Here is a 55,198-nt window from a genome sequence, read left to right on the forward strand (position 1 = left end):
AAAAAGAATTGTTTGCGGTGATATTTGCGTTGGAGAAATTTAGAGCATATTTGCTGGGAACGAAAGTACTCATCCACACTGACCGCTCGGCGATAAAATATTTGATGACAAAGAAAGATGCAAAGTCGAGGTTGATTAGATGAGTTCTTCTCCTCCAGGAATTCGATATGGAAATCATTTATCACAATGGGAGGGAGAACCAAGTTGCGGATCATTTATCCAGATTAGAAAATCTAGAGGTTGACCGTAATCAGTCAGAAGTGAGCACAACGTTCCCAGACGTGCAGCTATTTCAGATTGAAGAATTGCCATGGTATGCAGACGTGGTAAATTATCTGGTTTGCGAGCAATTTCCCCAAGATTATACCAACCACCAAAAGAGGCGGCTCAGACATGAATGCAGATCTTATTATTGGGATGAGCCAAATCTGTATAAGACGGGTTAGACCAGATTTTGCGATTGTGTGTACTAGATGCTACTCACCAATCCATATTATCACAATGTCATGATTCGCCATATGGCGGGCACTTTGGAGGCCAGCGCAAAACAGTGAAAGTACTACAAAGTGGGTATTATTGCCAACATTATTCAAGGATGCAAGAGACTACACGATGAAGTGTGACCGGTGCTAACACACAGGTAATATTTCATGGAAACATGCGATGCCCATGAACATCATTTTAGAACTGGAATTGTTCGACGTATGGGGTATTGATTTCATGGGACCATTCCCACCATCGAATGGTCACAAGTATATTCTGTTAGCCGTTGACTACGTTTCCAAGTGGGTAGAAGCGGTAGCATGCACCGCAAGTGATGCGGCGGTAGTCTCCAAATTCCTGAAGAAAAATATTTTCACTCGTTTTGGCACTCCATGTGCCATAATAAGTGACGAAGTCTCCCACTTTATCAATTACATCGTCAAAAATCTGCTGCTCAAATATAATATCCTCCATAAAGTGGCCACCGCATACCATCCATAGACGAATGGTCAAGCTGAAGTGTCCAACCAGGAAATCAAGTTGATACTAGAGAAGGTGGTAAAGCCTTCACGAAAAGATTAGGCAACAAAGTTGGACAATGCACTGTGGGCATACAGGACTGCCTATAAAACACATATAGGCATGTCTCCATATGCGTCGGTGTTTGGTAAAGCATGTCATTTACCACTGGAGCTAGAGCACAAAGTGTTGTGGGCGGTGAAAAAGCTTAACTTTGACTTAAAGGCAACAGGGGAAGCAAGGAAATTTCAATTGGTCGAGCTTGATGAGTGGAGAATGCAAGCTTATGAAAATGCCAAAATTTATAAAGAACGAGCAAAACGTTGGCCTGACAAACAGTTATGCAGGAAAAATCTCCACGTCGGACAAAAGTTCTTACTTTTCAATTCAAGGCTACGACTCTTTCTCAGCAAATTAAAGTCACGCTAGTCTGGACTCTTTATAATCACAGAAGTATTCTTGCATGTCGCGGGTAGAGCTGATTAATGAAAAAGGGCCCCGCACGTTCAAGGTTAACGGGCAAAGAGTCAAAATATATTTTGGAGGTGATTTTCATCGAGAAAAGACCTCTGTAGACCTGTGAAATCTGGAATGAAGAATAATTGAATGGCCCCTGCGATGACATGCGACAAAAATTCATCAGGGGTGCAAGTCTTTTGGAATATCCTTTTTTTACCTATGATTCGTGAACTCTCACTACTCTTATGTTATTTCGATTATCGTTTATTTATCTTCTTTAAAAAAAAATATAAATAAATAAATAAAGAGAAATTTTGTTAACTTTTTTTTTATTATTTGACCCTCTCGATGTTTTCTTTGCAATGATCGAGGTGAATGATTGCGGAGACGCTACACGAACACGCAACTACTTTATTTTGTCACTGCAATCGAAAAAAACAGTTCGCCGCAAAGAAGGATGTGTTCACCAATAATGCGGGCGACAGTGCAAATTTGGGGATTGTATCTTTCCTTGACTTCATTATTTCCAAATTTTGCACTTTCGTATCGCATTTTAACTCTACAAATTTTATCATCGCATCTTCTTTAGTCGGCGCAATCCTTTAACATTGATTAATTAAGTAAGTCACTACATGATTTCTCTTTTCCAATTATGATTTCAATGATGAAACGCATGCTTCTATTTTTTCGTATACACTAGAGTCGACTTAATTTTAGGATAGTCAACTCATAAAATATTTCTAGAAGTTAGTGGTCTGCTAGCTTTTTTTCAAACTAACCCTTTACGAAACTTCTTAAGAGCATCATATGACTTCTTTCAATCTTTTAGCAATGAGGACATTGCCGCATTTTAAATTTAGGAGTGCAGTATTCATTTTCAATTTCTATTTTTAGCTCAAAAAAATCATAACATTGCAATCAGATCCTACTCGTAGTTGGATGTCCACATGATACCCGTGGGGGCAAGCCAAAACAAAGGTAGGAATCGTGATCAACGCATATATAAATGATCGCAACTCCACTACCAAATAAGCATGAGTTTAGATTGAGAAAGAGTGTCTTGCTCGTAGTTGGATGTCCGCATGACACACGTGGGGGCAAGCTAAAACGAAGGCTAGACACTTGGATCAGCGCAAGGTCATAGAAAAAAAAATGTCTAAAATACGCAAAGATAAAAATCATTTGAAAATACCCTAGTGAAAAAGTTCTTGTATGAAATAAATCATGCGATGCCCTGGAATCTGGTAAAGTCTTTTTGAAGGTTAAACTTGTGGACCCTAAATTTTAGAAATATTTTAAGAAGAGACCTGGATAAAAATTAAGGAAATTTTGGTGCATAGGATTTGAATAAGGCATCCTTGAGAAATCTAGGAAAGAGAAGGCGGTCGACTTTCTAAAGAAAATCTTTAGCTTATGCTTGAGGACAAGCATTGTTTAAATTTGGGGGTGTGATAATGGGTAGAAATGCACATTATTACAACGCAAAGTTATAAAACAATGCAGGATTGCGATGATAAAAAAATATATAATATTACGTCCAAAAGCATTAAGTTCACAACATTGCGATCGCATGCGTCCATCGCATGAAAACAGCTAACTTATGTATTTTTGTGCAGAAAATGCATTGACGTAAGGCGGAATGCGATCCAAAAAAATTAATGTCTGAGCGCATTAAGAGATTGCGTTGATGCAAGGCTATGCGATCATTTGCGCTCGCGAATATCTGCTCAAGAAGGTGGCCGCATAAAGCCGGCGCATCTAGGTGAAAAGCGTAATAAATCACGATGGGACAGAAAGCTGATGATGGTCGATTTCAAATTAAGTTGACAAGCCATTAACGACCTACTGCAGCAAGTATACTCAACTTTTCGGTCACAAATATTTGGCGCATCAGACAGAGAATTAATTCCATCCTATCAGTGCAATCATAAGAGAGAAGAAGTCTTTCACCCTGGAGCTCTATAAATACCGAAGGCCACCTTCAGTGAAAGAGTTCGCTCAGTTTACAGAATTTACCATATAGATAGAAGTAGCCTGGTTCATATTTTTCTTTTACTTACAAGGCGGAAGCAAATGAAGGGAGATTATACCGAGAGATCATCTCGGTGAACTCGAAAGAGTACCGGGAGCGTCGAGATCAGAGAGAGGGCCAACTATTGCGGAAGCAAGAACATCTTTTTAGCAGAATAGAGATAACAGTGTAAAAGCCTTGGGAAGCAAGGAATTGCTACCAGGCTCTCTATCCTTATTTTCCATTGTCATTTTGTACTCTGAACTTATTTATAGAAATGGAAATTTCATCTACATATTTTTTCACTCTCTGTACATTACGCATGAGTAGCTAAACCTGTCGAATGGGTTCAGAAGCACTTAGCAAGCATAACTTGGGATCTTCATTCTATGTGATTATCTTGTATTATGTATGCATCATTCGTCCATTAGAGATACTTGGGAGGGTAGTCTAAGGATAGAATCTAGGCTTGAAAAAGTCGGATTATAATCTAGGCTCGAGAGAGTCAGATTAGAAACACATAATCAAGAGATAGAAGCTTAGGAGTAAGCTATGTTTGCTATTAACTCATCGCATACACCCTAGAGATAGGTTATGATTGTATGCGGTCACTTTGTCCTTGTATGCATCTCGCATCATCGTATAGGCAAGAAGTAGAGACTTAGCAATAAGCTCTATAGACATTATCGCATTCATTGCATGCATCCTAAAATTAGGATGCCATCGCATTTGCATTGGAAAATGATTTGCTGTCACATGAGTGTAGCGTGATCGCATAGCTTAAATGCATTCTCGGGAAATGCTAGGTAAAGGCCTTCTCAAATCTGTCGCATACTTTTTATACCTTAAACAAAAAACCAACCAAACCATTGATTTAATTGTTACCGCAAAGTTATCTAAAAATTACCACCGCATATGATTTTTCTTAGTCCCTGTGTTCGACCTTGGGCTTACCAAGCAACTCAGTAGGATTTATACTTGAATTTTACTGAGAAAACTTGCATGCTCAACGCATTTTCCACCAATGCAATCCTTACCATTATTTCATCGCATAAAAACACGCATCACTGATCCTTGTGACACTACAGATACGGCCCGCTTTATAAAGATTTGCAAGTGTTGTAAACTACTACAGATGGTAGATCCTGACCATTCATGTGGAAACATGCGAGCGGGGGTGTCCTATACAAAGAGTTTGTATAAGACCGAACCACGAGATGACTAGACTCTGTATATAACGCTGTTGATACAAGAGACTTACATCTCACCTAAACGATCATCGGTGACACGACCTCAATCATGAGTGTTTTGGGAACTTCTGCCTTTGAAGGTGATCCTTTGATTAGTATGGGTAAGAATGGCCAGATTGCCAACTCAATATACCTACCTTTTTAGGGACTTGTCTGATTTGGGAGCTAAGAACTCAATTACACAAGATGAAATTCACTCATTCCCCGAAGTATGGATAAGTAGATAGATTGCTCCCGTAAGGGCTGATTTCGGGGCTTTAATATAGTGGCCACAGCTTCTCTTTGGAAGAGAGGACGCAGTCATAGTAGGACTATGGCTTATGTTCATTAGAGGGATCAATGGTACTTAAGGAGTTAGATGTTACTACAAGGGAATAACGGTTATTGGTCGAGCTGTACTTACAAGTGATCTATGAAGGGTTGTCGCACCGTTGATTGGTTAAGATGGACACATAATATATCTGTGGTAAGGAGAGTTCAGTTTTCGGTCTTTAGTGGAGTTCCTGGTAGTTAACGGATGGTGGATCCCATGACTAAAGAGTTTAGTTAGTTATTCACGTACAGTTGGAGCTTCGAGCTATACGTTCATAAGGTCCCCTTGGTAGCTCAATGGATTCAAGTTGAGGATCAATTCTAGGTATTGATTTGAAATGTTCAAATTGGCAAGAGCTAATTAGATTAGATATGATATGACCGGTATAGTGTATGAGATACATCAAGTGAAGGATTAATGTACGTGAGATTTACATTAAGAGCCATGGAATAGAAAAATAGTTATGGTTTATATGTTTCACGAGATAAAATATTAAAACTATAGGTTATAAATATATTATGGTAAGTTAGTTATCATTTATATTTATAATAATATTAATTATTGGATAATTATCTCTTTTTCTCTAATAATCAATTAAGTGGGAGGTTATTGGTGGTTTCATGGTAACCATGAGATGAAAGGAAAAAATGTTTTCCTAATTTTGATAAGTTGTTAATTTGAGATTTCTATTCTTGGAAATTCTCACGGAGTAGTTGTCAAGTAAATTAGATTTATTAAGCAACAATTTGGAGTTAGCTAAACGATCGTGGAGTATTCTTACACGATAGACACTCAGCTAAGCGATGAACTAAACGATCGCATAGCTTTTGCTAGATGATCACATAGCTTTTCCTAAATGATTGGGCATCGACCTATACGATAGGTTCTTCCATCTCCCACCTACTCAATCGTTTACACAATTGTGGCTCCTCCAGTTTTCTGCCTCAAACCAAGTCCATATAGAGCCCACCCTCTGGATTTTCACACCAAGAATACCAAGGTAACCTTCTTGATGGTGTCATACTCAACTCGACACTGTCGAGGTTCTGTGGAGGCCGTTCATGGTGTTCGCAGTGTTCATGACCTTGGCGATCGCTTAGTTCGAGTGCGTAGTGATCGTACAGTGGAGCGGTCATGTTGGACAAACGTTTGTGTGTTGTTGTGTTGCTGTGATTGAGCGTTCGTGATCAAGGAACTTGAAGATGAGTCTACAAAAGTATGTTGCTCTTGTTCTTGATCTTTTGTATAGCATGCTGTAATTTTTGTATTTCACATAATCGTATGTTTCTGTTTGTAATTGTAATTGTAAAGTTCATATACAAATGAAATTTGAAAAGACCCTTCCACTGCTCATGAAAATCTTCGTGTTCTCTTTCCTTCAAGAGGTTGTTCTGTAAGGTTTTTTTTTAATATTGGTGAACAATCTCCAATCTTTTCCTCCTCTCTACTCAAATTTTTCTCTCATCCCAAAATAGCCAGAGTCCACTACTCCTGGGTTCTCTGCCTGAGAATACCGAGGAAATCATTATAGTAGTGTTCGTATATTGATCGAGGGATTCTTGAAGAAAGTCTTCAAAGGTAAGGGTTTTTGAAACCCTAAGTTTCTTTTTAACTTAGCATGTTGTAATTTATGTAAATGCATATCTTGTTCTTTCTTTTCTGTAAAAAATACATTATATAAAAAATGGAAATTGGGACGATACCGCTTCCGCTCAAGGTTCCCTTCAATTCAACGAGATCCTTCAACTTTTACTCCACAACATGTTTGCCTTTTATTTAGCATACAACCGGCTTTTGCTTTACAAAACAAGAGTTTAGCAAAAACCTAAGCATGCATTACTAAGTTGAGCTTTAGTTACTTAACAACTATCAACTGGGGTGACAACAAGTATATGGACCAAATAACCCAGTCCTAAGCATTCAAAACCACAAATAAGATCGTTATGTGCTCAAAATATGCAAGGAAATCAAGAAAAAAATTTAAATTTAGCCCAAAATCATGCATACATTTTTGTGAATCCTAAACAAAGTGAATAGAGAGTTATCTAAAACCTATCACAGAAAGTCATCATCACAATACATGCATCACAAAAATCATATCAGCAGCTCAACCACAAAGTCCGAGCTCAAGTGGTCAAGGACTTGCCATACATGTATATATAACCACCACCCCCAACTTAAATTAATACTTGTCCCTAATGTATCTCTAATCTAAGTCTAATGATGATAAAGACAAGGGAATAGAAAACTTCCCCTGTAGGCATGTTCGTGCACAATTTTCTAGGTGAGGTAGTAAGGTGACTTCATCTGATTCTTCTTCTTCTTCTTCTTCATTTTCTTCTTCTTCTTCTTTTTTTTTTTTTTTTTTTTTTTTTTTAAGGATCAAGGAAAGGAACCTAAAAAACAAAAACAAAAACTAAGCTAAGAAAGCAATAAAAGAAAGCAAGTAAATTTTTTTCACCTGGCTTCCTCTAGGAAGGGTAAATTTTTAATGTCGGTTGATCAACGTTATTTTTCTATCAATGTACAAATAAATTCTCATATTTCTCGGGCCTTTTCTTCTTTGAATCCACGAAGCTGCTCAATGGGAGTGAGCTTTTGAAGCATTCAAGGGTTCCAGAGTTATAAATATTTTTGAATTTTTTTCGTTATTGGAAAAGTAAATGCAGACTCGACCGACTCAACTGAAAATAAAAACTCGGACTCGTGAGGTAAAAGGAGAAATGTGCAATATCAAAGGAGGAGCTAAAGGAAAGAACAAGATGAGGCTTGGTAGCGTCTAACTCTTTTACCTGATGCTCCTTGAAATGAAGTTCAGACTCATACTTAACCTCACAGACTTGTTCTTGGCATGGCAGAGGATAAACATATTCATCATCATCGATCCAGAGGAGTTTTTTTAATAAGGTCGGCCTCGGTGCCACAGATGATGAGAAGCTTCAATGACTCTCCAATGTTAGCACAGAATGTGCAAGTTGAGGATAAGATGAACCTCAACTGGCATGAGGGCTTGAATCTCTAGTTGAGACTCAATAGACTCCTACTCACACTCAAAAGAACCATTAGCAAGTTCATACATTAAAGAACCCAATATCTTACCTTGACCTAAAGTATAAGGAACCAGCTATTCAACAGGGTGGTCGATGTCGGTCAACTCTCTGCCCATCCTGGTACTCTCAGAAGATAGATGCACCAAAGATTCTTCAAGTCTCCCAACTGATTAAGTGATCTAAGCAACAAGATCACTCAGACTCAAAAATTCAGTTCTAGCCTCAGTTTCGGAATAGAAGCTATCATGCTGGTAACTTCAGAATTCCTGATGATTATAGGGGGTTTCCTACACAAACTCACATGAGTTGTTAGAAAGTTCCCTAACCAAATCTTCCAATGAAATTCCTTAATTGGCAAAAGAAGCATCCATTGACGTCCAGCTCGGGCTAGGCATCTCCCAAAGGAAATAGGTATCGTGCACAAGACCGCGCAAAAGCTAGGGACATGCTTCAGACAAATGACCTTCAAATAAACAGACTCGATATGTCTCAAGCTCCTACCATTTCCTAGTGGCTAAAACTTGAACAAGAGAGGTTAGTTCATATATTTGATTTCTAAGCTCACTAAATTATCTTACCTGTTCTTCTCTTTGCTGAGCCACTCACCTCGCAAGAAGTGCATAATAAATGTTCAAATCATCTACCATGATCAAACAAGTAGACACAATAAGAAGAAAATTAATTTTGGCATTTTTAATATTTACAAGTCAAATTGAGATTAATTAGCTTGCCTCCCCGACAACCGCGCCACTTTGGTAAGGGTGAGTTTATGTCGTCAATAAACCCAAACCTAAAGAAAAATATTTGTAATCACCGAACTATTACTTATACTACTAGGTAGCACAAGCTGCAAGCATGGGGTCGAACCACATTAAGGCCAAGAATTAAATCTCTCTAAAGCTAAATTTGATTGTGGAAAGTAGTAAACACTGAGGTTTTGGTTTGATTGATAAGAAAACTAAATGCAGAAATTAAAATGCGGAAAAGTAAGATAGATTGAGAAAGAGAGATATCAAACACAAGATTATCTTCGCCGATTAAGAGATTGTAGGATTTTCTATGAATTTAATCATCAATTAATTTTGAAAACATGCTTGAATTAACTATTTCTTAAGCCTAATCGAATGTAGGGACAACTCATACAAACTCCCTAATGAGGATCAACATGTCGTTAATCCCTAAATTAACTAAGCTCGTTACAAAGACAATTTACTTAGTCAATTGCATTGCTTTCATAGATTGATTAAGGCATTAAGCAAGAATGACCAATTCTATCCTAATTCAATTCCAATCTTTAGGTTTTTTTATCAATTAGGTGATCCTAGATAGCCTAGAAATCATGCCATAATTCAAACTAAAACCTATTGTTACTGAATTGAGCATGCTTTCAATGCAATTACCAGCATTAAGCAAGGGTTACGACGCTTCAATCAGGGGCACTTTAGTCATTTCTCTTTTTTTGAAGTCAAAATGTTCAAATTACCTCTAAATTACTTCAAATTAACCCCGTTTGACTCTAAATGCTCGATTCTACCTCTTCGACATTCAATACCTACAATATAGCATAATTAACATGTAAAATTCACTATGAGCCTAAATTAAGCTAGGAATTATAGTTCTTTTTTAGAGCTATCAGTCGCACAAACGCAACTTCAGCAAGATTCTCTTGTGCGCGCAACTTTTTCTGCTCCTGACGCTTTCGTCTTTGTTCTTGTCTCCAGTGGCGAAAAGTCCTTTCTATTTCAAGATCTGGTTGAAAAGAGCAAGGCCTTCTTCTCATGCACCAATTTCTCCTTGCAAAACAAACAATAATACAAAGGAGTTAGATTTTTCCTAAAACAGAGTGAATGCGATCGCGTTGATCAATCACAATCAACAAGTGACAGAAAATTCCACTAGTCCTCGAGAACGACGCCAAAAACTTGATCGACCAAATGTGTATGAGTGATGAAAATGAGAATGACTAGGGTTTAAGTGCAAGCATATACTTTCAATGAAGTAATAAACTCGAAGTATTTCAAGTGTCAAATCTCACAGGACTAGCTTACTTTTAAAATTAATGATGGCTATGAATTAACGTGATTGAGGTAACCAAGTAATAGATTGAGTTGGAATTAATGAAGGAATCTAAGAAGCTAAATAACAATAATCGAATATGGGCAAACAATGTTTTAGCTTTTTGGGTTCTATGTTACAAATGATGCGGCCGCATCACATTAAGACAGTGAAGTGTGCATGGGCATAAATCATTATTCGGTTTGGTGTCCAGTTTCTTTAGGGGTTCTAAGCATCTACCACCAAATATTCCCATGGGTAGTTGAATCCTAAGTAATTAAAGCTCAATTTCTTTATCTTATGGTGTCCCTTATTCCTAAGATGACATAACCCTCCTATTCCTAGGCTCTTAGTCCCATATCCCATTGTGAGATATTTACACTCCACCCTTCTCAATACTAAAACTCCACTAGATTGATAAATTAAGTGGCGAGTTCAATTTACTAATTCTAAAATTAATTTCAACAAAGGGAATGTACAATTCAAGTTGATGCGAGTGCAACATTACTTAAGCCATAATAACCCTAGGGCATCCACATTTTGAATCGCTAGGAGAACTTAGCTCATGGTAGATGATAGAATAAACATATTTATTGAATCATAAACCATAACTACAAGTTAACGTTTGAGTGAAAAAATTAAATAACTAAATGAACGAATGAAATAGAAATGTTGGAAAGAAAGTGCAATCTCGAGGGGGATCTTTGGGCAAACTCTCAACCTCTAGTCTTTCGCTAAGAAGATTCCCTTTTTTCAAGGTGGAATCCTGCTTTACCACACGTTTTCACGAGGTGATAAACCTAGAGCTGTTACACCTTGGAGGAACCTTCGTTCATAAGGCTACTGACTTGAGAGGTTGAAAGTTTGTCCAAAAGAGTGCTGGAAGATGATAGAACAACAAGGGAAAACGTGGTGACTTTTGGGGAACGGCGAGCTATCTTGAAGTGAAGGTCTTCATTGCCTTATATAGGCCCCAAAACAATTGGGAAGGGCTGAATTTTGTACTTAAAAAGGTTTACAAGAAAAAATCTGAAAAATTAGGGTACGCTAATGCAGTCACATCGCCAGCCACATTGCCTCTAGAAATGGCCAAAAACCTGCCAAAACCAACGAAATCAGCCCAAAAACAACAAATATCTTTGCAATAAAAATTAAGGCCTTCCTCGCCTATTGAAGAGATTTAAAACTAACTTTAGAGGGAAAACACATGCAAGAACACATTTTTTCAAATAAAAATACACAAATAAGAGCCTAAAAACATGCATTTCATGGCATATATCAATGATCATCATGGTGCACAAGTAAAAAGGACATCCCGAAGACCCAGATGATAAGCTTATCAACCTAATATAATTGTAATTCTTGTGATATTTACATGACTAAAAAATGTTCTTTCTTGCATGATAACTAAAAGGTAAACAGGAAATTGGACATGGATGATAAGTTGCCCAATATTGACTAGAATAATCCTGCTACAAGGGTCATACTAAAGCACGTAAGAATAAATGATTTTATCAATTTATTACTTATTACAACTAATTAGTGTTTACTAATTTTTGTTAGCTGAACACGAATAAAGCAGAATTGATAAAGATGACAAACGAAAAGGAAGCATGGAAAGCAAAGCCAAAGGAAATAAGAGTTAAAATGCAGAAACCTACTGATGAAAAGCCAGTAACAAGGGGTATGGATAGACACGACAAGAGGAAGAATACAACCAGCCAAACCAAAAGATGAAAATACACCTCCAAATAGGCCATTATTTAATTTGCACCTCAACCAACCAGGATAGTGTGGTGACTGACTGAAAAATTTGAAACTAAATATCTTGAGTTTGTTAGTTAATAGGAAGTTTGGTTTGTAAAAGACCATGGTTTTGGGTTCAATAGAATTGTTTAGGACAAGTGTGATAATGCTAGAAACTATATCTCTTTCAACCAGTTATTCTATAAGGCAGTCTGATTTCCTTTAACTGTTAGTAATACAATATCTTGATGAATCACTTTTTGTGTTATGTATACTTAAGTTATGAAAATATCCTGGAAAATGGAACAATTATTAAATGGTTTAACAGATGGAAAAATGACTAAAATATGAAATACACTGTATTTGTAACGTCTGAGACCAAAAATAATTGAAAATCAATAACACAATATTACACCGCATTTGATTGATTATGGATAAACTATCAATTTCCCAATTACATGTATAAATTAAGGCATACTAACAACAATAACACTTAAATTTAAAGCGCATCAGCCGAAGTAAAGAAACCTAACAAACTCGTTACACTAAACTGAGACCATAAGTTAGTGAAAAGCTATCTTAATGTTTCACAAAGAACGTATTAAAAATCTTAGAAGTTTTAGATTTTTCAAAATTAATGATTGTACATACCGTTAAATGTCAACAAATACAGTGCAAGTCTAGGACATAACACATGCCGTCTAACATGATAAATAGTGAATTTATTTATAAACATATATATTGATTATAGTTACTAGGTAATACTATATTAACAATTTAAAAAGTTTATGATATTCCAAAATGAATAATTGTACATACCGTTGAATATGAACAAATACAATGTAATTCTAGATCATGACACATGTAATCCAACAAGAAAAATAGTAAAGTAATTTAGAAATATATACATTGATTATAGATGCAAAAAACATTGTGTAGATAACGTCATTAAGAAAAAAAAAATCCTAAAACAGTTTAAACCAAAAACAAAATTCAACAATATCATATAATAATAATGTAAACTACTAATGTGAGGAATCAACGCCATAAAGAAGTGCCAGACGTTGAAATAGAATGAAAATGAATAAAAGGTGATTACAAAAATACAGAAAATGATTAAATTCAAATGAAATATATAGATTGTTGGATGATAATATGTATAAAATAATAAGTAACATCGTAATGATAATAAAATATTTTAATCCAATTTTAAAATAATAAAAAATTAATAAAATAATGTAAAATCTAAAGATATATTATAAATTAAAATCAAAATTGTAATAAATAAATTAAAGATTGATTAATTCGGAATATTTTCAAAAAGTGGTTAAATCAAATCAAATATGATATGAATCCATCAATTCAGATTTCAAAATGAGTGAAAAATCTTGCACCTTTATCTCTTAAATCCCTAAGTTGGAATCTCACATCTGACGTCCCCATTTACATTGTATTTTTAATGAGAATTGATCTATGGTATATCAATTATACTGTATCCGAAAAAGTTGTTATTCGACCATACTATGGGCAACTTGGAAATTATAAAAGTAGATGTCATGTGTACGGCACACTTTTGCCAACAATCTTATTATTTTCGTTCTTTTTTTTTTTTACAAAAATCAAAATGACCCCCTCCCGATTTTGCTATTTCCTCCAATTACCCTAAATTTTGCTAAGTTCCTACCGCATACTGGGTAGGTGATTCAATGATCTAACTTGTCGTGTGTCTTAACAAGTTGAGCTATGTTGCAATTATCTATTTATTTAATCAATTAACTATTTTGATCTCGTGTGATTACCATTTTATTTTTAGTTGTTAGTTTTTTAAATGTATACTTATTTTTTTCAAAATTTCTTACTATGGTTTTCTCTTTCTTTGAAGAAACATTTGAATTCATAGTCAAAATCTAAAAACAAAAATAAGTTCTCAAATACTATATATACATATAAATTTTTAAAACTTAGTTTGGTTTTTGAAAATATTGGTAAAAATATATATTACACAGTATAGAAATTTAAGAGTAAAAGTAAATTTAGAAACTTAATTTTTCAAACTAAATACCAAAAATAAAATAGTTATCCAACGGAACCCCTTATTTATTTGATAATTTTTGTACCTATATTAATTTCACCCATTATTTTTTGGAGGGTTGCTTTGTCCAAACTTATTAAAGTTGGTATTATTGCACAAATTGAGGTTATTATTTAATGAGTTTTTAGTAGAAAGAACAACTTATTTTATTTCACAAATTAGGTCATCCATAGGATTACACTAAAGAGAAAGGGATCAAACAGGTCACTTTGGTCTCTCTCTCTCTTCCCTACTAATGGAGATTATTATTTACAAGGATGAGTCTTTAATAGGGAAAAAAAACTACTTATTTTATTTCACAAATTAAGTCATCTATAGAATTACACTTAAAAAAAGGAGAAAAAAAAATTAAATACATCATTTCATCCTTATACTTTAAAGTTAGTTATATTTTAATCATTGTATTTTCAAATTCCACTCATTACATTTATTTTTACTAAATTAAAGTATCGTCAACAAAGTTTCTAAATTTGTCACTCGGTACAAATTTGAAGAATTGTCAAAACTAAAATAGAAACAAAAAAAATAAGACTAATAAAAAAACATATCTTTTGAAAAGACATTTTTTTTATGAACTTTGTTATAATTCTTTAAGTTTTTTTTTAAACAAAAGATTGTTTTAATTATAGAAATGTTGTATGCATAGTGAATTTCTAAAGTTGTTTTTGTTGGTTGAGAATAACCCATCAATATAGACCATGTGAAGGGTAGGAATAAGTGCATAATTTTCTAAACTAATCCTAAAAGCATATTCTATAATATTTTTACTTTATAGTAGTTAAAAAGAAATAAAAAATAAAAAAGATAACATTTTATAATTTAGGGGTAGTGGAAGTTGGGAAAAACATATGCTAACATGGGTTCAACTAATGATTTATTATTGAAAAATAATCAATGGGTTATCTTTTAAAATTGATCATATGGTATCTTGATTGTACTTGGAAGTTATTGATTGATAGATCATATTCATAAGGTATATGATATGATGGAAAAGACATTAAATGTGTTTTATGAATATGAATGGAAAATTTATTCCTTGTTTTCTCTTAGGACTATCAAACTATGTTACCAAATTTGTAGTTCTAAATGATGATGATAAAGAATTTGTTCTCTATATATACATGTTAAAGCTAAAATTAGTAGTGGAAAAGGAATAAGCATCATTTTTAATTTTCATTGATATGTCGATATTTTTACATTTTCATATGTTCAATATCAACGTAAGGGGTGAATTGATATTTCCATTATAATGTATAAAAATCTACAAAAACATAAAAAAGAAAAAAAAACAATATAAATAATAGACACGTTTACTTATTGAAATAATAAAATGTTTATTTACTAATTTAATTTTTTTATATAATTTTTCTAGAGATCGATATTTTATCGATATTTCCATCGAAACTTTGGTAAAATAAAGACCTCGATATTTTCGTCGACATTGATATTTTAAACCTTTGGAATAAGTATAGAAATTCTTTGTTTTTTCTCTTATATTTTAAATTGATCAAATATAATTTTAAAAAAATAATAATAATAACTTGAATTTTAGAAAAAAAAATGTTGTAGCATTCTGTTCTACATCTTGAACTAGTATGAAGGAAAAGAAATTATGCACATTGATTATTATGTATATTTGAAGGGAAGAATTGGTTTTTTAAATTTTTTTTAGAATTTATTTCGAATTCTTATGTATTATTTTTATTAATAAAGAAATTAATGTTTTGAAATTGAAGAAGCTTTTAAAACAAGATTGGATAAAAGTTGCCACCACTTGCAAATGTTGTTATTCCATTTCACAAAGCACATTTTTATATTCTTTTTGGATTATTAATTTTTATTTTTTCCAAAAGAGTTAGGAGGTTTCTTTTTTTCTTTTTTAATTATTATTATTATTATAGTACCATCCTATTATGCGAAAATTATTACTCCTACAATTTGCCTTCATGATATATTTTTAAATCAAAGTTAACAAGTATAGTTTTAAAATTTTAATAAACAATAAATTTTTTAAAACTTATAGACCTAAGATAAAGCAAAGCTACATTAGAATTTATCCAAATGTTCAAAATCTACTATACTTTTTAAATCGTTTTAGTTATTTTGTGATTTGATCGTACCTCATCGTTTATATGTAATACGTGTAGAATAAACTTTATCGATATTTAAATTTTAACATAAATAATATCAAGAAGTTTGTCACTATTTTTAAATGAAAAGATATAATTTATAAATTAAAAATTTCGCTAAAGATGATACGTTCATGAACTTTAATTAATTAAGTTTATCAACTTCTTTATTGCTTAAGCATTAATTTAGTTTGCATGAGCTAAGCCCACTTCTAATATCATATTAATTATCATCTCATTCCTTCAAGAAACAAATACAAAACTAAAAAGTTAGAAAATGTTGTCTTTTAACTTCTTTTTCTCTTTAAAAGTACTTCATCCAAAATTTTGAAATTTTAAAAATTAATTCAATTTCATCTTTTTATGTATTTATTTTTAATCAAATCCATACTATAAGAAAAGCTAAAAGAAGAATTGGTGTTTTTGAATTGATATCAATAGTATAAAATGAAAGATAATCTTCCAAGTTTTATATGTCATATTAGACTTTCATCCATTGATGTTAATAGTATATGTTAAAGTAAATATATAATTCAATATATAGGTATATAATTAAAACATTATAAGATTACAACTGTGTTTGGTTTAACTTTTTAAGTGTCTAATTTTGAAAATAAATTATTTTAAAAAAATTGAAGTGTTTGATAATTCTTCAAAATTAAAATATTTATAGTTTCTTTTTTTTCTAAAACATTTGAATTTCCCGTCAAAATGTATAAACAAAAACTACTTTTTATTAATTCAAATCTTAACTTAATTTTTAGAAACATTTGTAGAAAGTAGATGACAATATAAAAATTTAAATGTTGGAGTAGTATTATAAGCATACTTTTTAAAAACTAAAAACTTAGGTCTCGTTTGGTAACGATTTGATTTTATTATTATTATTATTTTAAAAAGTTAAGCCTATTTTTCTCAATTTCTTACAATGATTTCTATCTTTCTAAGTAAAAGAGTTAAATTCATAACCAAATTTCAAAAGCAAAAACAAGTTTTTAGAAACTATTTAAAAAAAAAAATCAAAACTTAACTTGGTTTTTGATAATATTGATAAAAAGTAGATAACAAAGTAAGAATAAAAAAAAAACCAAATAGTTTCTAAATTTTAGAATCAGAAGGGCTGTATATAGGTTTAATTTCAAAAATTAAAAACAAAAAACTAAATAATTACTAAATGGGGACAAATATTGAAATGAGTATTTATACTATTTATGTATATATATATAGAAAGTTTGAAAGTTTAGAAACTGTAGTACATGGTGGAATAAGATTAAAGCCTAGAATAGAAAAACAGCAAGGATATATCGATGTCTTTCAATAGATATGTTGGTGATTATATAAATAAAATATCAACATCATCTAATATTATTTATATAAATAAAAAATTATAAACAACAAACTAATAATTATTATCGTATTATTAGAGTTTATATTAGATTAATGACTATTTGATAATTTGTTTTTAAATATTTCATGAGATCTATATCGGACAAATGTCAATTACTAAAGTGAGCTTAGTTCAACGATAATTGACATGATCTTTCACCCTAAAGATGGTAGGTTCAATCCTCCATCCCACAATTATTGTACAAAAAAAAAATATACGAGTAAATATTAGACATCAATATATCAATATTTCTATTTGACATTTTTGTAAAATCAAGACGTTTACATCTCTAGCGACATTAATATTTTAAATCTTAGATGTATTTGATGAAATTGAAACTTTTGACTAAAAATCGATACAACTAGATTAATTAGTCTCTTAATAGATAGTTCATACATCATACAATTTGAGATATGCTAGCTCATGAAACCAACAAGTTTAATTAGCTTAAATAGGAGCAAACTTTATATATGTATATATATATATATGTTTTCACTTTTAATCTCAACTTTTTCTAGATTATCATATCTTTAATGATTATTTTAAATCTCTAATTCTTTTTTTAAAAAAAACTTGAAATTTCTATTTATGGTATTAAATTTCTTTTAACATTTCTAATCCTTATTTCTATATATCTATAGATTCAATCCGAAGAGTGAATATAAAACTTTTTTATATTGTAAAACAATCAACAAAATTAGTAACAACATATAATTGAATTGAATTTTTATTTAATTAATAAACATCAGAATGAATTTTTTTTTTAAAAAATAATATTATTTTAATATATATTAACAAAAATAAGGTAGGATTGAAAAGATTGACAAAAATAGGTTTTTTAATCATGTATCCGATACACGGTTACGCCTGAATCGTATACCCGATACACAATTAGCTCTAAGTCGTGTACCCGAACACGAGTGCCTGTTGATCTGGCACACGCAGACTGCCAATGTGGCAGTTATGCAGTGTTGACTGAGGCAATCGTGTATCCAGTACATGATTACCTCGTGTACTGGGTACACGACTTCCTTCTCCATTAAACCGCCATGGCTCTTCTTCTTCCTCCATCCGAAACGTTCTTCCTCCGAGAACTTCGATCTTCCTTCGTCCAAACATCATCTGAAAAACCTCTGCTTTGCCTTATTTTCTCTTGTTGTTGCCACTGTGAGTCAATCTACCAAAAGATTTTCTTCATCCGAAGCATTTTCAAGCATTATGGCAATCGTAGACTTGGTCCACGAGCCTCCATGCGACCGGTCAACCAAGTTAGCCGACGTGGTGTTGACTGAATAAAACGTTAATCGTGTACTCCGTACACAATTTTGCCACATAGTAATCGTGTACCCCATACACGATTTCACTACCGTACTTTTGTCAATACTTTCCACTCCCAATTATTTTTAAAAATACTTTTCTATATATCTCATTTTTGTCAATAGTTTGAAAAAACACTATATTTTTTAACTTCCTCTTATAGAATGTTTATTTATTTAAATATTTTCTTCAGTCTTTTAATGTAAGTTTTTAGAAATACTCACCACATCAACATTTTATCTATATTTTAAATTATTTTCGAATAAAAAAAGATAAGTTAACTTATTTACAAATATTGCAAATAATAGTAATAGACCACGTAAACTTCTACAACTCACGAACAGATGAAAATATTTTCTAACGATTTTAGCATTTTAAATAATCATCCTATATTTTTATATTTTTTTAATACTGTATTTTCTAAAAGTAGAGATTTTTATCGACCTACATGGACATTTTTAAACTTGGTTGAATCTTCTCACGACTGACAGTTACACTTTCGAAAGTTCTTCTATTTCCCTTCTGCCCTGTAATCAATCTTTTCCCTTTGCTTCTTCATTCATCAATCTCCGCCAAACCCAAAAATCAAAAACCCATTTTAATATTCATTCTCAATTCAATGGACAGTAAAGAAAGAAGTTGCAGAGAGGAAGTGATTGAGCGTTCCATTAGATCTCCATTTGCTAGTCTTGGTGGACAAACTTTTCTTTAGCCTTTTTCAATTGTTGTTATTTTAAATCCTTCAAGTGGGGTTTCTCTCTTTATTCTCATCTTCCCTTCCCCTTTACCCTTCTCTTTGCCTGCCTTTCACCTTTGCTTCTCTTCCACGTCGGGTTTCCCCTAAAAATATCGATCCATTCCATTTCAGTGTGCGATTTCTTGGCTCTTTCAAAGAAACCCACATGGGGTTTTGCATTTGAGTGTGTTTTTTAGAGTTCGATTTCGTTTTCAGTGGTGGATTGTTACAGATGCTCTGCGAATGGGGAAAGGGGAAGAGCAAAATCTGCCGTTGCAGCAGCGTCGTCAGGTGGCTCCAAGTGGGGATTCTTCTGGGTTTCTTTGTGGTCAATGTTCTATTGCTTTTCATAGAGTTTTTAAGGAGTTCAATTTCAAGTGTTTTTTCGTTTTGATTTTGGGGTTTGTGGTGTTTGTCTCTGGATTCTTTTGGCTTCTTCCTCTTCATGAAAGAAATTCAGGGTTTGAGGCCAAAGACACCATTAAACTCTGTGGTATGTATGTCTCGAGATTCCTAATTCTCTTTTCTTCTTTCTTCTTCTATTTTGCCTTTGGGAGTTTCGGCTTTGATTCTTGATTACTCTGATTTTTTCTTTCAATTTCTTGATGGGGGTTTTGTGCTTTTCTGATGCTTTTGAATGATCTTTCTGTTTTCTGTAATGGGTTCTCTCTCTGTCTCTTGAAATTTGAAATTTGGAAGTGCTATGATGTTTCCAGAAGATGATTATGCTTTAGATCAATCTACCATTTTTGTTCCCCCACAATTTTGTGATAGTTACTTTGATGTTCGTTTTAATATTAACATGAGAGGCCATTTCTCAAAGTTTAATCCTGGTTTAAGGTGGTTTTTTTTGTTCTTCCTTTTATCTTGTTTAGGTTTTCCTTGAGGGGTTTTATTTTGTCTGATATTTTGATAGAATTGTTTGAAAATATGGTGCCTTAGTCCTAATTCTGCAGAGTTTGTCATGTGAATTCAGTGTAAGTTGCAACCAACACTCACTTGATGCTGGTTTCATTCTTCCATGTTTGGAATATGGTTTCCACATGGGAAGAAAGTTTGAACCAAAATTTATACTATTTAGAAAGTAGTAAAGGCGTCATATTCCTTCCTTACCATTTTGCTTAGGGAATCATATTCCCAGTAGAATCGGATTCAGGACAATCAAGTAGATCGAACGGGCATTCCTCCTGGCATCAACTATGAAACACTTACTCTATATTTTATTTCATAGCAGTAAAACCAGACTTTGCTTTTGCTTCAATTTTAGATTTTCTGTGAACTATTTGGTTAGAATCCAATTAGTGAGGGATCGGGAATGCTAATTCCATAGTTTATTGGACAGCAAGAAGTTCGACTTTGCTTTTGCTTCAACTTAGATCTTCTGGGACTATGTGTTACTTAGAAAGTTTTTGTTCTCTTCTACAGCTACAGCTCAGGTATATTTTGTTCTTCAAAAGCCCGTGAACGAGCTTCTCCCTCACATCAAGAGATTAGAGTTTGATATCAATGGTGAATTAGACATTCCAAATTTGAAGGTTTTGTGCTTTGTTATTGTTTTTGGATTTAGTATTAGTAGTAAGGTCTTTTATGCCTAAGGGTTGTAATTTATGTTACCAGGTTTCCATTCTATCCATGCATGATTTAGGTGAGTCGAACAGGACTTATGTGGTTTTCGGTCTTCTTTCTGAATACATAACTACTCCAATAAATCCAGTGTCCTTAAGTCTGCTGAGATCGTCTTTATATGACCTTTTCCTTTCCGAATCCAACCTTACTTTGACGACATCGATTTTTGGACAGCCATCGACATTCCAAATTCTCAAGTTTCCAGGGGGAATTTCTATAATTCCATTTCAACATGCTTCGATTTGGGAGTTTCCCCAGATCGTTTTTAACTTCACTCTTACTAACTCCATTTCCGAAATACTTGACAACTTTGCCAAGTTCAAGAGCCAGCTAATGTTTGGATTGCGTCTGAGGCCTTATGAGGTATGATAACCTATTTAAGTTGAATTTATCTTTTCTGTTATGGATGGAATTTATCAAATATTAGCTCTAGAACTTGAGATCATCAGTTGAGATGAAATTTTAAGTTAGTTTGATTAATGGATATTGAATTCTGCTCGTTCTTTTCTTGTTATACAGAATGTGTATTTGCAAATAACAAACAAGATTGGCTCAACGATGCAGCCACTCGTAATTGTTCAGGCTTCCATTACGTCAGAATTGGGACGCATATCGTCACAGAGATTACAGCAGTTGGCTGCAATCATCAACACGTCTCCTCAAGGAAATCTTGGCCTTGATTATACTGTTTTTGGAGAAGTCAAGAGTGTCAGTTTGTCTTCTTATCCGAAGAGACCCTCCAAGGCAATGCCACCGAGTTTTTCTCCAGCGTCTGCCCCAGCACTCAGTGATCATGTAGAACTACCAAGTGCCCCACATCCGTCGAGATCTGCACGACCATCTGGAAATCATTCTCCATCTCATGCAAATTGTGAAACCTCTTCTCCAACCCCTTCAATGGTTCCTCTACATGCCCCTCGTGAACATTCAATACCTCCAATCTCCTATCCAAAGTCTACAAGACTGATCGTTCCTCCAGCTAATAAACCTTGGGTTTCTTCTCCACGTGCATCTCCAATAGCATTTTCACCGCTTTTGCCCCCTGATCTGTTACCTAAACCCAAGCTTTCTTTTCGCTCGAAACCAGGGCAGAGAAAGGAAGATTCTTCACATCCAGATCATGTAAGCTTTGACATATTTTTTGAGATTATAGAGTTGAAAGCATGTAGTATACACATTTCTTAGCACAGAATCAATTAATTCATATCTATCAAAGTACAACTAATTCCTTTTCTCATCTTTGTAGGATTAAAAAAATCAAGGGTTCGGCTGCTCTCTCCTACAATCTTGACATTTACATCTATCGCCTACATAATCATCACACAGTCGTCTGAAGAATACGAGCGGATTGGAAACTCATTTTTGGTTCTACTACCTCTGCAAACAAGGGTAATAACAAACAGGTCTTTTTCTCACCCCTCAAAACAAAAACAAAGAAAGTCAGTATAGAGTCTGAAGAAGAAGAAGAAGACAGAAGTACATAGGAAATAGGGATGTTGTTTTCCAAAGGGATCCAACTCCTCCTTTTTAGTAAATATAATTATGAAATGAGAGATTGAAATTGCAGACCTCAAAAGGAACTATATAGTGTGATATTTTCTCTTAGTTAATTCAGGTGTAAGCTGTACAGTCCTGAAAAAAGGTTCCTTTTGACTGTCTGCAATTTTGCTAGTTACATTACAAGAAAGAAATTGAATAAGGAAGCAAAATGCTTGTTACATTCATTAGTACAATACACAGCTTCATTTCAAATGACTTTCATTAAAGTAATTAATATTTCGTACGAATATTAATCTGAATTATGAACATAATTCAATTGGTTAAGAAATATTGAGTAGATATTACCTGGGTGTGGGTTAATTAGCAAGCCAAGAGTACATCCATGAACCTGCTGCAATCTCCAACAAGTACACATTAACATTATATTTAAATATTTTGATTTTGTAACTTTGATTTTTTAGTGGATAATTTAAAATTTTGGTCTGTTTTGAGTTATAGTTTACTTAATTTTTGTGGATTTAAGTTTTGACTAGACTGGTTTGATTTTGATGCTCAATTTTGTCCTTTTAAGTTGACTGGTTTGATTTTGATGGTCTGTTTTGTCATTTTAAATCCAGTTGTCGTGTGCAAAGATCTTCATGGAATTCTGTCACTTTCTTTTTCTTTTTTTTTTTTTTTTTTTAAGAAAATAATAATTAGGTTAAGGTTAAAATAATAATTTTGTAGGTTTGGTTCAATTTTAGTAATCTAGTTCATGTATTTTAAGTAAATCTTAAATTTTGTTCTCAAAGTTAATTTTTATTGAATTTAATTAAATAATAAATAATAATAATAATTTTCATGCAAAGAAATATAATATGTGAATGTGTTTTCAAAATTTTTATGGTCAAATGTCAATAGATGTTAAAAATTTATATAAAAATCAATCATGAACTAGCAGTGAGGAGAAAGTACACGGAGACTGATGTCAATATTAAAATTGAAAAGTCGAGTTCATTGATATTTCTAATATAGTAGATGCTGAAACCAAAATGATTTTTAATCTTTAGTTAAGTTACAAGTTTAGTTTATGAATTTTGAAGTTTGTATCTATTTGGTCCATAAACTTTTCAAAATATCTAATTGGTCTTTTAAACTTTCATTTTTGTAGTTAATAAATTTTTTTTTGACAAATTTCAATTTTTAAAAATTAATTGATTTATTAAATAAAAACAATTTAAATTTTATGTGTAAGAGAATTTCTAAAGCCCTTGTTTGATAACCATTTTGATTTTTAATTTTTTAAAATTAAGCTTATAAACATCCTTAATTTTACTATTACTTTTCTATCGATGTTTTAAAACATCAAGTCAATTTTTTTTTTTAAAAAAAAATATAACTTTTAAAAACTTGTTTTTTATTTTAAAATTGACCAAAAATTCAACTTTATAAATATTAAAAACTATGGTAAATTACTAAACATGATATAAAGATTTAATTTTGCATCTAACATATTCATGAAGAATTTTAAAAAAGAATAAAAAATTAAAAATTATAAGACAATTTATAATTTTGAAAGTCTCGAAACCAAATATGTACTATACATATGTCAATTAACCCAATAATAATAATTGTAATAATCAAAAATAAAAAAAAAAAGTTTGGGGTCAACACGTATCTTGTAAAAATATGTCACGTGATGCTTTTAACTTTTAAATTTTTTAAAAAAATATATTTTTCAAAAAATAGATCTCACCTAATCATTAAATGTTTTTTTTTCTTTTCCCTTCCTAACCTCATCCATAATGAAGAAACTTCAAAATTAAAAAAATCTTACGTTCAACGACGAAGAAACTATCACCGGAATCAGCAAACCGGAGACGGCGAGCCCAATCGCCGATAAAACGGAATGGCCACCAACAACACACCAAATCCCACCATCCATTCCCTCTTCCCTCTCCTCCTCCTTCTTCTTCTTCCCTGATTTCCTCACCCCTTCCGCCATTGATACCGTTCCCACTCCCCTCGTCGTCACCGGCAGCTATATTCTCCACCGTATACCGACAAACAGGGCAAGTATTATGAATTCTCAACCAAGGAACAACACAATCCGAATGGTAAAAATGCTTGCAAGGCAACTCCCTTACTTCCCCTCCCATTTCAAATTCCTCTTTACAAATCGCACAATTCAAATCCTTCTCCAAATGGTTCCCTGTAATTTTCACCCTCGGAATCGCCTCAATCCCGGAATTGGCCGGTGGTCTGGAGAATCGGAGCGTGATCCAAGACTCATCCGTTTCTTCGAATCGAGGGATAATCGGAGGGGAAATCGTGCGATTTCCGGTAGCGAAACTGGGGAGACGAGGAAAATTTCTAGCCCTAGCTACGTCCAATTCATGACGGAGATTTCTGGAGCAAAAGGGGCAAGTAATAGAATTTTCTACAGGGTTTCCTAAGCTAATTCTGATGATTCTTCGACAAATTCGGCACCAGTAGTAATGCATCGTCGTCGTCCTGGGAACACCGCCATTGATGACGATTCGAGATCGAGGGTTTTGAGGCATCGACATAATCTTCTACACGAATTGAAGGTATGGATAAATTGAGAAAGGAAGAAACAGGGGATTTTATAGGAAAAGGGGGAGAAAGAGAAGTGATTGGAAAGTTATTCCTTATCGTAAATTGGATTTTGTTTGCAGATTAGACTGAAAACAAGTTTTCGTGGAAGAAAGGGAAATTGATTTGGAGTTTCTTCTTGTTCTTGTTTTTGTTATTGTTCTTGTTGTTGAAGCTCTGTTTTGTGGTTGAAGAGATATAGAAAGAAAGAAAATTAGAAGATTTAGAGAATGGTGAAGAGTGTAAACATTGGTTTTATGATGATTTTGCAGTTTCAATTGAAGAAATGAAACCTTTGCATTGAAGTCTTACTAGGTTGTGAATGTGAGATTTTAATGGAGTTTTGGATATGGATCTGCAAGAGCAAGAGGAAGAGGAAGAGGAAGCTTTTGGAGGGATGATTTTAACAAATGTTGTTAAAAATTGTAGAGATAGAAGACCTTTCACATATAGATCTTTTTTGGACAATGTTTTGATTGCTAAAACATCAAACTCTAGGCTACTTTAGTAACACCCTAATAAATAGGAGAATTTGTATGGATGATCAACCCAATTGAAATTTGGCCTAATGTTAAAAAAACGAATGAAAAATGATCTGATTTTTTGTTGATACTAGTTAATGTGAAAGTATCCATTTGACCTCAAAACGCTCCAAGAGTCTGACTTTTGCTCCCGCTTCTCACGTTTGACTCTTGCTTCTTGCTCCTTCCTCTTTTTCATCTTCGGACACAATTTGTTTGAATTCTTCCTCTTGCTTCTCCCTCTCACTTCTTGCTTCTAGCTTCTTACTCCTTGCTCTTGTTTCTCATCAGACACAACTGCAATTGTTTCCTTTGTTCGTATTCTACCTTTCATTCTCGCTCCTCGCTCCTGTTAGCATAATTACTTTATATCTATATTGAATAGATAAATCCTAGGATCTTTCGCACCAAATTGTCAAGAATAAATAACATATCGGATTCCATTGAGATTGATGATAGCTGAGATGACGATAGCTTTAAGATGACTATAGTTTTCCTCAACCAAAACTCCGAATGCCCTTAGTGGGATCTCTCTCTAGATGAGATTTAAGAAAAACTGAGTGCTTATTGTTTTGATATATGGGGACCATAACCCTAAGATCTCTTTATATACTAGTTCAATTAGGGTTCCCATATAATCTTAATCAATTAGGAATGAGCTCCATACTCAATTAGGAATCTATGGCTTTAATTAATTGGATCACATAATAAGATCCAATCTAATATTATAACCAAATGTGATAAATTATTAATCCAATATAATCAATCTCCCACTTGGGTTATGTCTCTGTACTGGATAAACTAAATCACATAAACCTTAAGCGGGCATAAACAGATTGTTTCAATAATAGAATCCCCTTTAGTTCAATCTGGTCCATCTTCTGTATTAGCACAGAATTAAGGTGGCTTTCGTCACTGCCCTTGTAACTAAACCTTCCTTGATCACCAATTCCAATACATCCAATGACATAGATCAAGTATGGATGGATAACATGGAAACTACATGCTAAGTGATATAAATCATGATGGTTTCTAATTGGTCCAAATTCCTTAGTGAAATCACTTTTAAAAACTTTATGCTAAACCGCATGAATGATAAACAAGTTCAAATAATAAAGCATAAACCATCAACTTTATTCTATACATAAAATAAACAAAATAAGGTCAAAAAACATCATCAATAACAAACTTCTACTAAACCATGGAATCAGAAAAGTGACTAACACCCATGTGAGTAACATGCTCATGAAAAACTTTAGGTAGTAAACCTTTAGTCAATGGATCTGGCATCATAGAGTTTGTTCCTATGTGTTCTATCGAAATTTGACCATTTTGAACTCTTTCTTTAACAACCAGAAACTTCACGTCTACATGTTTTAACTTCCTATTTCTTCTGTTGTTGTTGGAATACATTACTGTTGACTTATTATCACAAAATAATTTTAGTGGTCTTTCTATGCCAACCATTATCTGTAGCCCAGTGACAAAATTCCTCAACCATATTCCATGATTGGATGCCTCATGATATACTATAAACTCCACAACCATGGTAGAAGAAGTCATAAGTATTTTTACACTTTTCCAAGATACAACTCCTCCAACCAACATGAAACTATAGCCTGAAGTGGATCGCAAAGTGTCTTGGCATCCATCATAATCGGAATTAGAATACCCAATGATATCTAAAACTTCTGATCTTCGATAAGTGAACATATAATCTTTTGTTCTCTATAAGTACCTCATAACCCGTTTGGCTGCTTTCCAATGATCCATCTCCAGGTTGCTCAAATATCTGCCTTGTTGGGATTGATGTCCTAAATCTAGTGTATCTCATGGTTTGTAGTTTTTGTTAATACAAATTATTTATCTAGTAAAATCAGAGGAATTTTATTTGACATTTAGACAGTATCAATTCAATCCAATAAATTAAGAGCTAAGGTTATATGATGTCACTTGAACAGTATATGGTTGACATATAGGTGGTTTATGTTCAAGTAATAACCTGAAAGGTCTGCAGTAAATGGATGAAGGTTGGTTACCTTATCCTGATAACACTATCGATATGACCCACTTTGTAATTATAAGATGAGATGTAAGTGTTACAAACAATATCAATCATATTGTTCAAGTAAAGACATGTGAGTGTGGGTATCCTATATAAAGGAGTTTATACATATACTGGACCACGAAATAATTAGTTTCTCTTTATAGCACCATTACTTGAAGAAACTAATATTTTACTAGGATGATCATAGGAGACGTGACCTTAATCCTGAGTAAATTGTGAACTCATGTTTATGATGGCAGTTCTTTGCTCTGTATGGGTGAGAATGGCCATAATAGCCAACTCAATAAGCCCGCCATTTTGGGAAATTGTCTGATTAGGAACCTGGGAACACATCTACACATGATGTGAAATTCATTCATTCCCATTGCTTGGGAAAGTAGATAAATTGCTCCCTTAATAGCTTGTTCTGGGTCTTGAACAATGAGGCCTCAAGCTCTCACTGGCCCAAGAGGTGTTAGTTTATAGTTGGACTATTTGTTCATTAGAGGAATCAGTGGTACTTAAGGAGTTAGATGTAACAGCACGGATAAAATGGTATTTTGACCCAACTATAGTTATGAACATTTGTAAAGGGTCATCACTCTTGATTGGTTATATCCATGGACATAGAAATATATCTACAGTGCGAAAAGTGCAACTATTGGTTTTTAATGGAGTGATCGATAGTTAATGAATACTGATTAATTGGATTAAATGAGCTTAATCAATTAATTTCACATCATTGGAGCTTCTAATTTGTAGGTCCATAAGATTTCCTTGCTAGCTCACTAAAGGATAGTAATGAGGAATGATTTGAATTGTTCAAATCAAATGAGAAAATTTTATATTAATGAGATTAATATATAATGGTTAATTATAGATGACCTATAATCCAATTATGTAAGAGATATATATTTGAATAAGATTCAAATATTAGATTCATATGAATTGGATTCATAAAGAGATGTATACATATAAATATGTGATATTTATATGTTAATTAACCTCATGTTAAATATTATTTAATATAGTTATTTAATCGATTAATTAATGGTTATTTAATTGATTAAGAAATAATGGAGATTGGAGGTTAGCATAAATATATGATATTTATTATATTAATTAAATATATATTAAATAGGATTTAATGTATGGTTATTTAATTAATGTGTCAATTAATTAAATAATGGTCATTTATTTAATTAGCACTAAGGGTATAAAGGGAAATTTTAGGTGAAGGAGTTAACCCTTTCCATATAAATATGTCCTTATATTCCATTTTGGACAAGGGTTTTATGATTACTAAAAACCTAGCGTCCCCATTCTCTCTAACTTCTCTCTAGAATTCTCTACACTTTTCCTCCACAAAGTTCTTGGAGACCACTCTTCCAAGCTCTTTGATATCCTAGAGAATAACAAGATAACTTTGTTGATGGTGTCCATCTACATTGGAGAAGTTCGAGATCGTTGCTAACGGTGGAAGAAGAAAGCTAGAGGAATCAACAGAGGTAAGTTGTGATTTCTCTTCTTTTACCTCTTTTCTAGCATGGTTATGTTTTTTTTTAAATGTTTATTCTACATTGCTTGTTTTATTTTACTATTTTTGTTTATTTAAAAATCTGATTTCTAAATGCAAGGCGTTCACACTTTCACGGGAATTCGACTTCTTCAATTGGTATCACTCCAACTATGAACACAATATCTAGACGCGTACATACTTGAGCATACATTAGACTTCCAACCACCGATGCATAAGGAAACTTCTGCATCTTCTTAGTCTCGAGTGCAGTCTTGGGACATTGACCTAAATGAAATTTATCACCTTTATCGACTGAGGTATCTCCTGGTACACAATCTTTCATACCAAGTCTACTCAAAATCTTTTCAATATAGTTCTTTTGTGACAATCTCAAAATACCTTGAGAACGACTTAATAGTATTTCAATTCCTAATACAAAAGAAGCATTGCCAAGATTTTTTATCTCAAAATTATTTTTGAGAAACTTCTTAGTATCATGTAATAAACCTACATCATTACTTGCTATGAGTATGTCATCGACATATAATACCAGAAAGATAAATCTACTCCCACTGAACTTGTGATATACACAATCTTCCACTAGATTCACCTTAAAACCAAAAGAATTAATTACTTCATGGAATTTTTGATATATTTGACGAGGCTTGTTTGACACCATATATGGATTTCTTCAATTTTCATACCATACACTTTGAATTACCGAATACAAAGTTTTTTGGTTGCACCATATAAATCAATTCATCAATGTTCCCATTGAGAAACATGGTTTTTATATCCATTTGGTGTAGCTCTAAATCAAAGTGAGCTACCAATGCAGTGATTACACTAAAAGAATCTTTCGATGAAACCAAAGAGAAAGTCTCTGTGTAATCAATGCCTCCCTTTTGAGTAAAATCCTTTACAATAAGATGAGCCTTATATCTTTCTATATTGCCATGCAAATCTCTTTTGGTTTTAAATATCCATTTACAACCTATGGGTTTCATGTTTGATGGCAATTCGACAAGTTCCGAAATGTCATTGTCTTTCATGAATTTTATTTCCTCTTCCATAACATTTATCCATTTTTTAGAGTTAGAACTTTGTAGAGCTTTTTTGAAAGTTGATTGAATCATCTTCCATTACGCCCATATCATCATGATGTTCTTGAAGAAATACAACATAATCATCTCGAATTGTACTTCTTCTTTCTCTAGATGATCTCCTTAGTGGCACTTCTTGAAGTTGTTGAGTTTGAACTTTAGGTTCAACAATGGGGACTTCAATATTGTCTTGTCCTATAATTAGTTTAATAGTGAAGTCAGGAATTGGAGCCTAAACATCATTTATAACCACAATAGGAAAAGAAAATAATTCCTCTTCAAAGACAACTTTCCTTATATTATCTTCCCCCCATACTCAACATCCTTAAGGAATCTAGTATTTTCCGTCTCAAACAATGATTTAGAAATGGGATTATAAAACTTTAAACCCCGAGAGCATTTAGAATACCAACAAAATAGCAGCTAATAGTTCTTGAGATCAATTTTCTTTCGTTAGGCCTATAAGGCCTAGCCTCAGCTAAACATCCCCAAATGTGAAGATGCCTAATATCGGGCTTCTTTCCTGTTCACAACTCATAAGGGGTTTTAGCTACTGCTTTACTAGGTACCCTATTAAGGATATATGTTGTAGTCTTTAATGCCTCACCCAGAGGGATTTTGGTAGAAAAGAATGACTAATCATAGTTCTTACCATATCCTTAAGTGTTCTATTTCGCCTTCTCGTTTCAGCATTCATGTTGGGTTTGCTCGACATAGTGTATTGCGAGAGATTTCACATTCTCTAAGTATTTGACAAAGGGCACTGGACGTTGCTCACCTAATCCATCATATCTATCGTAGTATTCACCATTATGATTAGATTTGACAGCCTTAATTTTCTTTCTAAGTTGAAGTTCAACATCAACTTTGAAAGACTTGAAAATGTCCAAAGATTGAGACTTCTCATGAATTAAATATAGGTACCCATATCTTAAATAGTCGCAATAAAATATTGTTGTCTATTCTAAGAAGCTGTAGGAAATGGACCACAAATTTCTGTATGTATTAGTTCTACTACGTCTGAGCATATGTTGGCACCTAATTTTCTTATGTTTGTCTGTTTTCCTTTAATACATTCCACACAAACGTCGAAGTTACTTAAATCAACGGAATCAAGAATTCCATCTGACACAAGTCTCTAAATTCTTTGTTTAGAGATCTAACCTAAACACTTACGCCATAACATAGCGAAATTCTCATTTAATTTACGTTTTTGTACCACATAGATTAGATAATAGGATCTTGTTAAATGAAGCAAAAAAATCAAGTATATATAGATTATCAATTAAACAACCGATACCAATAAGCTTGGAATCTTAAAAAGACCAACTTTATTATTTCCAGAAGAACAAGAAAAACCAAATTTGTCCAAACTGGAAATAGAAACTAAATTTTATCTAAATGACGGTACAACAAAAGTCTCATTCAAATCCAAATAACAACCAGTTTTTAAACGTAATCTAACATTCCAATAGCTTCAATTGGAACTGCTTTTCCATCGCCCATATAGATGAATCTTTCAGCATCATTTAGCAGTCGCCTCCATATTTGATATACTTATGTGAGTAGTAGCACCAGAATCTATCCACCAAGTATATGTAAGTATAGAAGCTAAATTAACTTCAGAACAAATCAAAATAAGTAGTTTACCTTTCTTTACACGCCACTTGGTGGTCTTGGGACAATCTTTCTTGAAGTGACCTTCCTTTTTGCAGAAAAAACAAGGATTTTTAGTAGCCTATTTTGTATTCTTATTCTACTGAGATGTCCCTTCTACAGCTCCGTAGATTTCCTTTTCTTCTTATCATGAGAGTCAGTTGCCTAATGAGCACTTTTTGTACTTTCTCTCTTAATCCTATTTTCTTCTTGCACACGTTGTGAGATAAGCTTATTAATATTCCATTTATCCTTCTGAGTATTATAACTTATCTTAAATTAAGTGAATTGTGTAGGAAGAGTGATAAGTACCAAATGTACGAGTAAATTTTCATTTATCTCGATATCAAGTGTCTTTAATTTACCTACGAGATTGGACATTTCCATAATGCACTTTATGTTCCCATTGTCCTTATACCTCATGGAAGTTAAAGAAGTCAAAAACTACTTTCTTCCCTGTTTTTCATTTTTAGCAAAATATTTCTCAATTTGAGAAAGGAACTTATTAGCATTTTCACTTTCCGTGATAGAGCCTAAAAAAGATTCCGGAATGGAGTGCTTAATGATCTTTAGACACATGCGATTTGGCCATTCCCACTTCTCTATTTAGCCATATTCGACTAATAAAAGTAGGTTTATCGGTCCTTAATACAATGCCTAAATCTATACACCCGATAAGTATCTCTAGGCTTTCCTTCCAAATCTTGAAGTTTGATCAATTCAACTTAGGAATTGAACTCATATTTTCAGATATTTGAGTACGACCAACTGAAACAATAAACAACAAAACATATACTCACAATTAAAATGTAACAAAATAATTTCACATATGTGGTTGCCCCCTTTAACAAGATACCTAGCACAATATTGATGTTCAACCTTTGGACAAAAACACCAACTGTAAATGGTACTCTCAACGTAGTAATCAAAGTACTGACAATAAACTTTGTAAAAAAATAGCCTTTCTTTGGATCGAATATTTTTTATATGAGTAATCCTTATAATTGTCACATAATCATTATCACATGCAAACCCACAATTTGGCCAAATAATTATCTTCCTTTGGGCCGATAATTATCGGCATAAGTTCATGACTATTTACATCTTATATTTCATAATTAAAATTCATCCAATAATTGCATACACACGGTACAATTAAAGCAACGTAGACATGTGAATATCACCAAATATCATTAATCAAATTTAAATCTAAATCCACATCAATCATATTTAAACTTGAATCATCAACAAAACTTTAGATTCAAATTCACAAAACTTATTAATTTAAATGCTAGATTTAAATTCACTCAATTATCAATAATCAAGATCAAGATTCACCGACAAAATCAAACAAGATCATACAAGAAACGCCGACAAAACCAAACAGATGGATTAATAAACTAAGAACATCAATGAAAATCCAACAAAAAAATGAAATCAATGAAAATTCATCCAAGAATAGTCTTTCCTATTATAAACATGATTTTTCCCATGTCCACGACTTCATTCAAATTATTAAATTAATACTGTTATTCCCTAAAAAAAAAAAAAAAGAAAGAAAGAAAAGAAAAGAAAAAGAAAAAGAAAAAAAACTTAAATCCGCCAAATCTATCAAATTGAAACCCACCGAATTGAATATTAATTAGCTCAAAAATTAAAATTTCCTTATTTTTCCATTGTGATCTCATTGTTTGTTACATTATAAAAGATAAAAAAAAAAATCTATTATTAATCCATCGAATTATTTTTAAATATAAAAAAATTAATCAAAATATTTATAAAATATATTAAAATTTTAGAACTATCAATAATAGATATTGATAAACACTGATATACTCCTGTCAATATCTATCAGTGACATTGATAGTAATGTCTATTATTAATAGTTCTAAAATTTTACTACATCTGATAAATATTTTCAACTGTTTTACCATTTAAAAAAATTTTCGTTAATCCATCCTTAGATATATATATATGAAGTTGTGTATTGAATTCATCCTACTCCAAGAAACTAAGCCTACGTTTGGGGACACGTGCGACAGTATTGATGGTGCTCTACCAGCGAGATGTTCAATTGTAGTCGTAATATGCACAATCTATGCATATTTTTTTTTATAAAAAATCTTTTATCTCTTTAATCAACTTTAAAAGTAACTAAAATTAAATCAAATCCCGATGGAAAACAAATTTAAACCAACAATCTAACATGAAATTCATGCTCTGATACTACTTGTTAGCATAATTACTTTATATCTATATTGAATAGATAAACCCTAAGATTATTAATGTCAAATTGTCAAGAATAAATAACATATTGGATTCCATTGAGATTGTTGATAACTTCAAAATCACGATGACTTTAAGATGATTATAGTCTTCCTCACCCAAGACTCGAAAACTCTGAATGCTCTTAGTGAGATTTTTCTAGATGGAATTCAAGAACGATTGAGTGCTTATTGTTTTGGTATATGGAGACCAGAGACCTTACCTAATTAACTAGAAATTGACTTCCACTCATTAAGTCTAATAATCTATGACCTTAATTAATTAGATCACCTACTAGGACCCAATCTAATAAAGTAATCCAATGTGATAAATTATTAATCGACATATATAGTTCATATTTTAATTATACATATTATTATTTAAATACATCTAACAGTTCCTTCCTCTTGTTCCTTATTAGACACAACTACAATTATTTTCTTCGAAAAAAAATGTTAGAACGAAAAATGAAGAGAAAAAAATTTGCAAAACGAGAAAAGAAGAGAAAAAATTGCAGAACGGAGGAGGAAGGAAAAAATTCACAAAGGTAAAGGGGGATGTGGAAGAAAACAAACAAGTAAAACACAAAGATGAAGAAAATGGTGAGAAGGACTTTTATACGAGGAGCAAACGAGAAACAAACTGCATACTAGATTTTCTTAAAAAAAAAAGAAAAAAAGTTGCAAAACAAAGAAGAAGAAGAAAGAAGTGCATTTAGGGTTAAAGTGGTAACTTCTTATTATACTGGCATAACTAAAGTGCCAAAATTTATTGATTTTTAAAATTTGGGTTAATTTTCATTAGAGACACTTTGTGTAATTCTTTCTATAAAATAGAGATTTAAAATAGTAATACTCTTTATTATAGATTATAATAATTGTAAATACCAACTATTATAATGTGAGCGATAATAACTCAGTCCATCCCGTTAAAATTAGCAGCTAAACACTCTCTTTTGTATTCTTCTTCAAATTTACTATTCATAATCTAAATATCCAATTTAATCTTTGATTTCTTTGTCACAAACTTTATTTTTGTATACCAAGATCCCTGTTTCTTTGATTAATATTTAATTTGATCAATTTTTGGAAGTAGCTTATCTTGCTCACGGATGATGCAAGTGGTTTAATGGTGAAGAAAATTATGGGCCTTTGTTTTTGGAGCCACTCTATGAAGAGGAATTACATGGGAAAAGGCAATGTATATGAAGAAGAAAAAGGAGGATTATCATTTGTAGTTTGGAATGAAGAAAAAGGCAATTTCTATGCGTTTTGTTGAATTTCATTCATTGGCTTTGATCTCTCCGATAAAGGTATTATTGTCTCTATTCTGGCCAAGATTCTATCGAAAAAATTCAAAATATTGGTAATTCGAAGGTACAAATTAAAATTTTTGTTTTGGTTTTGGTATTATTCTTTGTCAAGAGGAATCGAAATGAGCTATTAAAACAATTGATAAAAAAAATGTGTTCTTTGTATAATAATGTAGAAAATATGTGTTATTCCTGATAATTATCCGATTTTTAAAAATTAAAAGAAGTAGTTCGTAGAAATATGTTTTTATTTTTCTTTTATGTTTTAAAAAGTTTAATTAAGAATCCAAATGTCATCCAATAGAACCTTAAATTTTGAGAGAGAACAAATATAAATTTTAGAAATAGAAAACTACAAACGAACTTGTTATCAAATGGAAATGTAAGAAAATAGTTTTAAAAAATTTGTTTATGTTTTTGAAATATTTATAAGAATTAAAATGCTTACAAAATGATAACCATTGTAAAGAAGTGAGAAAACAAACACAAATTTTTTTAAAAAAAATCTAAAGCCCCGTTTGATAAAGGTTTGGGTTTTAGTTATTGAAAATTAATTAAGCTTATAAACACTTTTTCTACCTCTTAATTTCTATCTTTGTTATATAACTTCTATCATTGTTTTCAAGAAACAAGCCATAGGTTTTGAAAGCTAAAACAAGTAATTTTTATAATATTTTTTGTTTTTAAAATTTGGCTAAAAATTCAACAAATTTGGTTAAGAAAGAAAAAAAAAATTATAATAAGAAATTGATGGGAAAAAAAATTCAAAAACCAACTGTTTATAAATAAGGACTAAGTGATTATAGTTTTTTTGTTCCATTAGAAATTTAAGATTTTCTCCTTATATGGAGATTCTCGGTGTGGAATTAAACTACGTGAATTATAAAGAAATAGACAATAAAAATTAACTATTAATATTAAAGATGTAGGTGGTCACTTTTTATTATGATAAAAGAGAGGATTTGGACAAAATCGAGGAAGAGAGATTTGCTTTTGTAAATATTTTCCTTATTATTCAATGAGCAGGATCCTCCTTATGTTTATATATACTATAGGGTATTGAAATTAAGGCAAAAGAATAAAGAATAATTGCAGAGTATAAAACATACAAAATGCACATGGCCTTCTCTATTTGGGACAACACACAGGTTGTACATAACAGAATTGATTGATGGAATCCTCTAGAATTTTTCCAGCACAACTCTCCTCATTCTTGGATAATTTCCTAAAACTCTACGTTTTATTTTCTTCCATAACATCCCCCCTCAAACGAGAAGGAAGTTCAACGATCCTGAGTTTGTCCCAGAGCAGATGGAACTGAGTGTGCATTAGTGACTTTGTAAGACAATCGACCACCTGATGAGAGAAAGGGACAAATTGAACGTCTAGGTTATCACGAAGAACTTGATCACGTATGAAGTGTACATCAATTTCAATGTGCTTTGTGCGAGCATGGAAGATCAGGTTTGATGCAAGAGCTTTGGCATTGATATTGTCACATCATAGAATAGACGGGTAGGATGGTAAGACTCCAATTTCCCCAAGCAACTGTTTTAGCCATGCAATTTCAGTTGTGACATGAGCAAGAGCCCGATATTCAGACTCAGTGCTTGAGCGGGAGACGACCGACTGCTTTTTAGAGGACCGAGAGATAAGAGTATTTTCAACAAAAACACAGTAAGCAGCAATAGAACAACGATCATCAACATTCGATGCCCAGTGAGCATCATGAAAGGCAATGATGTCAAAATTATCACTTGGTTGTATAAGGATTCCTATATATTTTATGCTGGTCAAATAGCGAAGGACATGCTTCACTGCTTGACAGTGAACATCCGTTGGACATTGGAGAAATTGACTGAGGTTATTTACAATGTATGCTATATTTGGTCGTGTTTGGATTCAGTATTGAAGAGATCCAATGGTGCTACGGTATAGAAATGGGTTAGTGGGGGGAGTGCCATCACTTTTAGACAGGACCTTTTCCTGCACAGAGGATGTTGGGGATGGTTTTAAGTGACTGCGGTCAAGTTTCACCAAGAGGTCATCAATATATTTTGATTGAGTGAGAGCTAAGCCAGAGGCTACTGGTGTGACTTGGATACTTAGGAAGTATCTTAAGTGACCAAGGTCTTTAAGGGAGAATTGAGAATCTAGGGTAGTGATAAGCTACTAGATTATATGTGGAGCATTGCCTGTGATAACAACATCATCGATATACACAAATAGGAGTACCAAATACATATTGTTTCTATAGACAAAGAGCGACGAGTCTGACTTGCTATTAGCAAAACCTCATTCTAAAAGTGCTTCCACGCACGGGGAGCCTGCTTGAGGCCATAGATGACCTTATTTAACCGACACACCTACGATGGTCACTAGGATCAACAAAGCAAGGGGGTTGCTGCAGACAGAAAACTTCGTCGAAAACACCATTGAGAAAAGCATTGTTAAATTCAAGTTGATGAATGGGCCAACCATTTGAGACAGTGAACGATAGTATAACTCGGATTATGGATGATTTAACCACAGGGTTGAATGTTTCAAATAAATCAATCCCAAGATATTGATGAAAACCTTTAGCAACTAAGCACGCCTTGTATCGTTGGATTGATCCTTCAGGGGAACACTTGATTCTGAAGACCCATTTTGAACCAGTAATGTTGTAGGAGTCAAAGGGAGGCACCAAATTCCAAGTGTCATTCCTTTGAAGAGCAGTGAGCTCGTCCTTCTATAGCCACTCTCATTTCCTTTGTATTCAGTGCATCTTGAACTCTAGTTAGTTCAATCATAATTGGATTGTGTTAGTTCAGTAAAAGTTCAATCATAATTGGATTGTGTTACCCAAACCTTTGATTTAAAAATACCTACTTTACCTCTTGTAATCATGGGATGAGATGGAAGAGGTGGTCGAATAGGTAGGGTTGGGCTAGGGGTCAACGAGAAGGAAGATGATTGGGGACTGGGAATGAGATTTGGTGAATTGAGAGAGGACAAAGAAAAAGGAGAGGATAGTCGAGGTTCTTGATGGGCTGGGGAAGAATTGGGATGGGGTGAATGAGAATAACAAATTGGGCTTGAAATAGGAGTTAACGATGAGCCGATAGGTATGGATGGGTTGGGGATGGAGGAGACGGTTGATGGACTAGGAGGAAACATAGATTGACCGGTGGGGGGTGGGTTAATGTGGTCCAGAGATGTAGTTGTGGGTTGGGGCCCAAAATTATGAGTATAGGGAAAATATAACTCATTAAATTTGACATGTTGAGATATGATTTTTTTTCCTGATGGATCAAGGCAACGATTCCCTTTGTGTAATGGACTGAGCCTAAGATAAACACACTTATTTATTCTGAAGTCAAATTTGTGCTTGTTGTACGGGCGAAGATAAGGAAAGTGAGCACACCCAAAGCACGAGTAATTTAATTTTCGATGAAGCAGTGCCTCTATTGGTGACTTCCTTCTAACAATTCTGTTGGTAGCCCATTTATCGATATTACGACTGTTACAAACGAATCCCACCAGAAGGAAAGAAGCATGGATTCTTGTGCAAGTAAGGTCAACCCAGTTTCCACTATATGTCGATGCTTTCGCTCTACTCGTCCATTTTGGGGAGAGGTATAGGGACAGGAGAACTTGGACTTGATCCCCCACGAGGCATACATATTGTGAATGGCCTTGTACTCTCCTCCGTTGTCTGATTACAATATTTTGTTTTGTGTATTAAACTATGTTTCACCATAATTACAACATTTTATTTTGTGTATTAAACTATGTTTCACCATAATGTCAAAGTGATGAAAGGCTGTAATAGTGTCTCCTTTCTATTTAAGCGGGTAAATCCATACAAACTTGCTGAAATCATCCAAAAAATGAAATAATACCTGAAACCACTAGATGATTCAACTGAAGCAGGCCTCCATAAGTCACTGTGAACTAATTGAAAAAGTTTGGATGCATGAGAATCAGAATTGGGAAAGGGTAGAGTGTGACTCTTGCCAAATTGACATGCTTCACAGAAATTAAAAGACTCCTTGTCATTTACTGGCAGCTTACAGACTTTAAGCATTCTATTAAAAACTCTAGATGAAGGATGCCCAAGCCTCCAATGCCAAATATCCTTGGACACCACAACATTTACAACTGGACTAAAAATAGAGTTAAAGACAAAACAAGCAGCAAAACTATTATTGGACTATCCAAGCAATTGGTAGATATACTTGAAGTTCTGCTAGAGGCAACTCTTGAGTATTCAACTGATATAGCCCATCTTTAAGCGCTCCTCTCAATAGCTCCTTTCCCGAACACCGATCCTTAACAACACAAGTGTTAGCATGAAATTTTGTAAAAACATCATTATCTTGGGCAAGCTTTGATACACTCAATAGATTTTTGGCAATAGCTAGAACATATAAAAGATTTTCTAATTTAATTAAGCCATTATCACAAGACAAGAAGATTTTTCTACATGAGAAATATCAAGTTTATCACCATTTCCTATAGTCACTTGTCCCTTACCTTCATATTCAATAGGATGAGCAACGTTGTTATAGTCATAGGTCACATGGTCTGAAGCTCCACTGTTAACATACCAGTTAGGATCCATAAAGAATTCCGAATCGGCAATGAATGGATTAGTATTGTTGTGTGATTGAGACGTCATAAAGACGGGGGATATGTGATTACCAGTGTTTCTATTTGGACCATTTAGATTTGAGTTTCCACCAAATTACCTCCACCCCTTTGATTTCAATTAGGAGGAGGAGGAGCACAATACTCTTTGTCAAACCTATGAAAGCAGTAAAGGGCAAAGTGCCCAGGCTTATCACATACCTGATAGATCTTTCGATTTCCTCCATTTCTAAAGGATCTTCCCCTGCCCCTATTTCTACCCCACCTCCTCTATGGTTGTTTGGTTGTTGTCTAACTAGTTATTGTGGTTGGCATTGTCCTTTAGTATTTGCACCACTGTTGTTGACGATATTAATAGAGCCATTGTGACCAAACGTTGATGTATTTTTCTGTAGTTCCAGCCATTTTTCAAATACTAATAACTCATTTTGTAGGTTTGTCCATGATATATTTGGGCAACCCTGTATGGTGGCGACAACCGGATTGTACTCCTTATCTAATCCTATTAAGACTTGAAAGACTAGAGATCTTGTGGGAACCAGACTCCCTGCTAATCCCAAATTATCAGCATGGTTTTTCATAATCCTTAAATAATCAAACATTTTATTTGAGCCTCCACAAGTTTGTTGAAATACCTGTCTGAGGAAGTCTTCTTCAGCTCGTGATGGGAGTCCAAATAGTTCTTGGATTGCAGCTTAGAGATCCTTCACGAATTCACATTCTATCACTTGAGTAGCTACTACGGATGACCTAGAGTTGTAGAGCTAACCTAGTAGTAATTGATCAATTGCCATCCACGACTCATAGTCAGGATTAATCATTCCAGCCACTATAACTTCCGGGGTAGAGCTTGAGGCTCGATCCAGCTACACTTCCTGTCACTGATTCAACACTGGTTGCTACTTCTAGAGTGGTTGTTGCAGATACACTGATGAACTTTTGAGGACATGGTTTTTCACCATTTAGGTGGCCTTCAAGTTTGTAGCTACGAAGGATGGGAAGAGTTAAGTTCTTCCACAGGAGGTAGTTTCCTCTTTCCAATTTGATGGAGGTAATCTGGTTTAGAAGTTGGTTTAGTGGAGGACTGCTGAAGGTAGGATTCACGAAGGCAGAAGAGGCGTTAGTCATATCGCTCTGATACCAAGAGAGGATTTGGACAAAATCGAGGAAGAGAGATTTTCTTTTGTAAATATTTTTCTTATTATTTAATGAACAGGATCCTTATGTTTATATACACTTCAGGGTACTGAAATTAGAGCAAAAGAATAAAGAATAATTACAAAGTATAAAACATACAAAATGCACGTGACCTTCTCTAATTGGGACAATACACAGGTTGTACATAACATAATTGTTTGATGGAATCCTCTGGAATTTTGCTAGCACAACTCTCCCCATTCTTAGATAATTTTCCAAAATACTTAAATGCATCATGGGTAGCATCTATCTTTGTATATCCCATCAAATTGTCTAACCTTAATTTGAAATATGTTAAATTCTTCTTATTTCTTTTCTGAAATATTTTAATGATTTTTTTTATGTGAGTGATGAGAGTGGGATGCATAAAGATGGGTGTTACTAAGGTTGCATCCAAGTATTACCCTCATTACTATTATTTTGTTAACATGAGAGTGAGATTTAAATATCTGACTTGAATAGAAGAAATACATGTTAAGTTATGTTCATGTTGGCTTGAGTCACTTTGAGTTAATCTTTGTTTGAACAAATATCAAATCAACACTACTTTAGTTTAATAACAGTAAAATTAAACTGAAAAAAAGTGAGGTTAAAATTGAAAATTTCAAGCATCATTTGATAACAATTTCGTATTTTAGTTTTCCTATTTTTAAAATTTATATTTGTTTTCCTCTCAATTTATTTACTATTCATCTTTCTTAAATATTCACTCAAGAAACATTTAAATTCTAAGTCAAATTCTAAATCATAAACAAACTTTAGAAAACTTTTTTTTTTCTTGTTTATTTACAGAATTTGGGTTTTGAAAACATCTTATTAGTAAAACCTGATTTTGAACAGCAAAATTTTGAAAAAATCCACTAGTATCTAGAAAAGCTTAGGAATAGGAACAGAAAATTAGAGTTTATTTTATTTTATTTTGTAAAGAAAAGAGTTTTGACCTGTTTAATCTTTTGAATTATTGGCAAAATTAACACATTTTTTTTCAGATATTGAGGCAATAACTAATAACTCTAGCCCTTTTTGAAGCTTGCACATGAAATTGAGATGAAAAAAGAACAACCTTAAACATGAAGATTAAAAGGAGAGAGCTTTACATCTAACTACTTCTTAGTGACTTGAAGACATTGTATCCTTGGAGGAAGCAAAGGAGGTGACACAGTTCACTTTTAAAGATAATGCCTAAAATAATTATTAACCATATATTTACAAGATTAATTAGTTGATCAACAAATTAATCCCATGGGATTAAGGGATGGAGAATTGGAAAGGAAAGGGGAGCTTACCAAATTAGGGCAACTATAGGAATATTTGAATTACCTTTTGGGGGCAAATACTTGAAGATGTCCATTTTTATATCCCTAAAACTTAAAATAAACTTTGTAGCTAGGTGTGTGTGTGGACAATGATCTTGTAAAACCCTTATTAAGTTGTTTGAGTATTATTTTTTCATAACATAAAATATGACATTGAACTAGTAAAGAAGTTAAACAAATTTATAAGTTGGATCGAGACATTATTTTTTCTTCTTCTTTATAAGTTCCAATTAGTTGAATTATGGATTAGACACTTAATCATGAAGAACGTATTACTATATGAATTTAATTATGAAATTAAAACATACAACAAAATTTTATATCCATTATAAAAGTCAGATGATGTTCAAGTTCACACTATTACACTATCGAATTAAAAAAGAGAGAAAGATTCAATTTTATTCACTTTTAACTTATTCTATCGTGATTGAAAATATAATTCCACCTCAACAAAAATCAGAAAGATATTCTATAGTACATAAAATCATTATCAAAGAAACATATACTTCAAAGTGAACTCATGAAAATTTGGACTCCAACCATAAAAAGGGGTAAGAAATTAAACTATATATATCACCATATAACTCATTGGAATTATTACTCTTACAAGATCTAGAATAACAACTCTTTATATTATTTTTATTCTCATAGAGAATCATGGTTGAAGAGAAAGGAAATGGATCTTACACACAAGCAAAGAAATAGAGAAATATAATGGATAGTTAAGAGCATTTGATAGAGCAAGGTATCATTGGATATCTTTATGCTCTATAAGCAAGGAAGCTTTTTTTCTCTCTTTCCCTTTTTTCTTTGTTTCCAATTTGTCTCCATTTACATATATATTATTCACTCTCTTTCTTAGCACCTACTCTTCTTCTTCCTTCCTTACCTTCCATAACTTATCTTATAAAAGCTAGCTTCACATGTCTTCTCTTTGCTTCCTCTATCAGCTTCTTAGGGAATTAAAGGGTTTCACCCACATTAATGGCTTTGCCTTGTGACTTTCTATCCATTCCCAAAACTTTCATCTCCATCTTCATCTTCATCGTTTTTATGGGTAAGTTCTCTTTTCTTGATATTTGATTCGATGTTTTTGAAAAATGTTTCTAGATTCTGTGATCTAAACAATGTAAATTACAAAACAACATGTTTATGTTTTTAGTATACTCGAACTTTGAATTCAAAATTTGAAAATGTATAATTATATAAGAAAAGATAAAAACAATAACAAATATTTTCATGTTATAATACATATTAAGATATAATATATATGATATTACGAAATAATAATTATATAAACTTTTTAATATAAACAAGTTCATAAATTAATTAGTAATAGTTTATATTCATAATCCAATAGTCAGTGAGTAATTATAATTAGTTTTATGGTTTATAAATATATTTTGAAAAATTATTGAAATTAAAATTTAATTTCGAAATATGTTACTAAATATATATTAAAAAATATGAAATAGAACTCTATTTTCTTTAAATAAGTTGTTTTCAGATTGTCTTAGGCCTAACCTTAGTAGTAATGATTGAAAAGTTTAAGCGGGTAGATTAGGATATATTATATATTGGATGTGTAGTTAAGTTTGTATATAGTGATGATATCTTTTGACAGGTGCTAGGGTTATGGAGAGTACAAGGTCATTCACCATTGTAAATTCATGCAAGGATACAATATGGCCAGCCATTACTCCCGGAGGAAACATGAGTGGTGGTGGATTTTCCTTGAAGGGTGGCGAATCCGTGGTCTACACGATACCCGACTCATGGACCGGTCGGATATGGGCACGAACAGGCTGCGACTTCGATAAGGACGGGAACGGGAAGTGTCGGACCGGTGGTTGCGGAGAAGTGCTGAACTGCACGGGTCCCGGAAGTCGTCCTTCCACCCTAGCAGACTTCACCCTTGGCTCTATAGATTATTATGATGTCAGTGTTGTGGATGGCTTCAATCTTCCCGTAGCGATACAGCCATCGGGGGGGAAAGGAAACTGCAGCTCGGCTGGGTGCGATGGAGACTTGAGAGACAACTGCCCACCGGAGCTGGCGGTGAAGGACGACCGTGGGAAGGTGGTGGCGTGTCGGAGCGCTTGTGACGTGTTCCACACCGGGGAGTACTGTTGCACTGGGCAGTTCGATAACCCAATGACATGCTTACCAACTAATTATTCAAGGAGTTTCAAGCAAGTTTGCCCTGGTGCTTATAGTTTTGGATATGATGATCCTACAAGCATTTTAACTTGTTCTTCAGCTGACTATGTTGTTGCCTTTTGTGCAACAAGGTATGGCATTTCCTTCTATACTTTTATTCGTTTCCCCCTTTTTCTTCTTTTCAATTATTTTTACCGTAAAAGTTTCGGCGTAATTATTTTAAATGTTAAAACTATTGAAAATATTTTTAAATATAGTAAAATATCACTGTTTTTAGTATCAGATCGTATTTAGTGACATTTTGCTATATTTGTATATAATTTGATTCATTTTACTTTATTTCAAAATAACCTAAAATTCTATTTTATAACTTAGGAATGGTTAATTAAAAATTTTTAAAAAAATTGTAATACCATCTTTGACATTTTCGTAAATGTTTCAAAATTACTATTGAAGTAAAACTCTATTAGAATTTTTGGATGAAAATTGGGATGAAAATTTTTGGATAACAAAAAAAAGCTTGTAAACTTAGCCTTTTGTTTTCAAACATACCATTGTTCTTTTAAAAGTGGTAATATTACACTTAGTTTTTTCATAAATGTTTTACAAACTACCCCTTAAAATAAAATTCTATTAGAGTTTAGATGAAAATTGGGATTGAAATGATTTGAGTATGACCCGCTACTACATTGTTCCATGTCATATTGTTATATTGGTTTCAAATTACAATTTTCATCCAAAAAATTTAAAGATTTCTAATTTATGACAAATTCGAGACATTTATAGAAGGTAAGAGATAAAACTATCACTTACGAAAATTTTAAAATAAAATATTTTTTTATATAATTCAGCGTTAAAAAAACTTAAAATTCCTTTTCGAAACTATGAAAATTTTAAAAACAATAATGACAAAAATTAGTCTTTATAAAAAGTTTTAGACCAAAATGATGGTTAAGATTAACATAGTTTTAGTCAAAGACAATTATTCTTTTCTTGGGGTTTGATGTTCAAATCGTATATTTATGGAAAGGAAAACAAAGATTAATAAAATAAAGAATAATTAATTCTTGGGTGGAAATGTAGGAATCAAAAGGTGTGCTCTTATCATGACAAGAAGCTAACATGCAATGTGGACAGCTCAAAGGCATCAACATTAGTAACAATCTCCCAAAGATGGCAAAACTTGATGATCTTCACATTTCTCTTCATCTTAAAATTTGGAATTTTGTTTTAGCATGCTTGTTTATATATTTACCAAATTTATTAATTTTCAATTTTCAATTCTTTTTGTTTTGTTTTTCAATTTTAGGTAATGTTTTTGAAGGACTAATTAAGATTAGAATGAGATACTTAGCTTCAAGATTAGAATATCGATAGTATATTTCTTATATCTATTTGTTTTCATAAATTTATACATTAAGTCTTCAATTATATACGTCAGGAAAGTATCGTAAACCTAATTAGATCCTACCAAAATTACATGAATATAGTTAGGAAAAACATAAATATTCTATAAGCTAGCTTGTTAATTCTAGGTGTATGTGTAAAAGAATCTTATATGATTATTTATTCTTTACGGTTTTTCAACGATGACATGTGGAGGAAGAACCAAACTTTTAATTTTGAAATTGATAGTATAAACATCTATATCAGTTGAGTCACGATGCTTTTGACTATTTGATGTTTATTAATAAGAGCATACTATATATTAAAGCATATGACCTCAACATTTCAAAAAGTATCCCAATCATATAATTTAGAGTTTTATCTATATATAATAATTGAAGAAACTGAATGCTGAGTCAATTACAACCATTCAATTTAAAATGAATTTTCTTCCTAGTAGCTTATTAAACCTTTTATTTTGAGTTGTTTCCTTGAGTCAATCTATTTACAAATATAACAAAATGTCATTGTTTATTAGTAATAGAAACCTATCACGGTCTATCATTGATAGACAATGACACTGATAGAAAATAGAAAGTTTGGGAACTTACTAAATACTTTTCAAAGAGTTAGTTTTCAAAGAGTAATAAACTTATGAAATTAAAAGTTGTAACATTTTTTCTCCTATAATTTTTTTTTATATAGTTGAACAAATTTGACAAGCTTATCGTGTACTATTAAAAAAAAGGATAAAAAGAGACCAAGGGTATCTATATGCACATTATTAGAGAAATAGTTTTAAATCCAAATATTAATTAAAGGGTGTTTGGATTAACTTGAGTAAAATATATTTTTTAAAAAATTCATTTTTATTTAAATATCTTTTTCTATATAAAAATTGATTAAAATACACTAAAAAAGTTATTTTGAGTGGTCGCCAAATATTTCAATTCCTTTCAAAATGATTATTTTTTAAACTAAACATTTGAAAGTGTATTCCAAACACACCTTAAATGGTCTAGATTATGACTTTATTGAATGCTTTTATTTTTTTTTTAGAAAAAAAAGAAAGAAAAAAGTGCCTAGACTGAGTTTATGTTAAGTTTTGAACAATTATGAATTATTAGGTCTACCAAAAAAGCAAAACAAAACACAATAAAATGTTACGTTATGGAGGTTTTTTTTATCACATTTACAAATAACTTTGTCACATTACCAACATAAACATAGCTTAGCGATAATTGGTATGTACTTCATTCCTTCAATTAAAAGTTCAAAATTTTATACTTCATATTTGTTGTACTAAAATAAATATCACGTTAAATTTCCATTGTTTTTCAAACTCAATAAAAATATTATGCATAAACTTAAATTATGAAGTTTATATGAATATATATTTATTTTTATTCATATACAAAATACTAAATTATATATTAAAAAGGATCCTTGTGCTTTTTATTTGCATAAAAAATACTCCCAAAATTTTAAAATCCTTAAACTTTTCAAAAGAATTAAAAAGAAAATTTACCATTAGTTTTAGATGAAAACTATTAGTATTTTGTTTCAAAAAACACGCTTGAATTTTCAAAAGTACTCGAAGAGATCTGCTCAACTAAAAAATCTACTAAACTAAAGGACGTACAGACCGATCATAGCATTTCACTGATCGGAAATTGATGACTCCGTATTGCAGTTGCCAGATTACATTAAGCCATTTGAAGTACACACGGATGCATCAGACTATGCCATAGGCGGTATGTTAGTACAATAAGGTAACCCAGTAGCATATGAGAGCCGAAAGCTCAATGAGACCGAAAGGCGTGGTCCAAAAGAAGGAGATGACAGCCATTCTTTGTAGTATACCTAACAAAGCGGGAGGCAAAAATACCCTTAAATTTTAAAACTAAAGTTTAAGAAAATACCCTTATTGTTAGTATATGAATAGAACCTGTCGTCACAAAAAGAACTCTAAACTTTCTAAAGTTACATTGATACCCTTTACCTTTCAATTTTTTTTTAAAAAATGCTCCTACAGTTTGTGAAGTGATAAATTTCTTTGAAGTTTTCTCGAGTTAAAAAGGAACCAATTATAAAAGAAATTATATGGATTTCCTTTTTTCTTTCATATGGATACTCTCATTTTTCTTCTATTTGCCCAATTCTTACACCAATTTTTATAAACCAAACCTTTAAATTAAAAGATAAAATCCAATACAATCTCATAAAATTCTAAAGTCAAAATATCTCCTTAAAACTTACAAAAACAATAAATAGTCAAATGCAAAAAAGATTTATGTATGTGACTATTTACACTCACTCAACTACTAACATACAATCTTGTCAACATATTAAAGACCTTCCATTATTCTTTTTTTCTTTTTTATAGTCTATATATTTTAACTTAAGCGTAGAATTTTCTTTTTGAGATCAGCAAATGTCAATAGATAATAAAAAGGGGAATACGAGTATATTGAAGAAGAAATGAGAGAGAAGAGAGAAAATAGATAAGAAGGAAGTAAGAGGTAAGAGAGCATTAACAGTTTCTCTACATACACTAACTATAAGGGTATTTTAACTTCTTTTTAAGTTAGAGTATTGTTGAAAGTTTTGAAAATTCAAAGATATTTTGTATACAAAACTCTAAAGGTATGTTTAGGGCGAGCACTATCCTAAGAATATAATAACCATATCTCCCTATGGTAAATACTATTTTGTATTCTCTAACTAGTTACAGTCAACACTATTTCAAAATCTTCATTTACTATAGTATTTACTATTTGCTACATTTGTTACTATTTTACATTCATCATTTTTTGTATTATTTACTACTTCATTCTCAAATTAAAATAGTTTGCACTTCAAATACATACTATTATAACTCAAATTAAAATAATATATATCCTAAACACAAACTATTATAACCCAACTATAATAACCTATAATTATAATAACTAACATCTTGTCCCAAACATCCCCTAACATTTTCATCCAAAACTAACAATAATGATGTTTTTTTTAAATCTTTTTGAAAGTTTTAGATATTTTTTGGTATTTTTTTTTCCAAAAGGTAAAATTAAAATTTAGGGATATTTTCAAAATTATAATTTAGCCTATGACAATGAGCTCTTTTCAAATATAGGAAAATGAATCAAAATATAGTAAAATTTTACTGTTGGTCTGCGATAGGATCTTTAATATTAATATTGTTGTTTTCAAAACTTATTAGAGAAATATTGTTGTTTTGAAACTTATTAAAGAAATATTGTTGTTTTGGGAGTTCGAGGTTAAAGGTCGAAGGTTGAGAACTCGACTAATGTGGAGGTCGAACATTGAAAACTCGACGAACAAAGAAAAACTTAGAAACAATACATAGGGCAAAACTTCAACCCTCGACAAGGGAAATCTCGCGAATCTCGCTTAGGTTGTCGAAGGTTGAAGTTTCGACACACATCCACTCTCGAGATTACAGGTTTATTACTTTTCTTTTTCCCTCATAGAGGAAATAAAGTAATGAGATGATATACTATATGTATCTGTGTACTCGAGCTACTTCTAATAACCTATGCATTTTGTTATCATTTCGAATTAGACGGAGGCTTGTGGGATTGACTTGAGGGGGTGGGGATGGCTATATTTCTGGGAGCGAACTCCATGCAAATATGAAGCGCATGGATACAAGTTATGCCTTGGAATGAAAGACAATTCCAAATTAGCTTTGTTTACGAACAAAATTTTGTATATTAGGTTGTCGAAGATTACACACATGTTGAAACTTCAAAGCGATTAAGGAGATAAGTGGGCTGAAGCAGATTAAGGAGAGAGCGAGATTCAAAGCGAGATAGTAGGAGAGAGCGAGATGTTGAACGAGATTTTAAGAGAGAGCGAGATTCAGAGCGAGAATGTTGGAGAGAGCGAGATTTAGTTTATATTGACTAATCTGACTAACATTGAACTTGGTAAAATGAAATGTTTGAATAATTGAAAAATGAGATTATTCAGGAATACACATTGAATGCTAAGATTACGCATTGAGTAGTTTCTGGTAGTAGATCCATAATCAAAAAAGTGTTTGTGATTGTTCCAGAAGAAATGAAAGCTAGTAATCATTAATAGAAAAATAACAACAATAACAGAGAGAGCGAGAGCGAGAACTTACGAGAGGAGAGCGAGATCTTAGGAGAGAGCGAGAGTGAGAGAGCAAGATCTTAGGAGAGAGCGAGACTAAGAGAGCGAGATCTTAGGAGAGAGCAAAAGTCTTCACTTTATTTGAACTTTCCATAGAAATATATATAAAAAAAGAGAAAAAAGAGCTAATAATCATACTATAATTGAATAATCATTAGACAACAAATTGAATATATTAGATTATTATACTATAATTGAATAATCATTAGACAATAAATTGAATATATTAGATTATTATACTATAAATTGAATATATTAGATTATTATAATATAAAACTTTATTGATTACAAAAAAAAATTGAATATACAGTAGATTACTATAAAAAAAATTGAATATACAATAAATTATAATAAAAAAATTGAATATACAATAAAATGAATATATAATAAAAAAAATTATTTATTATTCAATCTCTAACTAGCTGGAGCCCGTCTTAGTAACGAAGAACACTTCCTTCGATTATGTCCTAACTGGTTACAAAATCCACATCGTTGTCGAGTGGCTGGTTCTGTCCAATCCATCTTGTTGTGATAACGTGACCTTTTCGGGTCTTCTCAACAACGATGGACAGGATGTAAGACGGGCATATTAGGGTAGGTGATCCAGTAATCTTTATGCGGTATAGGTTGAAATTGAGGAGAGTAACATTCAAGCATACGTTGAAATTATTATACGTTGACAAATTCGAGAGTGAGATTATGAAAGAGAGCGAGAGTTTGAGAGAGCGAGAGCGAGAGCGAAATAGCGAGATTTTGATAGAGAGCGAGAATACCGTACAAATTTTCCTTTTTTTCCTTTTTAATTATTACAAATTCCACCTTCTTCTTTCTAATCCTTTCTTCTTCTTCTTTTTTAATTTTTCATTTTATAAAAACAATTTCTAAAAATATTTTATTATTTTATTTAAACTCTAAAAAGAATAAATTAAAAAAATAATAACTCATAAAAATAAAAAAATGTAAATTAAATAGCTCATTTATATAAAAATAATTACAAAAATCAATGTGTCCCACAAGGCGGACGTTGTCGATTTCGAGCTGGTTGTCGTCGTCGACTTCGAACTTAAGGTTACTCGGGTTCTTTTTGATGTTGCTCTGTTACCTCTGCAGGCGCTTCATAATATAAATATTCATTATGCTCTCCACGACCCCGACCATGTCCATGCATGTATGAAGACGAAGGACCAGCTTCTGAGTCATAATGTCCTGAACCAAATGCTGGCATCATCATCATCGGACTAACATAATTAGTTTGACTCTGTGTCTCCATCATAGGGGGCAACTCTTCCATATTATGTGCAACCTCATCAAACTCATCCTCTTCCCAAACAAGTCCTCTACGTCTAGGAGCTGGTGGAGGAACAATAGGTATATCGTACATATAATGAATTTCCTCCATATAGCTTTGGTTGTCACTACATATAGTAAGAACCTGGTTCGGATCATTCGTAACCTCACGGAGTCTACTGTTGTTCGATCTCTGTGAATTATAAAACAATTAGACAATATTTAAAATAAATTTAAATTAAAAATAATTAGATAGTATTCATTCATTTACCAGATGCCCACAGCTGCTCCCGGACGAGTGACGTAGTGCCTTGTGATATTATTATATCAATGGATATATTCTGGAGTGACATCTGTGTCAAACTGTTTAAGAGAAACCCCTACTGCAATAAACTTTGCACGATAGTGCCATCGCACTACCAAATGTGCAACTTTTTCGGACCAATCTCCAGTTCTTAGGTCAATATCATGTAGTACAGGTTCAGTATTACAAAGCGATGGGATATCCTGCTGAAAACCAAATTGTCTCATCACCTTGTCAGGAAGATGTCACTTACCAATGTGAAAACATATGAGAGGACTCATCGTCCGCCATATGTTTTGACCATTCATACAAAAATTAGGCAAAGTATGCACAATAATTTTGTACGGCTCCCAAATAACCTGAAACACAAAATATTATATTAGAGAATATTAAAGACAAATACAATAAAAATGTGAATAAAATAATCAATTAGGTTTAGTGTAATGTACCTGTTCAGGTTGAAGCAGATCAAACATGTATCTATACTGGCTGACTACATGTGTGGTTGTCCTAGTCACACAAAATTTGTCTCTCCACCTAAATTTTTAAATTGATAATTTAGAATTTAAATTAACTAGATCAGTGATATAAAAATTAAATTGAATTAAAACAATATACCGAGAACCGTAGGCTCGTCCAACTAACTGAGCGTCATTAACATGATGTAACTGTAGATCCATTGTTGGAAATCGCTCCCAAGCCCATAGTTGCAAAAGTATGAGAGGCCCAACTATCTCTCGAACCTCAGGTCTTGTTGCTTTGCATAATTATCTATACAACCATGCCAAGCATGCTCCACCCCACGAATATTGCCCCGCATCATGGAGGTTAGCTAACAGTGGCAGGAACATCAAGTGAACAAAATGACTTGATTTATCTGAAAACAAACTTCCACCCATCACTTGTAGTATATATACCCGCGCATATCTTATGACGGTTTCCTCGTCTACATCATCTGTTAGTTCACGAAATTGTGTTCCTAACCATATTAAACTTAACCTTGATCCTTTAATCTTGTCGGCAGGTAGGGTCGCACCAAGGTACAATTGACAAACTTCTAACCAGTCATCGTACATCACTCCGGTGACCGGCTCACCGTCAACAGGTAACCCCAACAACACTTCTATGTCTTATAAAGTGATAGTGCACTCTCCAACAGACATATGGAATGTATGCGTCTCGGGCCTCCATCTCTCGACTAAGGCTGTGATCAAATGCTAGTCCAACTGAATAAATCCTGCCTTTCGACGTCTGCAAGATATTTCTCCAGTAGTACGATCTCGTCATACAACATATGATCGATGAATGGACTGGTCGTACAAAACATCGGGATCAATAGGTCTTGGGTTTATCTTGACGCTCCAATGCATCCCTTATTTATGCTCTTCTTTTCTCAAAATAGTTCACGCATTTGAAGAATGTTATCTGAGCAAGAGCATTTATAGGCAACAATCGAGCTCCTTTGTGGACTCTATTTATGCACTCTGATAGATTTGTCGTCATCCACCCATATTTGAATCTTCCATCATGTGTTTAAGTCCATTGCTTTCTCCTAAGATTGTCAAAAAAACTTAGACAACTTCGATTTATTCCTTTGATATCTTCAATTGCTTTGTTGAACTTTTGAATTTGAAAATGACACCCGGCACGATAACATAATTTTTCAATGAATTAAATTTATACTTTTTAATGAAGTTGCTGACGATATGTAGTAAGCAGAAACGATGGTGACATTTTGGTCCCGTCCAACCATTTGTTGGGTTGTTCACTGCTGCAATTATACCAACATGTCAATCTGAAATTAAACACACCTCTTCATGTGTTACAATTTTTCTCAGGTGTTTCATACTTAGTGATCTCGAACAAGCCATCATACCGAGCGGTACTGTTCACATAACAAGTGGCAAGCATTCGGCATTCCATGCTCACATTTTAACATGAACTACGAAGATTTTATTGAGGACTACTAAAAATTGTCAACGTATGCTAAATGTTACTCTCCTCAATTTCAACCTGTACCGCATGAAGATTACTGGATCACGCACCCTAATATGCCCGTCTTACATCCTGTCCATCGTTGTTGAGAAGACCTGATAGACCAAAAAGTTCACGTTATCACAAACGAGATGGATTGGACAGAACCAGCCACTCGACAACGATGTGGATTTTGTAACCAGTTAGGACATAATCGAAGGAAGTGTCCTTCGTTACTAAGACGGGCTCCAGATAGTTAGGGATTGAATAATAAATAATTTTTTTTTATTATATATTCATTTTATTGTATATTCAATTTTTTATTTATAATTTATTGTATATTCAATTTTTTTTTATAATAATCTACTGTATATTCAATTTTTTTTTTTTTTGTAATCAATAAAGTTTTACGTTATAATAATCTAATATATTCAATTTATGGTATAATTGTCACACTCTGCCCCCAGACCACCTTCTTAGCCTAGGAGAGGGATGCGACTACAGCAGTTATCAACCCTTAGGCTGACACTTACTGCTTAATGATTCTTGTGGAATAACTCTGATACCATACTATAACTTATACACAATAGAATGATTAAGTCAAGGAGATAAACTATAATGGGTTAAGTAGGCCCATCTTTTATTACGACAGTGAAATAACGTTTATACAACTTAAGAACCTAACAACAAAGTTTACAACAACAACCGTAAAAACCCTCCGGAAGTGTAATTGGGGCACGTGGCAGACCTTGGCCTTAGCAGCACCCTAGAACTCCTCATCTTCCGCTACCTGGGGGGTGGGAATTAAGAAAACATTTTGAAGAGTGTGAGCTACTAAGCCTAATGGGTGGTTATTTTAAAATGAAAATTCATTTTGAAAATCATCATTTTGGGAAACCAAGCACATGTTAGCACTCACACTGAACTCAAGTGCAATCAATGGCATAATCATGCAGCTACTAATTTGTATTCCAATATCAACACATAGCAAGCATATTCTATCATCAAACAGTAGAATCACCTATGGAAACCTTCCTATGACCTCAATTCTCGCCAATGTGCACAT

At 32.7% G+C, this 55,198-nt stretch overlaps 3 protein-coding genes across 7 annotated transcripts; 2 read left to right on the forward strand and 1 right to left on the reverse strand.

Annotated features, from left to right (window-relative positions):
* Positions 1-19,265: 19,265 nt before the first annotated feature.
* Positions 19,266-22,906, forward strand: LOC120081196 (uncharacterized). 3 transcript variants are annotated; one of them, XM_039035895.2, is made up of 5 exons: positions 19,266-20,040; positions 20,973-21,082; positions 21,165-21,536; positions 21,693-22,295; positions 22,420-22,906. In XM_039035895.2, exons 1-5 carry the CDS (start codon positions 19,791-19,793, stop codon positions 22,423-22,425), a joined length of 1,341 nt encoding a protein of 446 aa, XP_038891823.2. In that variant the 5' UTR covers positions 19,266-19,790; the 3' UTR covers positions 22,426-22,906. The 3 variants fall into 3 exon arrangements, with proteins under 3 accessions (XP_038891823.2, XP_090162698.1, XP_038891830.2); XM_039035902.2 differs by having other exon boundaries at positions 19,301-20,040; positions 21,348-21,536; XM_090306572.1 differs by lacking the exon at positions 22,420-22,906 and having other exon boundaries at positions 19,298-20,040; positions 21,693-22,373.
* Positions 22,714-25,690, reverse strand: LOC120081209 (RING/U-box superfamily protein). 2 transcript variants are annotated; one of them, XM_039035911.2, is made up of 2 exons: positions 24,490-25,690; positions 22,714-23,064 (listed from the first exon to the last, which is right to left on the reverse strand). In XM_039035911.2, exons 1-2 carry the CDS (start codon positions 25,220-25,222, stop codon positions 23,030-23,032), a joined length of 768 nt encoding a protein of 255 aa, XP_038891839.2. In that variant the 5' UTR covers positions 25,223-25,690; the 3' UTR covers positions 22,714-23,029. The 2 variants fall into 2 exon arrangements, with proteins under 2 accessions (XP_038891839.2, XP_038891846.2); XM_039035918.2 differs by having other exon boundaries at positions 22,898-23,061; positions 24,490-25,485.
* An 18,018-nt stretch (positions 25,691-43,708) lies between these two features.
* On the forward strand, positions 43,709-46,386 carry LOC120090480 (pathogenesis-related thaumatin-like protein 3.5). Of its 2 annotated transcripts, none has more exons than XM_039048183.2 (3): positions 43,709-43,893; positions 44,461-45,127; positions 46,080-46,386. In XM_039048183.2, the coding sequence occupies exons 1-3, from the start codon at positions 43,821-43,823 to the stop codon at positions 46,228-46,230; spliced, it is 891 nt and encodes a 296-aa protein (XP_038904111.1). In that variant the 5' UTR covers positions 43,709-43,820; the 3' UTR covers positions 46,231-46,386. The 2 variants fall into 2 exon arrangements, with proteins under 2 accessions (XP_038904111.1, XP_090162311.1); XM_090306185.1 differs by having other exon boundaries at positions 43,778-43,893; positions 44,442-45,127.
* Positions 46,387-55,198: the final 8,812 nt, after the last annotated feature.

Source organism: Benincasa hispida, chromosome 1, assembly GCF_027475165.1.
Source record: "Benincasa hispida cultivar pf3 chromosome 1, pf3_genome.v1.1, whole genome shotgun sequence".
Taxonomy (NCBI): domain Eukaryota; kingdom Viridiplantae; phylum Streptophyta; class Magnoliopsida; order Cucurbitales; family Cucurbitaceae; genus Benincasa; species Benincasa hispida.

Coding starts and splice junctions, on each gene's coding strand:
- LOC120081196 (XM_090306572.1), top strand. CDS start 19,791: ATGGGGAAAGGGGAAGAGCAAAATCTGCCGTTGCAGCAGCGTCGTCAG. Junction 21,083..21,164: donor TAGACATTCCAAATTTGAAG/GTTTTGTGCTTT, acceptor TTATGTTACCAG/GTTTCCATTCTATCCATGCA. Junction 21,537..21,692: donor TGCGTCTGAGGCCTTATGAG/GTATGATAACCT, acceptor CTTGTTATACAG/AATGTGTATTTGCAAATAAC.
- LOC120090480 (XM_039048183.2), top strand. CDS start 43,821: ATGGCTTTGCCTTGTGACTTTCTATCCATTCCCAAAACTTTCATCTCC. Junction 43,894..44,460: donor CATCTTCATCGTTTTTATGG/GTAAGTTCTCTT, acceptor ATCTTTTGACAG/GTGCTAGGGTTATGGAGAGT. Junction 45,128..46,079: donor GTTGCCTTTTGTGCAACAAG/GTATGGCATTTC, acceptor GTGGAAATGTAG/GAATCAAAAGGTGTGCTCTT.
- LOC120081209 (XM_039035911.2), bottom strand. CDS start 25,222: ATGTCGATGCCTCAAAACCCTCGATCTCGAATCGTCATCAATGGCGGT. Junction 23,065..24,489: donor TAGTTTCTTCGTCGTTGAAC/GTAAGATTTTTT, acceptor TGGAGATTGCAG/CAGGTTCATGGATGTACTCT.